Here is a 68,745-nt window from a genome sequence, read left to right as displayed (position 1 = left end):
AGGTAAATCACAAATGTAACTCATTACTTCCAAGGTAAATCACAAATTCTTGAACTTAAAGTCAGGAGGTTTAACCTAAGGGCTGATTGGCTCGTGTACAGTGGGGCAAGTTTAAGCAATATCCAAAGTCTAAATCTGTTTGCCTGGTACCTTTGCAAAATGGAGCTCTTTTACAAGATGGAGTAGCTTAGGCTCTTCATTATTATCATTGCGCTTAGTCGCTCAGTCGTGTCCAACTCTTTTCAACCCCATGAACTGTAGCCTGCCAGGCTCCTCTGTCCATGGGGATTCTCCAGGCAAGAATACTGGAGCGGGTTGACAAGCCCTCCTCCAGGGGATCTTCCTAACCCAGGAATAGAACCCAGGTCTCCTGAATTGCAGACAAATTCTTAACCGTCTGAGCCACCAGGGAATTATTTTCTTATTTCCATTTTAAACATGAGGAAATTGGAGTTTTGAGTATAAAGAAACGTCCAAGTCCGTTAGAATTGGACTCTCCTGCCACCAGCTCCATCTCAAGCGTCAACTTTCTCCTGGTTCACTTTATCTCCAAGGATAAACACTTCATGGCTCTCGGCCTCTCTAACAGTGGATCTGATAACCCTTGACGAGCCGCTGCCTGGAACAGGCTCAGGATTTTATGTGAACTATTTGGAGGCCTCTGATGGAAGGCTGTGTGGTATGAACATTCAGTCATGTTCAAAACATCTGAGGGACTGAGCTATGTTTATCCAGACCTGGCAGTTCTTGTGTTCAGAACTATTTTCCTGGAGCACACTGGAGGGGCTCGCCTTTGCCAGAGAATGTTCCTATAAGGTTTCTCTCGAGTGAGAGGAGAGCATCGTCCCTGCTCTGAGGCCCTCCTAGGGGTGTGGGAACATAGTTTTCATCAGATGCTTAGAGACACCTTGTTCATTACATGGCCCTCCCAGCGCACATGTGGAAACACCACAGCCATACAGATTCACAGCACGTCCACACCGGCTTGCAGACAAGCCCAGGGGTTGTGATGCTGGGTTCTACCGCTCTTTTCTTGACCATAAACTCCAGCCACAAGCCACTTGTGGTCTGAGTCCTAACCCAGCTCTCAGCATGTGTGACCACATGACTTCTGAATGAAATGACGGGCTGTGTGGGTGGGGATCCAGCTCTGGACCCTAGGATGCAGGAGGCATCAATTCTTTCCAGAATGGGATGAGCCATTAGTGAGCTTAAAAAGCAACCATTTCTTACAAGCCGGATGACCTAGTTTTACCTTAGTGTGTGAGTCTGGTTCCTTTTTGCTGTGTTGCAAACTTTATGAATAGTTAAAGCTAGGCTTTTTCCAGTAGCCATGTATGGATGTGAGGGTTGGACCCTAAAAAAGTCTGAGCACCAAAGAACTGATGCTTTCTAATTGTGATGCTGAAGAAGACTCTTGAGAGTCTCTTGGATGCAAGGAGATCAAGAATGTCAGTTCTAAAGGAAATCAACCCTTAGTGTTCATTGGAAGGACTGATGCTGAAGCTCCAATACTTTGGCCACTTGATGCAAAGAGCCGGCTTATCTGAAAAGACCCTGATGATGCGAAAGATTGAGGGCAGGAGGAGAAGGGGGTGACAGAGGATGACATGGTTGGATGGCATCACCAACTCAACGGACATGAATTTGAGCAAACTCTGGGAGATAGTGGAGGACAGAGGAGTCTGACATGCTGCAGTCCATGGAGTCACAAAGAGTCAGACACAACTTAGCAACTCAACAACAATAAACTTTACAGAAACTTGCCTTAAATGTTTGCTCTCAGCTGTGTTCTTAGATATCAAAAGAAGTCACTTTCCACCCATTGTGTATCATTTGCCAGGATGGCCCTAACAAAGTACCCCAGAGAAGACAGCCACCTTCTTCCCGTGTCTTCACCTGGTCTCTCCTCTATGTGTGTCAGTATCTAAGGTGTCCTCCTCTTATAAGGACTCTAGTCGTGCTTGATTAAGGCTCACCTATACAGCCTCGTGGTAACTTACCTCTATAAGAATCCTGTCTCTTTATACATTCCATTCTGAGGTACTGGGGTTAAGACTTGAACATGGGAATTTTCGACAACACACTTCAGCCCATAACACATCCCTACACAGAGCAGTGTTGGAGGGCTTGGTAATTAATGAGCAATTCTTCAAAGGGAAGAAAAATTTGAGAGGAGAGAATTGGAGCCTCACTCCTAAACTCCCTTCCCCACAAAGGAAGAGACTTGAGGTTTCTGGGTTCCTTCCTTTTTTCTTTCGGGATGACACACATATTCAAACCGCAGAAGCCAATGAACACTAGCGCCTAAGACAAGGAACTTCTTTCTCTACTTTTTCATGCTTTGGTTCACAGAAGAATGGACTTTCCCTCTCCTCATTATAGACGACTTTTAAAGGGAACCTGGCTGACTTCTCTACCACTTCCCAGGATCCTTCCCCCAGGTAAGAATGGGATCATGGACCCATCGAACACGAAATTCATTCATGGCACTGAGGTCACTGGGTTCAGATCACCGCTCATGGGCCCACACTGTGGTATTTTCAGGGGATTATATGTAAGGCCAGCTAGTTATCCTCACTCCTGGGTGAGAGACAGTAGCTGAGGGACTTCCCTGTGGTGGTCTGGTGGTTAAGAACAGACCTTCCAGTGCCGAGGTCATGGATTCAATACCTGGTCAGGGAACTAAGATCCCACATACCTAGGGGGCAACTAAGCCCACTAGCCCACACTGCAACTACTGAGCCCATGTGTCCCAGTGAAAGATCCCATGTGCTGCAACTAAGACCCAAAGCAGCCAAATAAACAAATAAATAAAATAGCATGGGGTGGGGGGGTAGTCAGTAGCTGAGTCAGGAATTTTTGAGGCCGTGCCGCTCTCTCTCTCCATTGCCATCTTAGAATGTGCTCCCAGATTTCAGTTCTGGGGTAAAAGCCAGGAAGTGAGAAACCCCTGTCTTTGATCCCAAGCTTGAGAACCCTCTTCTAATTATCCACGCTTTGCATTGGAATATTGGGCTCTGAACTGGTATACTCAATATGCCATTAAAAAAGGAAGCATACAAATGAAAATGTTTCTCTGTTGTTTAGTGAGACTTGTGTATATAACCAAATAGCAGGAGGAGAGAATGTCCCTCCCAACCTCTTTTCACACCATGATAATTAGAAGGTTAAAAGGAGGATTAATTAAAATAATTGGGGCATCTCTTGCAATAAAGGCCAAAAAAAAAAAAAAAACCATAAATTGGTTGGAGGTATCGAGAAGGACATTGTCTGATAGAATGGGGGGATCATATTCTCTGAGGAACCACAAGCTTTGAACTTTTCAGATCGTTCTCATTTCCTGAAAATAAAGACAGAAAGTTTGCTACATTATCTGTCTCTAGGGGTACTGAGTGTTGCTTATACTACTTCCACAAGTCAACTTTTACTGAATATATATATCCATCCTGTTCAAGGACATCTAGCTAATTCATTTAAGAACTTCGTTTTATTTTCTCTTTAAATTTTTTTTTCAAAAATTTGTCATTTTTTTGTTGTTGTTATCACTCTGCTGTTTTAAATCCTCAGTTCACAGAAAAGAATCAACGGCTCCAAAGTGGTTTGTTAAGAATAAGAGTATATTGAAAATAGTAATGTAAATACTAGAGCTCAAAATAGCATCATAAATATAAATAGGAAAGAGGATTCCAGTCTAGTTCAACTATAGACTATGAATCTTCATGTGCCAGAGCCGTGATAGGAAAACAGATTTCCTACAGACAACTCCAACTGGAGGGTTGAATGAAAAGTCTGACAAGTGAATTTTTAAACTTCAAATTTGTTTCTATTTCTGCACTGATTTGTCCTGTTCAAAAACTTCATTAAATAGGAGTATGAAGATTTTTCATCACTTTCCACCAGTGACCTCTTTAATAAACCCATTGAGCAATTTTTTTCTAGAACGACCACAAAATACTGCTTTCCAGTCTTCAGCGGAATCTTTTTCTCTAAGAAGTCTAAAACTTCAAAGCCAACATTCAAAGCCTTCTCCAAAGCATCAACAGGTTGGAGTCAAAATATTTTCCCAAAGTTTACAAAACCAGTTTCATAGCCTTTGACACATTTGTGCTCAGAGAGTAAGTCAAATGAGCATGTGGAAATCATTAGGACATTCACTACCCATTTCTGGTTCTCTGCCTCCTGCGTGCCTGACAGCACTGCATCTCCTAGCTGCCTTTGAAGTCAGGCTTCAGTCTGGAAAAAAGGGTGGATAAACAATTTTCAGAGTTCTCTCTAGCCTGCTGCCAGGACTTGTCCATGTTCCAGCAGTGGCTGTTCTGCCACCCTGGATCTCAGAGTAAGGATTATGTACAGCAGTCTTCAACTGCCTCTTGCCAATCACAGACTTTGCTGAGTGAGCTCAGGGGCCCACTTGTTACTGCAGCATAACTTAGCTCAACCTGACTGATGTGTAGTGATGGGATTTATTCATCAGCGAACACCCGTAGATGATGCCCTGTATTAATAACATCTAATGTGAAAGAGCAACGTCATGAAGGCTGGTGGTAAGGCTTGTGTTTGTTTTTGGTTTGTGGTTGGATAAAACCCCGGTATACCAACTTTTGAACTCACTTGGAATACGAGTGACCTATCTTCAAGGAAGAAGAAGCTGACGACTTTTTCTGTTGGAAACTTATAGTAGAGAAGAGGTATTTATTTTAGTGAGCAATTATTGTGTGAGTCATAGTGAGGACTGGAAAATGTGCGTTGGGAACACTAGCTAAGTAGGTATGGTGGGAAGAGGAGCTGGCAAAAATAAATGTCGGGATTACCAGTGTGCGTGTCAATCATGACGCAGTAAAGCAGGGAAGACGCTCAAACTGGAAATTTAAATCAAGCGGTGTCCACTCAGCGTAGGCCTTTTGACACATGGTGTGAAGGTATCAGCAGGAGGTATAAGATTTTATTCTCTACAATAGACTGTATTGAATAAAAGGCACTCAAATGAGTATTTGAATTTAGGAATGAGCATTTGGATTTTTAAAAAACATTACTTCATGGCACTGATAATATCTCTTACCGCCATCTCAGTGATGTCCAGGGCTTTGTACTATATATTTGGAAATTCATGAGGATTTTTCAGGAGATGGACAATTGGTATAAATGACTAAGTGAGTGATAGTTGCTCAGTCAGGTCCAATTCTTTGCGATCCCAGAGACTACAGCCGGCCAGTCTCCTTTGTCCATGGAATTCTCCAGGCAAGAATACTGGAGTAGGGTGCCATTTCCTTCTACTAGTATAAATGACTTAATAGCAAAGAATTTGACTCTTTCCCAATACCTGTTGATTTTTTTCCCATTATCAGAAGAAGAGAGAGATGACATTATTGGGTAGACAATGTCTTAAAACTGCAACCAAAATGATGTCACAGAATTTGAAAAATTCAAAAACTCAATTCAACCAAAAAGTGCATGAGGAAATGTTCACTGATCCTTCCCAGCTTTTGACTTTCACTTTTATTGTTCTCCTGGATGTTTGAATAGATACAGAGAGTGTATACTTTCATGACACTTAAAAAATCTATAGTCATCTAGAATTCATACTAGTTTATCTTACTAAATTACAATCTAAATTAATTTTTTTGGCAAATTGCTACTTATTGAATGATCCATCCTCCCTCCTACTATTAGGGAGCATCAATTTTATTAGATCCACATATATAAGGGCATGATTTTGGATTTTCTGTTTCAGTGATCTGTCTGCCTATCTTAGCTTTAATTACTATAATTTTAAAATGCCGCTTCTGTAATAATAAGTAAGAATAGCTGTAAGATTTTTAAGGAAGTTTAGAGAAGTCTTACCTTACAGTAACTTTAAAATTGTTATCAAGTAACTCATCTCTTTAGAAGATAATATATGCAATCTGACTCCTCCAGTGTGTTTGATTTCTTCCTCTCTTCATTGGCTTCTTTCTCTATACTTGCAAACGTGAACAACATTTTCGTATCTTGAAGAAACTTGCACTATCTTGTGTTTTTCTGGATGTTGCATTCCCGCTTTGTCCCCAGCACCTCTGGACATCTGGGTGTGGGAGAAAGGAGCCCTTAATGGGAAAAAACCTCAACACGTGATTTTCCTAGAAGCTCTCCCATCTTTCCATTCTACCACAAGTGTATCCTTCCTTCTTCCTCAGTACCTTCCACTGAGAAGTTCATCAGAAGCTTCTCTGGCATCTTGCTGCCAATAGCTCAAATCAAAATCTCTCAGCCTGGCACTCAGGACCACCAGAGTAAGGGCACAAACTTACTTTGTAGCATCCATACCCACTGCCACCCTGGTTAACATTTGGGCTGAAAGGGTCTGGGTTTCAGTAGCTGTGTGATCTTGGGCCCTTAGCCTCACTCCCTACAAACCCAGAAGTCCACCAGGGAGTGGCTTAGCCAGTGGGATTTTGAGTGTGTCAGGCAGTGAGGAACCTGCAGGATTGGGAGCCCCATCTTGAGCACACATGCAGAACACGGCCCATCTTGTATGGCGGTACTGGCAACACCTCTAGACTCCTGGAGGTAAACACTGGGACCCTTCCTTTTTCTTCTGTGTTCTTAGAGGTCACCAAGTGGTTCTCTTTCTCATTGCTCACTCTTTTTTGACCCAGTGAAACTATTTTATTTCTTGGCATCCCCACACCTGCAATTACCCTTAATAGATGCTCTATAAAGCTTTGCAAATAAACGGGGAGAACATGGTCACAACACAGAGAAAAGATCTCTGAGAGTCAGAAGGTCTGAGCTTCATCTGGATTTGTCCTCTTCCAATTCTGTGGCATTGAACCACTAAATAGCTTTCCTGAGTTCCAGTGCCCTAAATTTTCATTTCAAGTGGTGTTAATTTTCTGTGTTTAAGAGTCACATGTGGCTAGTGGCTACTCTTTGGGACAGAGAAGACATAGGACATTTCCATCATTGCAGAAACCTCTACTGGACGGTGCTGAGAGTTAATACAGCACAAGAAGAAGATGCTGTGGCTGGCAGACATTTCATAAGATAATCTTTATGGGAAATGCCTGGAATAGAAGCTTCACGGACAGCAGAAACACGGCTGCATTGAATGGAAGAGATGGTCAGTGTCTGTGAGAGGCACTCCAGGGCTTCAGAGGAATTAGATTAGTGGAGATTCAGACAAACAACTGAGAAACCTCACCGGAACCATCTGGGAGTCATCTGAGCTCACTGAATCATAGGGAGGAAGAGGGGAAAGTGGCCCCACCTCATGTGAGAGTCTGCAGCATTAAACTCAAGCTACAGGGCAGCTCCCCCAAAGTATTGTGAGGCTTCAAATGGGAAACAGTGGTGTTCAGATCTTTAAGCTTCTTAATCGATTTAAGAAATTGAGCATGATGAACGCAAGGAAGTGATTACTGGCCTTAAACAGAAATGTTTTGGTGAAGTAACAGAAATGGAAGCCTGATCGCAGGAGGCAGAGTGCATGGACACAGCCTATCATGAAAAGACTCTTCACAAATGCAATGAATTCTCTGGCTGCAATATCTAATCTCAGAACCAAGGTCCTATGCCTGCATTCTAGCTGTAATAACTACTGGGGGGAAAAAATCTTAAAAGATGCCTAAAAATAAAAATCGAATTGATAGAAAGAAGGCCAATATCTTCAGAAGCATAACATCTTAAATTCTGAAGCACTGTGCTTCAGGATACAAAGAACAGAAAAGTTGGAAGGGAAGTTCTGGGAAGAAATCAGATTTATTCCTCTTATAATCTGAAACATAATAACAGTAACTTTGATTTGTATGGTACTTTAGAGTTCAAAAATGGCTTTTAATACATCTTTCTCTGAGTTAAAAAAAAAAAGAAAAGAAAAAGAAATTGAGCTTGAGTTGAAGAGGCAAAAACATGGTGTTTAGCCCAGAGAAAAGAAGACTGGAAGGACACATATAAGAGGTGATACCTTTCCCAACTCAGAAATGTCCTGTTAACCTGTTAACCTGTTAACCCTCTGTTCAATTCTCAGGATCCTCTTCAAAAGAGTCCTATAATGTGTTCCTTTTAAGAATACCCCTTGGCCAAGTTTTGTTGTACCAGATATACTGTAAGTTTCTAAAGGGCAGTAAGCATGACACCACTCCCCTCTAGTCTTCACATCGCAACCAGAGCATCCTTCAGGAGTTGGGACGGTGACCCTCCTTGAGTCACACCCTCCAAAGGCTACACATCACAAATAGGGTCAAGATCACACTCCCACAGCCAGGACCACCTATGAAAATGCAGGGCTCCTTGTTCAAAAATTATTAAGAATTTCAAGATGGTAACAGCAGAGCACTGGCCCAAGCGTGAGCTCCCCTGAGTCCAGGGCCTCGAGTGGCTGTGCAGGTCTCATGCCCATGAAGCCAGCCCTGCCTGTTTGTAACTCTCCTATGTTAGTGTTGCCACTCAGTCATGTCTGACTCTGTGATCCCCTGGACTATAGCCCACCAGGCTCCTCTGTCCCTGGGATTCTCTAGGCAAGAATACTGGAGTGGGTTGCCATGCCCTTCTCCAGGGCTTCTTCCTGATCCAGGGATCAAACTCAGGTCTCCTGCATTGCGGGAAGATTGTTTACTGTCTGAGTCACCGGAGAAGCCCTGTATGGAGCTCCTCAAATGTCCGGGGTCTTTGAAAATGCACTTCTCTGTACCACTGTGGGCTCTCCCACCCCCAGCACATTACACATTGATTCTGTCCCTTTCAGATAGTTGCTTAAGTGTCACAATTTCAAGACAGCCTCCCAAGGTTCAATCCCTCTCATAAATTGTCGTAATTAGCTTAGTTCTTTGCTAAGAACTAAGGGTTCTTAATTCTTAAATTTGATTGAGTTGCCCATCAAATTCACTGGGCTGTCACCTCCGTGAGGGCAGAGACCATGTTGATCTTGCTCACTATCTTATATCTAGAGCTCAATAATTACAAACACATGGAAGAAACTCAGTGGAAATCTATTGATTCAGTGAATGAATAAAGAATGAATTGCAAATAACCCACATATTTTTTTTTTGCAAGTGCAATGTGCCACTTACTGAGAGATCTTCAACTTAGCTATCGAACTTTTGCTATTGATTTCTAACATAATTCCACAGTGATAAGAGAACAGATTCTATGATTTCAATCCCTTTAGACCGTGAAATTTTTGCACCTTGTTTCTCTTCTTGAACAGTAAACACATCTCAAAACTTCTCTATGAAGGTAATTACTTATCTGACCAACCAGAACTCAAATGACTCTTGAAATTCTCCCAAGGTAGCTCTGCATCAGTAGGTTTGAGGTTTTTGTTGACTCCTCATTTCTAAATTTCATAATTAGAGCCCTTTTTACATTCCCTAACACTGCTATTCCACACTGCTTAGTACCCATTTTATTAATACATTCCTGTGTATCCTCAGCTCCTTGCAAACAAAGAAAAATGTGTCCTTAGCTAAGGGTCTTAAAATCCTCAAGATAAGATGAACAGAAACCAAACCAAGGTGAGAAAGGGAGGGACCTACTTCTAAATTCTCTTTTCTGTCTAGAGGAAGTTAGCTATTTCTGTTGCTATAACTCCAGCTTAGAAGACAGTCCAAAATGCACACATACAGGAAAGAACCTATTTTAGTTAACTAGCACTAAAATGCCGGTAAGTGTCACAAAACACAATCATTTTCCATTTGCAACTGAACACTCTTGAGGAAAAACATGCTGTCAAAGACACAGGCGCATAGAGGGCAGTTCTGCAGTCCATCAGTATCAATGGCTATTGCCAACAGGATGCTAGAAGAGCTTGATTCCTAAAACTGAGTACCTTCTTAGCTGTTTGAGATTTTTTTCTTCTATCTGCAAAACAGAGTATACACTCAGATATGGTCCTTAAATTCTATTTAAAGATATACTCAAAGAAGTTTAGATCTAGGACTTTGCAATACTTCAGCAAAATTAATTCACTGATATTGATGAGATTGATTGCTCAAAGTATTATATCCTCATGAATATCTGTTGAGAAAAATAATACGTCAGTCTTAAAATAATTTTCTTTAAAACACCACAAGCTTTGATAATGTCTAGTTTATTCTAAACAGTCAGAGTTCCCTCGTCACTCTACCATGGTGTCCCTGGAGCTGCTTTTTGGTCTTGATGAGCTCTTTAGGAGCTCTTTGCTAAAAAGAAAGAGTTGGCAGCAGAAAGGGTCTCCTATTAGCTTCCAGCAAAATGAGTAAACAGCAGGGTCCCCAGAGAACCAGCCATCAATCACAAAACAGAACCCTTCTGATGTCGGAAGAGAAAGATCTGGGCTGAGGGAGAAGTCAGAACTGTTAGAGCAGAGGCTGCAGAATCTGTGCTGCCGCTTCTCCATCCTGGGCCCCTGCAGGTTAGACTCCCCTTCCGACGTCTAGATTCTTACCTATGTGAACACACACGTGGCCCCAGAATCCTTCTCAACATTCTGAGTAAGCACAACTATGGTCTAGAGCTGGTCTTCCAGATCAGATAGACTTCCCACCCTTGGAGGAGAAATGAAGTATTGTCTCTTTTCCTCATGAATGAATGCATGAAAGTATAGGGTTCAAGAAATACCATCACGGCACCCTGCCTACAACGCTGGTGTGGGTAATCTCGACAATGGTGGGTCCAGCACCACTGGGACCAGCTGAAGGGCTAGGGCTAGAGGAGTGGACACAAACAAGGTCAAAGGGGACACATCAATGAGAACCATTCCACCTCCTCCTGCACTGGGTCAGCCCTGCACACAAAAGGAAGGACTCCAGCCCCATTTTCAGGGCAAAACAAAAATTATAACTGAGCACCAGACCCCACATCAGCTATTTACAGCATGAACTCAAGACTCAAAAATGCCCGGCGAGGTGTTTATGACAACACTCTCCAGGGACGTAAAAGGAAATTACTAAAATTATAGGTGACTTGGCTATTTAGGGGCAGTTACACACATTTCTAAATCGGAATGATGCTTGACTGGGTGGAAGCCTTCAACATTCCACAGCCCTTCTTAAAGCCACATAATATTAAAGACAGTTTGAGCCTGAGTACACGAGGCCAGATCACGTGTTGATATTTGCAGACCTGGGATTCTTACACAAGATCACGCTCTGTGAGTCTTGGCTGTTCATGGGTCCTTGTGTTTGAATATTTGCCCTGGTGAAGTAGTTGTGACATTTAGACCAGAAACCAAATGTTTATTTGTGGAATTTTGCCTTGCCCACACTTTACCAAAATAACAAGAAAACTAGCCTTTTCCTATGTCTGAACTGCGTCTTCTTCCCATCACATTCTTGTAATCCTGGGAACATATGTTTAAGTAAAAGGACTCCACATTCACACATTCCTCAAAAAAATACAACAAATTATAATTCATGGAAAAAGTAGGGAAGACTTTTCCCGAAACATACAACAAATAAGAGACATGTGGAATTTATGTTTTTTCTCACCATTGTCTAAAAATGATGACCACCAACACTTGATTGCTCTAATTGCTAAGTGTTTGGTGGCACTTATATATCTTTGTTTCCATTAGAAGCAAAAGGAGAATGACGAAACCTACAATTTGATGTCTAAAATGATATACTGGGACTACGAAAATAACACTAGGACAAGCTTATCATGTTTATGTCAATCCTACTAGCATTTTGAGATGTTTTATGAGGTTGACTAAACCAAGAATTGCTGGGGAAAAAACTTTAGGAAACAGAGAGAGAGAAATAGACTTGGGGTTAGTAGACAGCGGTTAGGATAGAGCAAAAAGAACTCGGGCAGGAAAAGATACTAATGAGAGAGAGACAGGTAGGCATGCAAGATGCAAGTAGAGAGAAACAGGAGAGAAGAGGCTTCCTTCCCCCGCCCCCACCCCCAGTAATTTCATCTTCCCATTTCAGAGTTTCTAGAACAAAGGATTCAAAGCTAGCATGCTCTCTACATCATCTCAAACTGAATTCCAGATGGTTAAGTGAAATTTAAGAAGTCACGAACTGAATTAGAAAAAATTATAAGTAAATAATCCTGTGGTGAGAAAGAGCTTTCCTGGTGTAATTCCAAAGAAATAAATCATAATGGAGACATCTACATAGTTCACCCTCTGAACATTAAAACACTATAAACAAAATATAAACACAAGTGGCATATAAAGAATATATGTTCTGTATATGTATAGCTGAGTCTCTTCGCTGTTCACTTGAAACTACAACATTGTTAATCACCTATATTCCAATACAAAATTAAAAGTTTAAAGTTTTTTTAAAAAGACTATATATTCTGGGGAATTCTGTGGTGGTCCAGTGGTTAGGACTCAGCGTTTTCACTACCTGTGACCCAGGTTCTAAGATCCTACAAACCGCGGAGCAAGTACAGCCAAAAGAAAAGAATTCATGTTCGGTACGTAGGATGAAAGTGTGTGTCATATGACATACAGGGAACTCTTAAAAACAAATGAAGAAAAGATAAATCCTTGGGGGAAACAGGCAAATAGCAAGGACAAGCAATTGACCAAAGAAAGTCAAGGACCCAGTAAACAATGTCCTACCTCATGATTTTCCAAAGATGACATGTGAAAGCAAATAGGACCACTTTTCTGTGACGGGAAAGACACAGAAAGTCAGGCCCTCTCATGGGCTGGTGGTAGGGATGCTAAGTAACACATTCTCTCAGGAACGCCATTTGACAAAACACCGTAAAAGCCTTTCCCAATGCGTGCCTGAGTTCTGATGTAACAATTACATATCTAGGAACTTATCTTCAGGAAAATATTAAAGATGTTTGCATCTTTGCAGACATTTCACTAACAAGATTCAGTCATGGCTACATTTTTATAAAGAAAAGTTCCTTTTATAAAGATGAATTTCCTGGAGGTCCAGTGGTTTAGGACTCCATGCTTTCACTGCCAAGGGCACAGGTTCAATCCCATCCCTAGTCAGGGAACTAAGATCCCACAAGCTGCACAGTGGAATGAAAAGAGAAAAAAAATATTTATTAAAAAATAAATTAAAAAAGGAGAGTCAACCACAATAAAAATATCCAATAATGGGGGATGGGACATAAAGCATTCTGAAAACTCAAGACAATGGAATATTAAAAAGCCATCAAAATGATGCTGTAGAACGGGATTAAATGACATGGAAAGAGTATACATTTTCAAGTGGAAAAAGCATAAATGAGTTGAGGTGAGCAAGGCTCTGGGGATGGAGTCAGTCACATAAGTTTCAGCTTTATAAGGGCTACTTTATTCAGAATTCCATTTCTGAATGGAAAATGTGCACAAAATCAGAAATAAAATATATGTATATCGAAGCATCTAGTTAGTTTAGAAGTAATTGGAGATTTTTATTTTCCTCTTTTGCTCATTTGTATTTTCTCTTTTTTATCAAAGTATAGTTGACTTACAGAATTATATTCGATTCAGGTGTATGACAGTGATTCAATATTTTTACAGATTATAATCCCTTTAAAGTTACTACAACATAAAGGCTGTATTTCCCTATGCTTATGTATTTTATACATAATAGTTTGTACCTCTTAATCCCCTACCCTTCTCTTGCTCCTCCCCCTGCCTTTGCCCACTTGTAACTACTAGTTTATTCTCTGTGAGTCTGTTTCTTTTTTATTAATTTCATTGTTTGTCTTATTTTTCAGATTCCACATATAAGTGATAACATAGTGAAATAAATCAGCCATAGAAGGGTAAATATTGTTATCCCTTGTCTGTATTTTCTGACATTTCCATGAGTGGAATTTTTGTTTTTACAGACACTGAGGCAAGGTTTTAAAAAATGATGCTGTGTATTAACAGCTAATGACAGAAACCCATTTGAATAAGAAAATGAGATTACCAATCAGCAGCATCATCCAAAATGTTATTAATCATGTATTTAAATATAAGCATTACATATTATACAGATTTGTAAATAAACATTGCATATTACCTATATATGCAAATAAATTTTATATGTACATATATCGTAATAGAAAAAGGACTGGAAACATGTACCATAAAATGCTAGTAAGCTTCAGTGATTATTTCTGGGTGTTGTGAAAATAAGCAATTTTCAGGGGTTCTGTGTGTGTGTTTCCCCTATTTTCCACAATAGTTGTTCAGCAAATGTTTTTCATTTGTAATAAACAAAAAGTTTTTTAAAAAAATACACAACCCCTGAGACAAGGCGGGACCTCCTACAATGGAAGTGATGTCCCATTTACTGGTTCATCCAGCATCAGCACCTTTTGGCCATCTTTTTGGACCCTCTGCACTCACAGGTGAGGTGAACAAGTCCTGCTGATTCACTGCAGCATGTTTGGCGTTTCTCCCCTCTTGGTTTCCACGGCCATCTCTCTAATTCAAGACTCTCCTTCCCCAGTCATGGCTTTCACAAGGACATGTCCCCACCCAGAGATGTCCACTGTTCCCCCAACCAACATGGAATTGAAACCCTCCCCCAACATTTCCAGGCGTCTCACCCATCCTATTTCTTCATACACACCCTCCATTAGGAATCACAGCCAAACTGTCTCCTTACTATAGTCGAAACGCACTCTATTTTTCCAGCTTCCTTTTTGCTCCAAGAACCCGGAAAACCACCTTCCCAGAAATCTTTATCCTTCTCTCAAAACCCACCTGCCAGGACAGGATCTCTGTCCCCAGGGCCTCAGAGGAAATACACTTCTCCTTTCCAGCCCATTCATGTTACACAGAATAACAGGAATAATACAAATAAATCTTCTTACCTAGTCTGTTACATTGTATTTATCTAGCCCAGAAGCCTAGTAAATCATAGAGAATGAAGGTTTGGATGCAAAGAAAGGGTTCTCCAAGACAGGACCCCAGTACGTGTCTATAAATACGATCCTTTAATAAGTGAACAGATCATCCCTCGCCTAAGTGCGGGCGCAGGGCCCTGGTCCCGCCTGGTCCCGGGAGCGCCACGTCTGGTCCAGGGAGAGCCCCTAGCAGAAGCCCACCAGGCGCAGGGTGCTGGGGAAGCTTCTGCGCATGCTCATGCACTTGTCTTGGTCGATGTACAGGGAGTTGGCCTTGACTGCCAGGTCGTGCTCCAGCGTGGCCTTAGTGTGGGCCAGCGACTGCAGTGTGTCCTCCGCGTCCCTCAGGCGCTGCTGCAGGGTCTGGATGGTGTCGTCCACCTCGTACACCTCGTTCACCAGCCTGCGTGGGGAAGAGGCGCCCGTTAGGTTAGCAGAGGTGAGGCTGGTCATTGCTCCACCCGGGGCGCGTGTGCTTACTGCATTCCCACCGGTCACTCCAACCTCAGAACTATTTCACGTCGCGCGGGAAACAGTATCGGTGCGCAGTTGCATGAGACCAGGAGCATTCCTGTGATCCATAACCAGATCCAAAAGGCTGGGGGACACCAGCAAGTTTTCATGCTCACATTGGTCATACACACACACATATTGAACGCTATATATTTTTTTAAAGGCCAACTTTTAAACATTTGAATTTCTTTTAAATAATAAAGATTTGGGGAAATCGAAACAGCTTAATTTTCATACATTGAGGTAAAAATGGTTTGCATAGTTAGGAAGAGGGGGACACCCGATTGTATTCAGTGGCTAGAATTCAGTCCAACCTGTTAACTAGGGGGGAGGGGTTAGTTAATGGGGCACTTTTCCAACTGTGATGCCCCTCCCCCCACCAATGCCCCAGAGTTCCAGAGTAAACACGGAAATGTCAAAAACCCAGGAGAACATGGAAATGACACTGCGTGAAATCAGCTACATGAGCCACGAAACAAGTTGCAGTTCTGCTTGTGCTGCTGATGAAAAACATGATATATTCTGCTTAAGACTGAAAGGAATAAAGGCATGATTTTATATTAAAAACAAAAAACTAGCATCTCCCTCTCAAATTATTTTAATCCATATTGTTTTCATTTTCATTTCTTTAATTATCAGTGAACCTTTCTTCAATGTCTACTGGGCATTTGCAATTCTGCAAAAACAATTTGGCAAATGTTTTCCCTAATTTGTTTTTGACTTTTAATCAGCTTATGACATTTTTGTTAAAAGTAAGATTTCAATTTTTAGTAAGCTGTCTTTCTTTGTTTTTGTGATTTCTTCTATTGTGTTTATATTTAGAAGCCTTTTCTCTTCCCAAAGAACAATTAAGCAAGGACTCCTTTAGAGTCTGATCTGGCCAATAATATCCAAAGGATATGACCACATGGTCAATCAAGAGAAAGAATATGAAACAGGTTACAAAATGACAATAATAATGATAATTTATTTATGTGTATATATACATGCATGCATGCTCAGTCACTGTTGTGTCTGACTCTGTGACTCCATGAACTGAGCCCACCAGGCTCCTCTGTCCATGGAATTTTTCAGGCAAGAATACTGGAGTGGGTTGCCATTTCCTCCTCCAGGGGATCTTCCCAACCCAGGGATCAAACCCACGGCTCTTGTGTCTTCTGAATTGGCAGACAGATTCTTTACCACCGAGCCACCTGGGAAGCCAGTGAAAACACCAACTCCAAATTCACCAAATTTTGACCAGCGATTGAAAGCTAAAGTTTTCCTTATTTGGAGGTTCATTTTATCAGGAGACTGGAGTTCATGAAATTAACTAAAATGTACCATAATCTAAAGAGAAGAGTGACAGTGAACAAATAGGGATGGGGATATCCCTGGAGCTAGAAAATTATCTCAAGATCATAGAAAAATATTTAGGCCATGTTTAAATCATTATACCAAGGCCATCTTATAGCTCCACAGAACTTTGCAACTGAAAAATAAATGTGAGAGGTCATCAAGCCAAGCTTCCTTGTTTTACAGTTGAAGAAACACTGATGAACTGCCCTCCCTGCAGGCACACATTCATGTTTATACTCAGCATGGTCATCCAGGAAGATGGAAGGAAATCAGGGGCCTTGACAACCATAATAAAGAACTGGGTCCCATTTCCTGCCCGACCCACCCAGCATCCAGAAGCAGAGAGCAGGGAAGTTGGCCTCTGCACTCTCTCTTACTCATGAATTTGAACAAAGTGAAGAGTTTGACATAGAAGGATAAAGGAATGATTTCTTCATTGTGTTAACTTGTGTTGAATAATATTATGTGAGAACAAGAAGAAATAACATCAATGTCTGATGATAACAGACACCACAGCTGGATGATGGGGTACTACACAGTCATACCTTTTATGAAAGAATTTGTTCTTGCCTTGGGATTCCCTGGTGGCTCAGTGGGTAAAAAATCAGATTGTAATGCAGGAGACCTGCGTTCTATCCCTGGGTCGGGAAGATTCCCTGGAGGAGGGCATGGCAACCCTTGTCTAGAAACCTATGGACAGAGGAGACTGTCGGGCTACAGTCCATGGGGTCCCAAAGAGCGGGACACAACTGAAGTGACTGAGCACGCATGCACATGGGGAAAGAGACTCAGAATATAATGTTGGTTGAAAACATTAAGCTATTTGGAAGCCTCGTGCAGCCAGCCCAGTGTGGAGGGGCACTGCAAAGCACCCCCAAAAGGCTCAAGGAGGCAACGACAAGCTCATGTGCACACCCACACCATTTCTTCATCTCAGAACCTGACCTGTTTTCTTATGTTACAATGGGGGAGGGGAGGAATTAAACTTTTGTGCCAAGGTTTCCTTTGGTCTAAAAATCAGTAAACGCAGCATCTGAGAACAGAGCTAAAAGCATTTGTTGTTGTTAAGGTCAAGTTGGATTTTAAAAGTTAAGTTTCTTTTTTGAAGATCCCAGGGTTTACAATACCACTAGCAAAGAAACAGGTCTTCAGAGAGACCGTTGGATAGGGCTGGTGGCAGGATTTACGAGGGCCCGTTGTTTATAATCACACCGGCCTGCTTCTTGTCTCACATCCTTCACTGAACTGTTTTCACTGCTTCAAAAGGAACTCTGAACCCGAAGGTAAGGATGGAGCAGGATTATATGAGTCTTTACTCCTCCAAGCCAAATATGTTAGTCTAGTGGGAAATTTATCTGTGAGAGATCTTCTGAAGAAAGACACATTAAAATATCAATTTCTTAAAAGGAATACAATTTCTTAAAAAGATACTTAGAATGCAGGCAGCTAGCATCCTTGTTTTCCTATTGCTGTGTGAAGGCAGCGCAGAGGTATTACACCTCCTTCAACTTGAGCCATTACAAATACATTTTTCCTCCTCTTTCAAGGCCACGTTCCCCTCTCAGTTTCCTTATTTTTTTGGCAGATGGCAGAGAGCCATTCCGCTGGAAACACTCCTTCTGGGGGAAATCACAGAACTGAAAAACAGTTTGCATTCAAATACAAATAAAACTACCATCGTTCGAAAAAAAAAATCAAGATGAAGTACAGCAGAGCCTGGTCTGGCCTGCCACCAAGGATGCCAAGAATGTTTAGAATTGCTCTTGAAAGAACCCATTTAGAAAAACTTCAAATGCAAAGCAAAGTCTTGAAATGAAAACAGCATTTCTTCTCTGTCCCCACTCCCCTGAGTTCACGATTCTTATGTTTTCTTCACCCAGACAGCCAAAGGCTGCTTTCAGAATGCTCGATGAAAAAGAAAAATAATCCCCTCCCTCAATAATCATCCTCAATTCCAAAGTTGTTCCTCTAGGACCATATTTTTGGCAATGATATTTTAACAAGAAATCTTTATGGAAACAAAAGCAGGTTTTGTCCTGAAATTGGTAAAGGAGCAGAGGAAATAGACACACGGCACGGTCGCCAGGAAGTAAAGGAAAAAAAAACAAAAAAGCAAATTCTGTTCAGCCAGGAAGGGGGAGAAAAGAGGAAAATGCACTCAGCATCTTAGAAGTGGCTGTAAACACCGTACTGTCTGATAACTGCAAAGTCAAATTTGACCATAACCCAAAACCCTTCCAGAAAGCAACCCTGTGCTGGTCTGATGGCAGCCTGGGCAATTTCTCTCTCCCCGCCTCTACTTTCGATGACTTTGCAGAAATTGTCAGAGCATGAAACTGCAGCTCAGCTTTTCCTAATAATATTTGCATAAAACCACAATTCATGATCTAATCTAACTGGCCAAATGGGTGTGACCCCACTCACTACCAGGTTCCTGTAACAAACAGACACTTCCGACTGGCTGCCTCCGGAGTAGAGGCCCACTTATCCTCTGAGATGGGCTGTGTGTGAGTAGGTGTTCTGCAGAACCCACTTGGAGAAAGGTGGCCTGGGTGGGTGCCTCCTCCAAGGGATTGCCAGATGACAGCTCCACTGAGAGAAACGCAGCTGCCGCGGGAGCTGAAAGCTGGTGGCACGTGGTCTGGAGCCCGTCTCTCAGTGTCCAACACAGACAACACGTGTGCTGCCCGTGGAGGGGGCTCTGCAGTGATGCTTCCTCTGTGAGCCTCGGGTTCATCTTCTTCTCCGAGAGCCAGATGTAGCCGGTGCTCAGCTAAGCCATCCCATGGTGCATCCAGAAGCCAGAGGAGGTCAGGCCCTCTGGCCCCACCCAATGAAAGAGAAGAAGCAAATCGCCGGGTTGGCTGAACAGAGCTCAGCAGCAGACAGACAAGGATTCTAAGTATCCTTCCAGCAGGTGCCAGCCAGGCCACATCACTCAGCTCACGTCTGCCTCAGTTTTCCTATGTATAAGGTGAAGATCACGTAGGAGGTAAAGTGTGCAGGACAGCGCCCAGCACAGAATAAGATCAATAAATGACAATGGCCCTGGGATTGTCGGGCTTCTCTGGTGGCTCAGACAGTAAAGTACCTGCCTGCAATGCAGGAGACCCGGGTTCAATCCCTGGGTCGGGAAGATCCCCTGGAGAAGAAATGGCGACTCACTCAAGTATTCTTGTCTGGAGAATCCCATGGACAGAGGAGCCTTGTGGGCTACAGTCCAGGGGGTTGCAAAGAGTCGGACTTGACTGGGCGATTAACCCTTTCATGGTGATTGTCAGTCACCACCTTTAACATCTTTATCATTTCCAGCCTCACAAAGAACCGACCCCCCCCAATTGGACATATGTATACCTACGGCTGATTCACATTGATGTTTGACAAAAAACAACAAAATTCTATAAAGCAATTATCTTTCAATTAAAAAATAAATTTAAAAAGACCCACCCCCTTTCCTTCCCTCTGGGGAACACACAGCCTCACCCCCTTGCTTGTTCCCTGGGTAAGAGCTCAGAGTCCTTTTGTCCCTAGAGAGAAGGGAACTCTATCATGGAGCAGGGCAGATGACAAGGCCAGTGGCCTCTCCCCTTTGCACAAGTTCAAGTGCTGCCCCATCGCTCCTCCAGTTGCTATAAATTTGACTTGCTTCTACACAAATTGTTTCAAGACCTAAGCAGAGCCATGATGAAGTCCAGAAAGAGGCAGACAGGCTGGTACTGAGAAATTAGAAATGAAGCCAGAATGCAGGTGAGGGTGGCCAAGTCCACATGAGGCCATCTAAAAGGAACCTTCCAGGTTAAAATGATAAGAATAAAATATACCTAGTGCCCAGGCACATGTGGGAGATGCTTGATGAAGGCCAGCTGCTTTCAATTTCTACTGACAACAAGAACAAACTGAAATGAGCCGAGATGAGCTGTTGGGGTTTAGAGAATCCTAAGGATGCTCTGCGGAGAAGGCGATGGCATCCCACTCCAGTACCCTTGCCTGGAAAATCCCATGGATGGAAATGCCTGGTGGGCTGCAGTCCATGGGGTCGAGAAGAGTCGGACACGACTGAGCGACTTCACTTTCACTTTTCATTTTCATGCATTGGAGAACCCACTCCAGTATTCTTGCCTGGAAAATCCCAGGGACGGCGGAGCCTGGTGGGCTGCCATCTATGGGGTCGCACAGAGTCAGACACGACTGAGGCAACTTAGCAGCAGCAGCAGCAAGGATGATCTGACAGAGAAGGCAATGGCACCCCACTCCAGTACCCTTGCCTGGAAAATCCCATGGGTGGAGGAGCCTGGTGGGCTGCAGTCCATGGGGTTGCTAAGAGTTGGACACGACTGAGCGACTTCACTTTCACTTTTCATTTTCATGCATTGGAGAAGGAAATGGCAACCCACTCCAGTACTCTTGCCTGGAGAATCCCAGGGACGGCGGAGCCTGGTGGGCTGCCATCTATGGGGTCACACAGAGTCGGACAGGACTGAGGCAACTTAGCAGCAGCAGCAGCAAGGATGCTCTAAAGGACCAGAGCAGGTATTAGCTGCCCAAAGAGGTGAAAGAGGGCAGCGGTGAGAGCTGACAGATGGAGTCTGGGGAGCTGGTGCCCAAAGTACCTTTTCTGATGAGTCCAGGGGACTGAGAAGCTCACAGTGGCCAACCTCTGAGCTACTTCCAAGATAGGAATCTGGAAACCCCAGAGACTCCAGGGAGGTGTAAAGGAACCCAGTGCCTCCTCCATCTGCTGAAGGAGGCTAAATGTTTGTTAACACTTTTCTTGTATGTAGTGATGTCATTTCCTTTTTTCTCTAACCGTGGTAAAATATACATAACACAGAATTTACCATCCCAGCTCTTAAGTTTGTGGCATTAGTACGATCACAATCTTGTGCATCCATCACCATCTTCTACACTTGGAGAACTTATCATCATCCCAAGCTGCAAATACTAACACCATTACTGACACTTTAAAGGCGGCTCCTGTCAAAGCTATGGTCTTTCAAGTAGTCATGTATGGATATGAGTTGGACCACAAAGAGGGCTAGACACTGAAGAATTGATGCTTTTGAATTGCGGTGTTGTAGAGGACTCTTGAGAGTCCCTTGGACTGCAAAGAGATCAAATCAGTCAATCCTAAGGGAAATCAACCTTGAATACTCATTGGAAGGACTGATACTAAAGGTGAATCTCCAACATTTTGGCCACCTGATATAAACAGCCAACTCACTGGAAAATATCCTGATGTTGGGAAACACTGAAGGCAAAAGGAGAAGAGGGTGGCAGAGGATGAGCTGGTTGGATAGCATCACCAATTCAATGGACATGAACTTGAAACCTCCAGGAGATGGTGAGGGACAGGGATGCTGGCCATGCTGCAATTCATGGAGTCACAGAAAGTCGGACACGATTTAGTGACTGAACGACAATGACAACAAAAAAGGCTGCAGCACCAAGACCATCACTAGGTTCCCCCACATCCCCGAGCCAGCGGACACGCCTTTGAAAGGAGCTCAGAGCTGCAGGCAGGCTGGGGGCTTCCCCAGAGGAGCCCAAGCAGACCCAGGAGGCACCACCCCCTCATCACCATGACCCCAGCCTGGTCCTCCCCACCTCTCGCCACCCACTCACCGCAGCTGAGCCATGTCTCTGCACAGTTCTATGTTTGGTCTCCTGGTCCGTTCGTCCAGACGGGTCTGAGCCACCTTCAGGAAGGCAGACTTCTCCATGATGGCCTTCTTGATGGATTCTATAGTCATCTCTGTCTGGAAAATCTCCTGCAGGGTCTGTACCAGGAGAAGCAAATGCCCAAGGCTTTGGTGCCGAGCCACCAACAACCTGCTTCCCACCCTGTGCATCTGGGGCCCAGACTCGTCCTCTGCTGGGAAGAGGGGTTCTCTGGGGGCCTCCTCCTTTCAGCGCCATCTGAGATCTGTGGTGGGAGGTACGGCACCTGCCCACACCCTCCGGAGAGCATCCTCCAGACGTGGCGTGTGAACACTGACACCACAGAACTGGGCAAATGCTGCAAACCCGAGCTCGCTGTCCTCCTTTCCCCAGATCACCGGCTGTTAGACATTGACTAGTGCACATCTGTGGTGGGCTGCCGTCTATGGGGTCACACAGCAGCAGCAGCAGCAGCAGTGCACATTTGTACGTGACCCAGAGAAAAGCGGGGCCAGGAACTTTGAGGGCACCCACTTCCCTCCCAAATTGGTGTGCCCTTAAGTCTTTATCTTCCTGCTGTCTCTTCTCACTAATCTTTAGGAGGTTTTCCCGCCTGTGGAGGATTTGCCTTGAAACAAGTCAAGGTCAAGCGTTGGGGTTGTCTCCATGAAAAAGAGGAGTGCTGGAGGTCTGGTAAGCCCGAATTTATATTCATTTTGCCTTAGAAAAGGTTGCCCCAGTTACCTAAACCTGAATCCCTCCCCACCTGGGAAGCCCTTGAAGAAGTAATGAAGTGAGGTTGGTCCTAATCTAGTCCGACTGGTGTCCTTATAAAAAGAAGAGCCTGAGACAGACATGCATGGGGGGGCGGGGATCATCTACAAGTCTAGGAGAGAGGACTTACAATAAACCAACCCTACTGATAACTTGACCTCAGACTTCAGCCTCCAAGACTGTGAGAAAACAAATGTCTCTTGTTTAAGACGCCTTGTCTGAGTGCTTTGTTATGGCAGTCTGAGCAAACTTAATACAGCGGTAAATAAAAATCTGTTGAACAAAGGGACTCCATCATGTCACTTTCTAAAACGTCTTTAGATGGTCTCTCACTGGCCAGGGGACCCTGCCTTTAGATGACCTCTCACTCCCCTTTAGATGCCCAGGGAATCGTAACCCTTCCCATCAATGAGATCCACGGTCTGGCTCCACCTAGTTTTCCAAGCTTCTCTTTCAGGACACACACTGTCCATGCCAGCCAGACCAGGCTCTTTACAGACCTGACTCAACCCCTGATCTTCCCCCTCTCGAGGCTTTGTTCATGATGCTGCCCCACCCAAATGTTCGCTTCTTCCTCCAAACCCCCAAAACAATTTCTTTATTGGCTATTTGGCAACCACAACTTGTAATTTTCTATTGTTTTTAATTGTGTGCGAGCTTTTCAAGTGACACACACCTTCTCTACAAATATAAGCTTCCTGGAACAAAAACCTTTCATCCATCTCTCTGCCCTTTACCGAAGTAGAAACTGTCTGGCCCAAATGTCTGTGGCCCAAAGAATTCACTGTGAGAAGGGAAGGTGAATTCTTACAGCCTGGGAAGAATGGTGCCCTCAATCAAATAGTACCTCCTTAGAGAAACACACGCAACAGTGTAAGGGTCTTAAAAAGAAACAGAAAACTCTATGCAGCATAATCCACAGAAATAGTAAGAGCTCCAAGCCCGATACTAAGTAATACAAGAGCTCCTTGTTTATCTTGAAACCCACGAATTCTGCCTAAATCCTTCAGTTTGTAGTCCTTATAAAACAAAAGCACTTTAAAAAGTTCAATATCAGAAACAGCTTGAACCACCTAATAGTTTCCTGTGTTTGGTTTTATATTCCAGAAAAAAAAGGGGGGGGGGCTGAAATAATTTAACAGAAAACATCCCTACCATATGTTCTAATAATTAATTCACTTGCTAGTTACATACAGTAATTCATTAAACTTTAATATTAATATTTTTGTAACTGTTAAATACTAGGAGCCTTTCACAATATAGTGCATTCTTTGTGTTCCCCTAACCAGCGGATTCCAATTTCATGCTGACACCTGGCTACCAGGCTAACATAAATGGTGTGCTTCCTGCTTCCTGCTGGTTCTCATTTTCTTTAGTCTGTATGGCCAGAAGTTGGGTGCCTTATGGTGGAGATCTGTGGTCCCAGGGCCCCTGCCCTATCTTCCCCAGGTCAGCCGCGGGGCCCAACCCCTAGTGCCGTGCTTACCTTTGCCAGGTGAGTCTGAATCTTATTTTTCGCATCCGCGGTTTCAGCGATGCGGTTGGTGAAAGCCAAGTTCACCTTGTTGAACTGATTCCACATCTCATTGGCCGTCACCACCAGGACGTTTTGGATGTCGTCTCTCAGTTTCGCAGAGGCGGCTCGCTCACTCTGGGAGCGAAGAATGTTGTCGTCGGTAAATTTGGCCCAGGACTCAGGCACTGAGACGCTAAAGAGAAAGGAAACAGATCCAGACAACGGAAACAATGATGAATCAGCCTAGACGGGCTGCAGGCAACCGTCCATCCGGCGCAGGAAAAAAAAAAAAAAAAAAACACAAAAACCAAATCGCTTGATTCTGGTTTTATTGCATGAAGTGTAAACATCAGAGCAAAGCGCCTTTTAAACCTGTCTTAATTGCTCCTTGTTTCACTGCTTACTCTGGAAAGCCACAGTATATATTAAGTTCACTACCAATGTAGGGGGAGAAAAGATTGCTGAAGGGTGTGAGTATGTCCATTCATTAGAAAGGTGTCTCACCAGCCCCATAAGTGTTACGAAAAACTATTCAACCTCAGGACTAATCAAAGAAGTACTGCTGAAAACAGCTTACTAATAACCCTTTGTCAGAACAGCAAAGAGCTAAGAGAATGATTATTTTCCAGTGAGCATGTTTAGAAACAGATTCGCTCATATCCTGCAAGTATATGCGTTAGTCGCTCAGTTGTGTCCGACTCTTTGCAACGCCATGGACTGTAGCCCGCCAGGCTCCTCTGTCCTTGGGATTTCCCAGACAAGAATACTGGAGTGGGTTTGCCATTTCCTCCTCCAGGGGATCTGCCTGCCTCAGGGGTTGATCCCGCATCTCCTGCACCAGCAGGCATTCTTTACCATCTAAGCCACCAGGGAAGCCCTATCCTGCAGGTAGGAACCTTGAATTGCTAGAGGCCTGGTGGAGAGCAATGTGAACTGAGTCTCTCAAATGTCATAACCCAGAAATTCCACTTCTAATTGACATGTAACATTACATCAGTTTCCAATGTGCAACATAATGATTTGATTTATGGATATATTGCCAAATGCGCACCACAGTAAGTCTAACTAACATCCAGCATTACATAGTTACAAATCTTTTACTTAGGATGAGAATTTTTAAGATCTCTTCCTGGTGGCTCAGACAGAAAAGAATCTGCCTGCAATGCAGGAGACCCAGGTTCAATCCATGGATCAGGAAGATCCCCTGAAGGAGGGCATGGCAACCCACTCCAGTATTCTTGCCTGGAGAATTCCATGGACAGAGGTGCCTGGCAGGCTACAGTCCATGGGGTCACAAGAGTCAGATAGAACTGAGTGATTGAGTACACACACAAAGAAAGGTAACACAGGGTTATCAAGATGCAGAGAGACAGGTCCTCTCATAGAGAAAAGACCATCCATCCCAGATCACATCCAGGGGCCTGGCAAAGAAACCATGGACAGGGCAAGTCTAACAAAGGGTGGAAATAAATTATTCAACATTCAGCTGTTTTTCAGCTTGTATTCCTATCACCCCACCCCCCATTCAGGTCATCTAATATACTGGTAACATTTTATTTTCCTTATGTTTAATTGTGTTTTCTAGGTTTTCTGCTTCAGGCAGGTGCTATTTTCATAGTTAGGATTATAAACAACAAATAATTCTTTTACAAAAGATCACAGGATACAAGCGGCCACAGCACACGTGAGCTCACTGAAGACCTGTCCATAGCAGGTGAGTCCTACCTTTCTGTGTCTTCCCATGACTTCCAACTTACCTGTATGCTGCACCCTTCAGAAGGCAGAGAGAATGAATTCAGTGGCATGGAAGCCACAGGCAGCCTGTGCCTACTTACGTGGCATCCACCCTCTCCACTCCACGGAAGTAGCTGACGCCGTCCGACGTGTTTCGCAGATGGTGGCATTTATCATCGATCCTGTAAGCCGACTGCTTGTCACTCAGGTCCTTCTCCAGCTCATGCTGGGCAGCTCTGTTGGCTCTAAAAGGCAGAAAGAGACAGAGCTTCAGGCTTAGGAAACAAGGTCACACAAGCAAGTGTGACTGCCCTTCTGGGTGGGGAACCACCCCTACCCGCTCCCTACCCCCATCCCCACACCCACTCCCTCCCATGACCTCCCATGAAAGTCTGCTCCTTCACACAGTGTCCAACTTCTCCATTAAAAGGAGCTTCCCTTGCAACCTAGACGTCCATCAGCAGATGAATGGATAGAGTTGTGGTCCATGTATGTGGTGGAATATCACTCCATGAAAAGGAATGAATTTGAGTCAGTTGAACTGAGGTGGATGAACCCAAAGTCTGTTATACAGAGTGAAGTAAGTCAGAGAGAGAAAAACAAATATTGTATATTAAGGCATATATATGGAATCTAGAAAAAATGGTACTGACGAACCTATTTGCAGGGCAGGAATAGAGATACAGAAGTACAAAACAGACTTGTGGACGAAGCAAGAGGAGAGAGGATGGGATGAATTGAAAGAGTAGCACCAAAACGTTCATTACCATATGTCAAATAGCTAGCTAGTGGGAAGCTGCTGTATAGTACAGGGAGCTCTGTGACAACCTAGAGAGGTGGGAATGGGTGGGAGGCGGGAGGGAGGTTCAAGACAGAGGGGACGTATGTATCCCTATGGCTGATTCACATTACTGTATGGCAGAAACCAACACAACATTGTAAAGAAATTATCCTCCAATTAAAAAAAAAAAAAAGGAGCTTCCCCTGGAGATGTCCACACATATGAGTGATGAGAACGCTGTCCAGACTGCCCCTGCTATGGGCAAAAGATGTGTGGACACACAGAACTGGGTATCTGCAGCCCCTCAGGCTGGCCCCCATCTTCCTAACACACAAACCGCCCCAGACAGGACACTGGCTTGGAGCAATCTGTCCACATCTGTGCTTCCCTTGCCTTCTTCCTTTTCCTCTTCTGCATCCTAACCCCTTTCCCTTCTATTCCCAGAGAGCAATCCCCTGTGAAGTTATTAGGAATTCAGAGTCAGCCTCCTTCCATCTGTAAATGACCTCAGTTTGTGGTCTGAGAGGTTTGCCAAGAGATAGAAACCAAGAGTCAAAGTGAACCTCCCTGGCAGGAGCCAGTGTGCAGAAAGAGATCAGGAATTGTGGTACCCAAGCTCGTGCCCCAGCGGCCATCCTCCTGGGAAGGAGGAGCCCTTGGGGAGCTCTGAGATGCTAAAATCACAGAGTGCCTACTCAGCACCCAGGAAGCAAAATGGACAAAGCAAAGGGCTCCTCCCTAGAGGAGCATACATCCTACTTCAAGGCAACAGGCAGTCCCCATGAGGAATAGGCAAATCCTGCGGCTTGTTAGCAGAACAATTCAGAAAACAAAGCAGGAAAAGGGGGCCAGGAATGTGAGTGATGATTTTAAACAGGATAGTCAGGGTAGGACTCCTAGAGGAGGTGGTGCTTGACCCAAGACTTGCAGAGGGAGAACCAGACCAGACAAAGCCTTACTGGCCATTGGAGGGAGTCAGGTTTTTCTCTTAGATGGAATGAGAGACCAGTGACTTGCATTCTTACAGGATCATTCTGATGTGGGGTTGACAACAGACTTTAGGGGACAGAGAGGTCCCATTAGCAGACACGTGCAGTTACCCACGTGAGACACAGTGGCAGCTTAGACCAACAGGGCGGGGCTGAAGGAGGTGAGAAAGGCTTAGATTCTGGAGATGCTTTAAAGATAAAACCAGGGGAATCTCCTAGGAGATCAGACATCGGTGAAAAAAAAAATAAAACCTGATGTTGAGTTACTGGAATAGCAGGAAGCCATCAGTGGAGGTGGGCGAAATTGAGAGTGGGTGGGGGAAAAGAACACAGAAGGTCTTGCTTGATGTCTGAGTGTCTATTCAACATCCAAGTGGAGATACAAAGTGGATTGTTTGAACCAGGGAGAAAGTTCTGGGCTAGAGTAAAAATTGAGGAGGCAATCGCATAAATCACATACAGAGAGCACCTGAAAGAAGCAAAGAACTGGATAATCCCAGTCATTTCTGAATTCTGGTCTCAGCACAGAAAAGCCACCCAGGAAAACCTGCATGGGACTGAACCAGATGATTTCTAACTTGGCCTGTGGCTTTGGGTACTTCACCGGACCTGTCAGAGCTCTTAATTTTGTGGTCTATAAAGTATAAATGAGGGTAGCAGCATGCAGGTCGTCTGCATTTTGTGAGTTCTAAGTCAGTGCATCCGTGTACACAGGATGAGAAGAGGGAGCTGCCTTCCTGCTGCTTCCCGAGTCCAGTCTCTTGCCTCAGGCTACTGGGATGAATCTCTGGGACTCGAAGACCTTCCTCATCTGTCGTCTGGGACCAAGATGCTCCCCAGGCTTCCTCTCTCAGGCTGACACCCTTGACCTCCTCTGACCTGACTTCAGAAACTCCTTAGGAAGGTCTCCATCCACCACCCTAGCGCCCAAGACAGGAGAGACCTATGTTGCCCTGTTAGTTCCTAATGAGACTCCATTCTCAGCTGAGATCCTCACCGGTCTCATTGTTTCTTCCTTCATTATTCCTCCCAAGACAAGTAGAGCTGAAACCCCTCTCCCATTGCCTCTACTAGACCAAGTCCAGTAACCATGTTAGGGATTCCAGCCCCCATCTCCTAGATGGAGAAACCATCCCGGGAAATTAGGTGGGCATTTTGGCCACTGTGTATTAAAGAGCAGAGGATATGGGAAGATGGGTGGTAGATTTTAGACTATGAAAAACAATGAAGATTAGGAACTGGACCAGAAGAAAGCAGAACAATCATTGGAACCACACTGAACTGATTGTGCAATTTCCAAGGAGCAGAAACCAGAAATTAATATCACAGCTGCTATGTCTCGCATTTATAGCTTAAGTGAACTGTCCACTTACTTAACCAAGCCATGGGCAGTCAGCCATCCACAACCAGTCCTTAGCTCAGCCATCCACAACCAGTCCTTAGCTATTTCTGACTTTAAAAAGCCCTTTCAATCACAGCTTGAGAGACACCTTAGCCATCTGAACCTGACTGACCTTCACAGCATCTATCCTGAAGGTCAGCAGAGTGAGAAAAACCACCACTTTCAGAGCACCTGTTCCCTTGGCTACATCACACATTACTGCTGACATCAGTACAGGCAGAAGGATCGTTGCCTTTGTGTGACATACTCCACACTACTTCTTTCCCTGGCCATCACCAAATGCATGTTGATCTTTCTAGTCCTTTCAGCCAGTACTTTTTCTGTGCTGACAGTTGTTATCTTGGCCTCAAACACTCCTTTGACTATTCTTCTTTGCCCTCAACCTCCACTATAAATATTAAGTACCTACTATCTACTATAGAGTCAGACAGAGGAGCCTGGTGGGCTACAGTCCATGTGGTTGCAAAGAGTTGGACCCGACTGAGCAACTGAACTGAAATGAACTATCTACTATTGCCAAGAGAAGAATAATCTGTACTTGGTTAGAGAGGAGGATGGGGGAATGATCGCAATGCCATGGATGTAGTGAATGCAAAGATGTCATCACAGCACCAAGGACCATCTACCAGGGTTGCCAGGAAACCAGAGAAGGCTGAGTTTTTAGGAGGAGCAGAGTAAATATAAAAGTGAAAGTGAAAGCTCTCAGTCCTGTCTGACTCTGTGTGACCCCATGGACTACAGCCTGCCAGGCTCCTCCGTCCATGGAATTCTCCAGGCAAGAATACTCGAGTGGGTAGCCAGTGCCTTCTCCAGGGGTAAATATAAAAGTGTCACAATTCATCACTTTTCCAGCTGTTGATCTGAACATGTACAAGTCAATCTCTTATCAAAAAATAAAGTCTTTTGAGTTAAAAGAAATCTTGGTCATACCTCAATTTAGGACAAAAATCCTTTCTAAACCATTGCAAAAAAAATATTTCTTAAAATAAAAATGTAAAGTAAATATCCCAAGTATTCATCTTAACCTATAAATAAAAACATCTATGTGCATATGGATGTGTGTCCATGTATAAGAAACCCTTACATAAGAAGTTAAGAGAAACCTGATTGGGAGGCATGGAAGTATAGCTTCATGATAGATTTTTAATTGTATAGAGAAGTTAAAGTTCTTACGCCAGTTGGGCAATGGCCTTGTCCAAATACAGCTTCATCCTTTCTTGACAACATAGAATAATATCAACTTCCTACTCAATTGAAAGAAAAGGAGCATTAATGTTTTGATTATTGAACATAATGTTCAAAGTCAACAATGTAACAAAACATCAATGAGGAAAACCTTGTTACTGGGAGAATTGTGACATAAAATAAGAAAATAATTTGATACCCCCTTATTTACCTATATACCCCTATGATACTGCTGTCTCAATAGTAGACTGAAATTCATCCTTTACAGGGTTATAGGGAAATTATATTATAGAACAAGTTGGGACATGGGTAAAATTTTAGGAGTTTTATCTTTTATTGCTGGTCTTTAATTAATCAAATTCTGGTGATGCACAAGTTGAATAGAATGCATGGCTTCTTCTGTACTAAGTACTCTTCCAAGAAAAGCAAATCTGGGAGGCAAAAGGATAGCCTAAAAGGCAGTTCTCTCTGAAAGTGCATGTGACTTTCAAATAACCCAGTTTTATGTTCCAGACAGAGCCCAACCTCCACCCTGGGAGGCCAGCCCTCCCCTTATCCAGCCTCTTGCCCTCAGCCCAGCTCCTATACTGGTATAAAAAGCCGCACTATCCACACCATCTGCTTGGCCACACACGTGGTACTTTGATGCTGCTAGAATGTATACACTGTTGACATATGTTGTAGCAGAGATTGTTTCAATATTTACTTCCCTTTGAATTTCATATTCACATATCAGAACCCTAAATAGCACCAAGAAGAAATTTAAGAAGTGCACATAAGCACTGTTGCCACTTTTTCAAGTGAAAAATGATCACACCATCCTATTGAACAATGAACTCCTGAACACTCTCCTGTGACATAAAACAATACTGTGATAAACAACCTCAAAAATATTTAGACACCACTAATGGGGATGCCTTTTTTCAAGGTTTTGACAAGTGCATCTAAGCTGCCCTTCAGAAAAGTTATCCCCAGTTATTAATCTAACAATGAATGAAGGTGAATTTCCTCACCTCGCACACCCAGGGGACACTATGATTGCTCTCAATCTTTGCCAACGTAACAAGCCCCCCACATTAAAGCACACTTGTCCAGATTTGCATTTTAATGACTATGTATTTGTTCATGATTTGACTTTCTTCTTTTGTGAACCACCTGTTCATGTGCTTGTATACCTTTTCTGCTGTTTTTCTTATTTATAAATATTCTTATATTTAGAATTCAATCTTTTCCCATTATATGTCATAAGTATAACATATGTGTCATAAAATATTTTTTTACCAGTTTGGTTCTTGCCTTTGTATCTTGTGTGTGGTGTTTTTGATACAGACATTTATGATTTCTATGGTGTTAAACTCTTAAAAGTTCCCCCTTTGGGTTTCTGCTTTCATTAATTTGATTTTAAAGTCCTCTTCTCTTCAATGTTAATTATTACTCAACCATATAATCTTCTTATTCTTTCATTGCTTAATTGGTGAACATAAAAATATTATGCCTAGAGCTTATTTCAGTGATAAGCCTCCTGCCTGATCCTCTGATACTCTGAATGATTGGAGTAAATGAAAAGCTAAATTCCCAAGTTCCCCAACTCTTACAGGCAGCAAGGATTTCTCACGTGTTCTCATCGTAGGTTGTGCATGTCTTTGATTTTTAGTACTATTCAGGCTTCATCTTTCTCTCTGGCTTGGTGTGTGTGTGTATAGCTAGTTCACAGAGGTGTTGACAAAGGATCCATGGAATACTGCTTAGAAAACACCACTTAAAACCCAAAATCTCAGTGAGCTTTTATGCTATGTGTACACAATGCACACAGAGGGAATTCCTGGAACTTCAAGTGGAAAAAAACTACATTTAATGAGACACTTGCTATGAGATCCTTCAGCGGTATTTTTTACATCTGAATTTAAATAATGTCATATGGTGAACGTCATGGTTGAAGGTAGAAGGCTTCGTGGGGATAGGGAATGCCTGAAACCAAAGACTTTTGGAACCTGTTCCCCAATGCTAATACCTACTAATCCATACTTATACATGGGCCTCCAGGAAATGCTCCCAATGGAAGCAAATGCAGGTCAAATGCCTTATCCCCTCAACTGCCCATGAAAAGAACGTTTACGGAAGATGGTGGACACAGACAGAGGGCAGAAGCGTGAGAAGAGCCCAAATGTAACAGCTACCAGATCAACAGCTACCGCCCGACACCCAGGGAAGCAAACAGAGATGATGGCAGGAAACCCAAGAACAGCATACTAGGAGCCTGGCAAGGGGGCCCACTCCCTCTGGATCCTGAACTTGGGGAGGAACAATAAACCCCATGAATAAAAGGGTCACGGTGACTGCTCTGCATTTCTCAGAGTCTCAGTGATCAGAGTGAATATGTTGTGGCTTAAGATGGAAAGAGAACAAGAAGATGCATCCAGGCATTTGAAGAATCTCGAACAAATCCTACTTTGAGCAGGTGAAACCTTTGCGAGGCATCTCGTTACAGTTCTCCTCTTGGGAGCTATATAGTCTTGGGATGGGGAGAGGGGTTGGGGGATAGAACAGAGACTTCACAGCCTTTGGCTTCCCCTCACCTCAAGCAAAACCCCGCCTTGTTGTCTCACACTCCTGGGTCTTGGGTGGGATAGTGGTGAAAGACACTTTGGCATCAGTTAGCCCAGCTCCAAGGCTGGCTTTGCAGATGCTGGGACCAAAGGCAAGTTATAAACTTACCTCTCTAGGCTGCAGGGTAGATAATTACGTGCCTCGCAGGTGAAAAGTTCTCAACAAGGCGTGTACCTTACCACATGACATGGGTCATAGAGCGTGATTTAGAACTTGGTCCTCACGCACAATGTGGGCTCCACCCTATTCTCAGCTGAGGGACATCAGCCAGGCCACAAGAACCCTGAACGCTGACCACTCGTGTGGCTGTATGCTGACTCGGCTACACCCTGAACTGTGAACATACAGTCATTTCTGGGCCCTCACTGTTAAACCCAGACCCTGCTTCTAGCAGAATGTCATTCTGTGTATCCACGTTAACTGAGCCTTTTTAAGTTTGGGGAAAGTAGGTCACCTAACACACTCTTAACATACAGAAGAGGCTACTAAAATCAAACTTTAAAAATCAAACTGTAAGTCTAATTGTATCTGGAATCTGGATGATGGCAAATGTCACCTATAGGAGTGGACACTCCATTTCTTTGCGGGGTTGGTTTTGTTTTGGGTTTTTGTTGTTGTTGTTGTTGGGGGTTTTGTTTTCTGGAATCTTAGTTCCCCAATCAGGAATCAAACCCATGCCCTCTGCAGTGGAAGTGTGGAGTCCTAACCACTGGACCACCAGGGTTTCTATATACAGTGTTTTGTAATGATGACACTCTCAAATTCTCACGTATCCTTGAGTTTGGGATGCAGAAGGTGTTTCCTTAGAGATCTGCATTCTCAGTATTTGCTCCTCCATCACTTGAAGTTGACCCATCACCTGGTTAGTTGTGAGGAGGCTGTAGTCCCCCAACCTATTTAGAGGCGGAAATCCTAGATAGGGAAGGCATGTCTTGCTACTGGCGGTGAGAACCCAGCCAGACATTCTTTCCATGCTGGCATCAAGGTTCTGTTCAATACTGTCTCGGAGCAGAATCCTCCTGGGACAGAGTCACAGAACCAGTAACAGGCCCCTCAATAGGAAGGGAAGGCAGAAGGCATCAGGGTCCAAGAACAGTTCACTTTCAGGCTTCATGAATGGGAATGAAAAAATGAGTTATCCACGGATATATGTTTGGCACTTGGGGATGCAGAATGAATGCTTAATAGAGTATGCAAGCTGAAAAACAGAAACGGGGAAGAGTACCGGATACATAAGAGCTGAAACCTTTAAGGAATGGCACAGACCTTGTGAGAGCGAGCCTAGGAGGTAAGGTCAGAGAATGGAGAACAAAATCATCTTTAGTTGGTGGAAGGTGGAAGAGAGCCTAATGGGAGGACCAGCACCATACATCAGATATAACTATAAGCTTCTGGATGGCAACTTTGCTGCATGTCAAAAGCTCTACAAATGCATGTACCCTTTGATAAATCAATTAGATTTTAAAAAATGTATTCTAAGGAAATAATCAGAAATACATACAGTTATTAATACCATGCCTGTATGAGGGCAAAGGCCACTTGGAAATCTCTGTAACTTTCCCTCTATTTGGCTGTGAACCTAAAAATGCTCTAAAACATTGTCTTAAAAAGTAGCACTGCCTTTCCAAATCTACATTTAAGAATAAACACCATTGAGCGTGTATCCCACCAAAAAAAGCACTGTTCAAATTCATAGATATAGTATAATTCTAATCTTGAAGATATGTTTGTCTTCAGATTGGGTGTCATCTATCTAAGCGTGATTAAGAAAAAAACCAAAACACTCTAAAATGAATAGTCATTCCTAAGTGAACTTTGAGTGATTATCTTTTCTTTTTTATCTTCTTTATCTATGTTTATATTTATTGCATTTTTCAAATTCCCTCAGGAAATATCTATTACTTTTATAACCTCCCCAAAATATATCTTTATAAAAAAATAACACACTCCTACTATATAGCACAGGGAACTATATTCAATATCTTGTAAAAAAAATAATAGAAAAGAATATGAAAATGAATATATACATGTGTATATTTTATACACACACACACACACTCATATATGAATCACTCTGCTGTACACCAGAAGCTAACAAAGTGAAAGTTGCTTAGTCGTATCCAACTCTTTGCAACCCCATGGACTATATAGTACATGGAATTCTCCAGGCCAGAAATACTGGAGTGGGTAGCCTTCCCCTCCTCCAGGGCATCTTCCCAACCCAGAGACTGAACCCAGGTTTCCTGCACTGCAGGCAGATTCTTTACCAGCTGAGCCACAAGGGAAGCATAAGAATACTGGAATGGGTAGCCTATCCCTTCTCCAGCGGATCTTCTCAACCCAGGAATCTAACCAGGGTCCTGTGCATTGCAGGTGGATTCTTTACCAACCGAGTTATCAGGGAAGCCCGTTGTAAATCAACTACATTTCAATAAAAAAAAATTAAATGTATTTTTAATGCTATAAATATCTGATACTACAACTCCCTACTTATAAGTGTCTTTATGTAACATCATTTTTATTTCTATACATTAAATGGTAAAGGCACATTTGCAAGTAAGTTTCTTGTTATTGAAGGATTTGCCCCATATTTACCGTCAGCAGCTCTTTTTCCACTTCATCATGAACTAGATCAATTCCCATTCTCTTCTCTCGATGAAATAGACATTCTCGGGCTACCTACAGACACAGAAATAATGGGAAACACTAATACAAACTGACTAAAATCAGTGACTAGCACTTCTAATAACCTTTATTGACAAGTCAATAAAGACTCCCAATACCAACTTTTCAAGCCATTTTGTTGGAAACCAAACAAGAAACTCACTGTGACAACTAAATGAATCCCTACTGCTAATGAAAAGGTAAAGAGTTTGAAAAATTACTGATTTGGAAAGTTGACAAAATGAAGCAGATGATGTCCTACTTAATCCCCACAGATCATGTGAGAAAATTATTTGGCATTAATTCCTTCTAGAGAATAGTTCCTTCTAGTTATAGTTCACTATAACCCAAATCATAGTCTTCAAGATATTATTTCTAAATATTTTCTACTGAGAAGTGAGACGAATAAATAAGTGATTATTTAAAGACACCAAAACATTTGTGTAGCCAAAAATCCAGGTGATTATTAAGTACCATTTATTGCTTTCCTAATTATAAAAATAATACACCTTAATCATTAAATTAAAAAAAAAGAGAGAAGTTGAAAATTTTATTCATACTCTTATCACCATTGTGTTTGTTTTTAACAAAACAGAAGTTATAATGCCCTCATAATTTTACATTTTAGGATTGATATTAAATAGTAGACCTGAAATAGTCTTTGAGACAAAGTATGTTAATGACTTCAATAGAAAATAGCTTAGGTAGCCAACAACTAAATTATGTATGAAAGAACATTATGAACATTATATTATACTGTTTTTCAAAGAGTATTTCATGATGTGGGAAGACTGTATAATGTTAAAAATTTTTAAAGCATAAAACATAATAGTATGTACACCATGCTAAGTCACTTCAGTCGTGCCCGACTCTGTGCGACCCCATAGCCGGCAGCCCACCAGGCTCCCCTGTCCCTGGGATTCTCCAGGCAAGAACACTGGAGTGGGTTGCCATTTCTTTCTCCAATGGATGAAAGAGAAAAGTGAAAGTGAAGTCACTCAGTCTGGATATAATATCATTGAACAAAATCTTGGAGTGAATCTCTAATTTTTTAATAGCACAATGTATACTTACTAGAAGATGAATTAATGGGTTGAAGGAAACTCTTATTTTAATGTATATTACAAAATTGCTTTCCAGCAAGTTTCTACTCATCCATAGTCTACTAACAATATACAGAGTATCTGTCTTCTGCATTTTTGCTGACCCTATACATTATCAGTTTTCATTTTTGCAAATTTGAATGAGCCTAAGAAGTTTACTTCATGCCTTAGCTTGTATTTGTTTCAGCTTGCATGTTTATCATTGAGTTTTAATATTTTTTCTTATATACAGTGGACCATCGGTATATCCTCTTTTGAGATGTATCTGTCATGTGACTAATTCTCATTTTAATTAGGGTCTTCTGCTACTGTGCTGGTTGTAAATGTTTAAACACACAAGATTTCTGGACCAAAAAAACTGCAGAAAAGAAATTTAAATTATACCCATCTTATGGAAATCAGTCATCACCGAAAGGAATGGTAAGGGAAGAAATTTAATCTCCTCTGGAATTAAGTAAAAGTGGCTACCATTTTAAGGGTTCATTAAAGTGGGAGTGGCGAGGGATGTAAAATAGACCAGAAATCCTCAAAATGATCCAGAGCTCAGAGAAAGTACGGAAGGACTTCTGATCCCAAAAAAACAATTCAGGATAAGTTCATGTAAAACAATCTCGTTAGTGTCCTATAGACCTTTCTCAGCGTTTCTGTGGTTCTGTGTATTTGTGTGCACTTGTGTTCAGTGGGGAGGAGGCACAATGAGAAGTTACAGTGTGGGGGTCAGATCTCCAGCAAACACTCCAACCCACTAGACTTCCAGCTCCTCCACACTCTAATCTCTTCTACTACAGATGCCATAAAATAAGACCTACTGGAAATGCTTATCACTTGGAAAATGAGTTATACAAACATGGAGTAAAATGGTGTTAGCCTTGCCCGTCCACACACATACAGCTTCTCAAATAATTTGTCATTTGCACATCTTCAAAGACAGAATGTTTTCTTTCAATGGTAGTGGATAGAACGGGGTCATGGTAAGCAGCAGGGGGTGGGGTGGTGGGGAGCAACATACACTCAGAGGGTTAGTGGCAATTGGATCTCCACTCAGAAGCCTAATCAGAGGCCAGTAACCAGATGAAAGGCTGCCTCCAAGACCACAACTGGCTCAACCTCCATCCCATTTCTCTATTTAATCAAACTCATTCCATCTCCTAAGAAGGTCTCATTTGATCATTTCACTGTGCCCCAAAGTGGAACCACCACATGCACACAGAAGGCGTTTCATGACATAGACTAAAAGAACAGCTTATCTTTTTCCTTTCAAACAATGTTTATGTTAGACCGGGGACAGCAATGACCAAGCAGCCTATTTAAGAGATGGGAAAATGGCATTTTCACCATAAAATACTGTGTGTCCTAAGAATGTCGCTTTTTCATACTGTTCATGGGGTTCTCACGGCAAGAATACTGAAGTGGTTTGCCATTCCCTTCTCCAGTGGACCACGTTCTGTCAGAACTCTCCACCATGTATGGTGGGAGAGCTGGACTACATGTATGTATGGATGGATGTGAGATACAGTCATGTATGGATGTGAGAGTTGGACTATAAAGAAAGCTGAGCACTGAAGAATTGATGCTTTGGAACTGTGGTGTTGGAGAAGACTCTTGAGAGTCCCTTGGATGGCAAGGAGATCAAACCAGTCAATCCTAAAGGAAATCAGTCCTGAATATTCATTGGAAGGACTGATGCTGAAGCTGAAACTCCAATACTTTGGCCACTGTTGCGAAGAACTGACTCATTGGAAAAGACCCTGATGCTGGAAAGATTGAAGCGGGGAGGAGAAGAGGATGACAGAGGATGAGATGGTTGGATGGCATCACCGACTCAGTGGACATGTGTTTGAACAAGCTCCGGGAGTTGGTGATGGACAGGGAAGCTTAGCATGCTGCAGTCCACGCAGTCACAAAGAGCTGGACACAACTGAGCGACTGAACTGAAGAATGTTGCTTTAATTAGCCTGTGTGCAGAATTTTCTCCTTTTTTTTTTTTTGGCTGTGCCACTGGGCCTGCAGGAGATCTTTGTTCTCCAACCATGGATTTTACCAGTGACCTCAGCAGTGAAAACACAGAGTCCTAACTACTAGACCACCAGAGAATTCCCAAATTCTTTCTACGTAAACGGCTGTTCTGAAAAATGTGTGAAAAATAGCAGTTGTTTTATCATCAATGAAACTTGTTACAGATATATTGATAGGGGCTTGGCACCTACAGGTTAAGTGGAATATACTGCAATAGATAAATGATCTTGACAATTCAATGACTGGCTTATAATCCTTTTAATAAAGTCTTATATTTACCTGAAGAGGGGCTTCTGTCTCCATCAAAGCCCTCTCCAATCTTTTCTTAATGTCAGTTAGTTCATTTGTCTCTCCAATCATTGCATCCAACTCATGAATGATTTCAGATTTCCAAAACCCTATGTCGTTGACTCGTTCTCCCAAATTTTGGGTGGAGTCTGCCTGGGTTTTTCTTGTTTGCTGATATTTGTCTTGAATCAAGCGAGATGTGTCCACCCTTAGCCTCTCTGAATTGTGTCGGGAAGTGTTGGACTCTTGAAAGTTGGTTAGGTTGGACCTGTACCAATCATCAGGCGTATACCTGGTGAAGAGGGTGGTTCTGTTGGAGACAAAAGGTAGCATGGTGCTCTCGGACACCCTCTGAGATCTGGTGCAGTACGGGTCCAAGGTTGGCCAGTTGGAGGCTGCTTTGTAGTATGTGCTTGGTCTCCAAGGCAGGCTCAGGCTATGGGTCAAATTGTAGTGGGGGAAGCGATCCCTGTAGCTTGAAGCCATGGTACTGACGGCTGGTAGGAAGTTGGTTGGTGTTGGTCTAGGGTGAGCATAAGTTGCCGTTAAGGTAGAACCTAGAAGCTCCATGATGCTCAAACACTATTTGTAAATCTCTCCTGTTTAAAAGAGGTCAGGGGGAGGCAAAAATAGATAGTCACATAAACTAACTTAGGCAAAAACTTACACATAAAAGGTCACATCTGGCTTACTATAAGTAGCAGTGATAACGCATTAGATATTTAATTTGATGTCCACCTTCACTAGTGATAACATACTCCAATTTTTTTTTGATCTCCGTATCTCTAGACTGTATTCAAATCACATTTTTTGTAGACTGGCCATCTGAGTTTTTGAAATATTTGTTTTAATTATGAGAAGTAACATTGTCTTGTAACAGGTTCAAATCAAGAGCCTGAACCATGCTTTTTAACAGGTTGGGTTCAAATCTTGGCTGAGCTCTTTACTAGCTGTGACACCTTGTGCAAATGATTTAACCTCTCAGTGCCTCATCTCTAAATTGGGAGTAATAATAGCAATCACTACTTTGGATTGCTATAAGCAGTATTAGCAGCAAGGGGTTAGTTAGTATTCCCCTGCCCCAGGCCCCCATCGAGCTTTCTAAATAAACATGCAATCAGAGTAGCAATGGCAAGTATGCAAACACAGTTCAAGGAAGTACCCTGATACCCTTTTCCTGGCAACTTGCCACCTCCAATATACACAGACATGTAACTCAGCCCCAGCAGGGCTATGAGGATTGAGGAGGACAAGGCTGAGTGTTTGGAATACTTAGCACAGTTCCGGGCACAAAGTAAATGCTCAATAAATGTTAACTTTAAAAATTACTAGTGTAGAGGAATACACAAAGTAAAAGATGAATATCCATTCTTTCCCATCAAAAAACTACTCCTCAGAAGTATACATTGTGAATAGTTCATTAATAGTTTTATCTTTCCATATTTTTTCTTTTCTTATACTAACACATAGACTATTTTTAAATCTATATACATCTCCCTAACATACATACGCACAGGGCTTTTTAATACAAAAATTGAATTATCATAATCATTATATGTATCATTCCAATAAAATGCATTTTTACAAATAAATGTATTTTGGATCTCTCTCCTTATTAAAACATATAGATGCACTTCACCCTTCTGGGGGGCTTCCCAGGGGGTACCAGTGGTAAAGAACCCATCGGCCAGTGCAGGAGATGTAAGAGTCACAGGTTCGATCCTTAGATCGAAAAGATGCCCTGGAGGAGGGCATGGCAGTACACTCCAGTGTTCTTGCCTGGAGGATCCCATGGTCAGAGGAGCCTGGAGGGCTACAGCCCATAGGGTCGCAAAGAGTAGAACACAACTGAAGCGACTTAGCACAACCTTTTTTACCAGCTGAAAAGTAGTCTACTGTCTGGAATTTGAGGTCACTGTCAGTCCACAAAGCCAAGGATGCCATAGATTATGACATACATTTCAGCATCTAAATGTTATTCTACTTGGGGGTTAACGTCTATGGACTCATTTACTGAAAATAAAAAATAATATCAGATCCGATTTTGTAGTCTGCTCAAAAACAAACAAACAAACAAACAAAACAAAAACAAGTTCAACAATTCTTTAAATAGCTGTTTTGACACCATTGGTACCCAAACCACAAAATGATCTATTTGTCGAACTGTAGCTAAGTCAAAATCCACTGAGACCACATGTGATGAAACAGCTGCCCACCGCCACAGGTGGTGTCCCCCGTGACACTAGCTCCCTGACTATTTCCTACTTCTCCCCTCCCTCAGCCCCCAAATGCCTTATACTGGTCAAGCTTAGGTTACAACAGAAAAAACAAAAGCATTGACAACCACTTTCCATTGTGAATCTCTAAAACACACTGCTTTTTGAAAAAGCAAATTCAAAGTAACTTGAGACCTTAGGGTCCTCATGGCTACCTTTAGTTTCAACCTCTTTCTCAAGTCTCATATAGAAATAAATTGGTCAGTTTTCTTTGAGCCAGAAGCTTCAAGTAAGACTAAACCACTCTTGATTGGCTTTTTTAAATTACTGACAACAATGAATCTAAAAGTTAATGACACACTTGGTTCTTCAACCATGGAATTCCAGGTGTAGAATTACTACATGTATTTAATCAACACCTATGATGTTGAATCTTAAGGCATTTCAATCCATGTTTGTCAAATATTGAACCATGAGTCATCCACTCCAAAGGGTGATATGTGAAAGGCTGAGGTTCACAAGCCAGAGAAGACCTATGAATCAAGAAAATCAATATGGCTGATAAAAGCATCCAGTAATATTTTTAAATTAGAGATGAGATATAATTTAAAACCTGGAATCTGAAGTATAAACTCAGTTGTTTAAAAAGTTCCCAGATATAGAGCTCCTCACATATGGCAGTAAGTTTCACATGAGAGACATATTCTCTATTCCATACTCCAATATTCCATATTCTAACTCCAGTAGGCCATTTTATCAGTCATGACTGTGCTCAATTGCTCAGTCGTGTCTGACTTTTTGTGACCCCATGAACTGTAGCCTGACAGGCTCCTCTGCCCATGGAATTTTCCAGGCAAGAATACTGGTGCGGGTTGCTATTTCCTACTCCAGGGGATCTTCCTGACTCCAGGGCTCGAGTCCATGACTCTTGTGTCTCCCGCATTGACAGGTGGATTCCTTACCACTCTACCACCTGGGAAGCCCTATAAGTCATTTGCTGCTGCTGCTGCTGCTGCTAAGTCGCTTCAGTCGTGTTTGACTCTGTGCAACCCCATAGACGGCAGCCCGCCAGGCTCCCCCGCCCCTGGGATTCTCCAGGCAAGAACACTGGAGTGGGTTGCCATTTCCTTCTCCAATGCATGAAAGTGAAAAGTTCAAAGTGAAGTCGCTCAGTCGTGTCGGACTCTTAGCGACCCCATGGACTGCAGCCCACCAGGCTCCTCCATCCATGGGATTTTCCAGGCAAGAGTACTGGAGTGGGGTGCCATTGCCTTCTCCGAAAAGAGGATTATTCAGTCTTAAAAAGGAATAAAGTATGATCCATGCAATGACATGCATGAACCTTTAAAACATTATGCTTATTGTAAGAATCCAGACACAAACAAACAAACACCACATACTGTATGATTCCATTTATATCAAATGCCCAGAATAGACAAACCTATTGAAACAGAAAGTATAGGTTAGTTTTTGCCAGGGGACTGGGAAGAGAGATTCAAATAGGGAGTGACTGTTAAACAGATACAGGTTTTTTGGAAGGTGATGAAAATGTTCAGGAATTAGATAGTTGCAACAGCTATATAATCTTATGAATATACTAATAAAACCCATGAAATTGTACACTTTAAAAGGATCAATTTTATGGTATGTGAATCTCAATTTTAAAATGCAGAAAAATAAAGTTAAAAAGATCTTTCCCCATTTCCATGCATTAATATCATACATGAATCCACATACCTTGCCAATAGCTTCAGTGTGGTGTTGTGTACATATATGAAGTCTGCTAATCCAATGTTGTCGCAAGACAACAGCATGGTAATTTATTTCCCCACATTGGCCAAGAAAATTAAGAATGTCATAGCCCCTAAAATACTTAACTCAAAATAGATTTCTGCCTTCAACCAGGATAGAGCAATAAAAAGTAGACTTAGCCTCTTCCAACTAAAAAAACAGACAAAATATATGCAGCAACTGTTTTCAGGCAGCATAGGACTCCAATCCCTGAGAGAAGAGAAACAAATACGGTGAGCTCTCTGATCACCTGGAGGCAATTTCCAGACCATGGGGAAAACAGATGCAAACCAAACACAGCCTGGAAGTTCTGACCTCAATTTGTGAGTTTAGGAAGAGGTCAGAATTTGGAAAAGTCTGAGACAGCTGGAAGCTGTGATGCAGGATTCTGGAATAAAATGATTTATGCAGAAACAGAGCTCCATAAATCTATGTAGGGTCCACTTGAGTCTTTGCTGAGTAATAGACTGTACAGACATCAAGAGACATTCCACAGACCTTAGCAAAGAACGATGGCAGTGTTGTTAGCTGAACAATTCCTAGAGCCAGAGAAAGCACAGAGACATTTTGAACCCAGACCAGCTGGAGTAGAGACCTATTAGTGATCACCTGGAACATTCGGTGGAGACCCCAGAGAGGTCACACATTAGAATGGGACTGACCTAGCTCTAGAATGAAGGTACTAAAGGCTCTAGCAAAGCTTGAATACAGTCCTTAAAGAACTGAAGCTAACCCATAAGTAAAGTGCCTGACAACAACAAGATGCTGAAACATATAATATCACAATGTCCAGCACCCAATCAAAAACATCCAGATATGCCAAGAAGCAGAAAAATGTGACCCATGAATAGGAGAAAAATCAGTCAACAGAAGCAGGCATGAAAATGGAGGAGATGTGATGGAGATAGAAAACTGTGTACGAGTATTTAAAGAAAGACGAGAACGTAATAGAGATATGGAAGACTTAAAACAGAACCAAATGAAACTTTAAGGATAATATGAAACAGACCACCAGTCCAGGTTTGACGCATGAGACAGGGTGCTTGGGGCTGGTGCACTGGGATGACCCAGAGGGATGAGACGGGGAGGGAGGTGGGAGGGGGGTTCAGGATGGGGAACACATGTCCACCTGTGGCTGATTCATGTCAATGTATGACAAAAACCACTGCAATACTGTAAAGTAATTAGCATCCAATTAAAGTAAATAAATTAAAAAAAAAAGAAACTTTAAGGATAAAACATACAATATATATTTTCACAATTTCACTGGATTGGGTTAAATGAAGAATAGACACCAGAGAAGCAAAGAGTAGTGAGCTTAAATCTAACCAAACCAAATCACAGAGTTTTTTAATTAACTGAGAAAAAAGAAAAGGGGCTCAGCAAACTACAGTATAATATCAAGTGGTCTAACATCATGTACTCAGAATGTCATATTAGGAGGAGAGGAGGCAAAATATCTAAAGAAATAATGGCAGCAAATTTCCCAAATTTGGTGAAAACTATGAACCCCTAGGTCTAAGGAGCTCCACACACTCCAAGAGGATAAGTACAAGCCTGTGTGTGTGCACACACACCACCACTACGATCACCTCCTCAAGGCTCATCTTAATAAAAGTGCTGAAAGTCCACAAGAAAGAGAAAAATTTTTAATCAGAGGAAAAAACACATTAGGTAGGCAAGAAAAAAAATAAGTGAAGAATTCTTCTCAGAAGCTCTGCAAGCCAGAAGACCATCAAACAACCTCTTTAAAGGACTGGAAGAAACTGTAATCCTAGAATTCTATTCCAGTGAAAGTATCTTCAAAGATGAAGTTGAAAATAAACGTTTTTCTTAATAAAAGAGCAAAAGCCAAGAAAATTCAGCAGCAGCAGAACTGCAGTAAGACTTGGTAAAGGAAATTCTTCAGGCAAAAGGAGATTATACCAGATGGAAACTTGAATCTGCCCAAAGGAATGAAGTGTCAGAAATGTTAAGTATGTGTGCTAATAGGAAAAAAAAAAAAACTTTTCTAACTTTTAAATTTCTTTAGAAGATGGTTGTTTAAAGTAAAAATAATAAAAAATGTACTGTGAAGTTTATTATAAAAAAACAAAAGTTGTATGATAATAATAGCACAAATGATGGGAGAGCTGAAATGCAAAAGTACTACTGTAAGGTCTTATGATTAAATGGAATAATGTTATTTAAACGTATACTGCAATAAGTCAAAAATGCATACTGTAAACTTTAGAGCAGCAGTTCTCAAAACATGATCCAGGAAACCATAGGCTTGCCTCAGACCTCCTCTGGGGTGACAAGGTCAAAATTATTTTTATAGAAAACACCCAGATGCAATTTGCCTTTTTCATTCTTGTTCTCTCACAAACGTACACTAGAGGTTTCCAGAGGTGACATGATATGTGCTATCACGACAGACAATACAGAAATAGATATGAGAGCTGGATAAAACAAATTTTAAAACTTTACCAAAAATGTAAAACAACACCACTCTTCTCACTCAATTTGTTTCAGAAAATATGGTTTTTCAATGGAAAGTGTTATTTATGCTACTATCTAAGAGGCTTTAGTCGTTATTTTTTAAAGAGTTAGTATTTTTAATTTCTCAATTTTAATTTCTAATAAGTATCAACAGTGTAATTAAATTAAAGCTCTACAGGATATGTTCTCTCTGACCATATCAGAGTTAAACTAGAAATCAATAGTAGAAAGGTATTTGGAAGATCTTCAGAAAGTAGGAAACTAAACAACACACTTCTAAGTACCCTTTGGGTCAATGAAGAAATCACACAGGAAATTAGAAAATATTTTGAACTGAATGAGAATAAAAAACAGACCATAGCCAATTTATGAAATGCAGCTAAGTGTATTTTGAGTGAGGCTTTTAGCTTTAAATGCTTATACTAGAAAATAATGAGCTAAAATCAATGATCTACACTTTCATAGTAATGGCTAACAAAGAAAAAAAAAAGAAAGAAAGAAAGCAAAGTAAACCCAAAGTAGAATAAAAAGTCAATGAAATAGAAAATGAACAAATTTTTGGAAAGCAATGAAATCTTAACAGCAAAATTGATAAACCTCTTGCAAGACTGATCCAGATTTTAAAAAGGAGAAGACAAAGTACTACCAGAAATGAAAGAGGGAATACTACTAAAGACCTTGCAAACATTAGAAGTTAATAAGGTGCTATTACTAACAACCTTATGCCAAGGAATTTGACAACAGAGAGGAAAAGGCACAATTCTTTAAAAACACAACCAACCAAAACTAACTGGATGAAAAAGGTAACCTGAATAGCTGTATAGGAATTAAAGAAATTGAATATGTAACTTAAAATCTTTCTTCAAGAAAAACTTCAGGCCCAGATGGGTCCAATGATAAATTTTACCCAAGTTTTAAGGAATAATATCAGTTTTTAAAAGCCCATCACTTACTTGGGTGATGTGCCTTTCACAATATTTAAATTATTTTCTAAATTCTAACTCAGCCTCTTCCCAAGAGGCCATGAGCAGCACATACTAAGATCATTAACTGCTGCTATAAATATCTCATATTTGCAAGCAAACTAAACAAATTCTTTGGGAAGATGACTGAAAATAGCTGTGGAAAAATTCATCCCCTAAATCATGCAATTGTTTTTTATTTTTTGCTTTTAGTCATGACCAAAAGGCATTTTAAGAAATAAGACCTGTTACAAAGTCAAATACAGTATTTGACTGTATTCATTGAAGGTGGGGTCAATAGTTATTTACATACTGGAAAAATGCTATAATAGTCTTCTATAAATATTAACATGCTAAAATATAATTAATCACACAGAGATTGTAAATCCAGGAAAGCTCTATTTAAAACCCAAAAAGTGGCCTCAATTTGGAGAAAAACATTAGCACATTTAGGCAAGGCTTTAAGATCATAAATACTTTAATGTATAAAAACCTATAAATTATAGTCTACAGAAGGCACGACAAGGACAGAAAGTTTCCATGAATTGTTTCACACCTTGTCTCAGATCAGTGGCCAGCACAGGCTTGAAAGAATCACACAAAACCTCTGTTTCTTTGGCCATATGTATCTAGTTACAATTTCAAGCTGAAACAGAAATAAAACACTGCCCTTAACACATTAATAATTACCAGACTTGAAGAAATTATATCATATTTCAATGTTTAAGTAATTTCTCCCTATGCATATATTAAATAAGAATGCAGGAAAAGTTTAATAACTCTTTCTTCTAAAATAAAAGCTTGATAAGAAACTCTCTTCATTGCTCGTGACAGTATAAATCACTACACATTGAAAAACTACGTATGGGGCAGTATCTATTAAAGTGGAAAATGCACATTCTCTAAAAACCAAAATTCAATATATATTATATATACACACACAAATACAAAAACCCCAGTTTGTATACAATTAGAAGGTACAAGAATATGCTTCTAGTAGTTTTTAAAAAGGAAGCGCCTGAAAGTCCATCGACAAGAGTACACATGCGTAATTTGTGGTAAATTCATGCCAGAGTTATCACACAACAGTTACAAGCAATGACCTAGAGCATGCATAGAATGGTATCATTATATAACTGTTCAAAAGGACGCTATATGTTGGTTTCTGGATAAATACCTAAGGAGTAAAAGTATAAAAATATGCAGAGTATAAATAAACACTATATTCTGGTAGGTGGGAAAGGAGAAAAAGGACGTGAAATTCCCAAGGGACACATATGCGGCCTCTTCCCTGTCTGTAACAGCTGTTTGGTTTTTTGTTTTATTTTTTTAAACAAGGCATACATGCATGCTTGAACACTTTATTTTGTGAAATATTTTCTTTTAAAAAGAAAAGGAAGATTTTATCAAAACACTTGGCCTATAAGTCAAACAGTTTGCTTGCTTTTTTCACAATAGCCAAATGAGTAATTTTACCCATTTCTAAAATGTTTATTTACCTACACCTACACAAGAATCCAGGGAGAAAAAAGGGACTTGGTGTAAACTGTCAAAATACAAGTGAGCACGTCATAGCCAGAGCTAAACAGAAAAGGCCATGGACAGTGAGCAACTGCCATGATCTGAATTTCAGCACCTCTTTGACAGGCCAGGTGACTGCTTGTCCAGTCCTCCCCTTAGCTGCATTCTGAAGACCTGGGTAAGGAATCCGGGAGAAAAGGACCAAGGTTGGGGCACCGCTCAGGTAACAGGTATAAGATATTATACTTAGGGCCTGATGTTCTGACGCCCCCTTCCTGGTTCTGCATTTAGAAATAACTTCTCAATCCTTGAAAAGCATCAGAAATATGCATTAGGAAGGCTTGGGGGACTGGGTAAGGGTGCCTATGGGTTTGTATAGTTTTTATTTGGAAGGGTGGGAGGAGAGAAGTGAAGATGGACGGGGAGGTGAGAATTCCAGGGTTTCCAAGACCTCACCCCGAATTCGGACGCCAGACGTTGGAGTCCGAATTGGGGCGGGGGTGCTGTAGGGGTCGTCCCAGCGGCTGTCAGGAGCCCACGGGACCACTCACCTGTCAGGGGTGCCGGGCGAGGGGCAGGGAAGCGGGCGGTGAGCGAGAGGGGTCGCAGTGGGAGGGGTCGCAGCCCCACCACCTACAACCCGCGGAGGCTCGGAGGACCGGCCGGCCCTGGCCCCGCCTATCCCGCCTGTGACATCAGCGCACACGGACCACTCAACGGCCGCCGCTGCGAGCACGCCGAGGGAGCCGATTGGCCGATGGAGAGAGAGAGGCGGGTGGTGGGAGCTGGAGGGAGGAGGCAAACCCAGCGGGCTGGTGATGGTTGCCATGGACGCTCTGACGCGTAGAAACCACGGCTCCCGGCAGACCTCGAGGCGGGAGGGGTGAAGGGGTGAGGGATTCCCCGCCAGATGTTCCATTCTAGGAATGCTGACAGGCCCGCACATTTCCACCTGCTTCGCTCCATGAAGGGATTATCCAGCGAGCTTTCCGCACTTCCTCACTCTCAGGAAATGATTTGGAGCTTCTGTAAACAGGAGTCCTCGCTGTTTGGATAGGTCTGGGCCACGTGTCTTACCTACATCAGTGTTCATCCATGCACCTTCCATTACATACTCAAGCTTGGAAAAGTTCATTGACTTAGGCAAGGACAAACCAAGTCTAGGCTCCCAGACCCTTACCAGCGCCCTGCCAGCGTCATCCTATTTTCCCATATTCAGTCAGTTCAGTGGCTCAGTCCTGTCCGACTCTTTGCCACCCCATGAACCGCAGAACGCCAGGCCTCCCTGTCCATCACCAATTCGCGGAGTACACCCAAGCCCATGTCCACTGAGTCAGTGATGCCATCCAACCATCTCATCCTCTGCCGTCCCCTTCTCCTCCTGCCCTCAATCTTTCCCAGCATCGGGGTCTTTTCCTTCCCATATTCCTTACCAGCAACTCTTCCTATATCTGGCATAAAAAACAATTACCCTGAGCTACCCTTTTCACTGGGCTTCCCTTGTGGCTCAACTGGTAAAGAATCTGCCTGCAATGCGGGAGACTTGTGTTCCATCCCTGGGTTGGGAAGATCCCCTGGAGAAGGAAAAGGCTATCCACTCCAAAATTCTGGCCTGGAGAATTCCATAGACTGTATAGTCCATGGGGTTGCAAAGAGTCAGACATGACTAACTGACTTTTACTTCACCCTTTTTCCTGGGACTTCCCAGGTGGCTCAGTGATCAAGAATCCACCTGCCAGTGCAGGACACACGGGAGACTCAGGTTCGATCCCGGGGTCAGGAAGATCCCCCGAAGGAGGAAACGGCAACCTACTTCAGTATTCTTGCCTGGAGAGTCCCATGGACAGAGGAGCCTCAGTTCATGTCAGTTCAGTTGCCAGGCCTCTCTGTCCATCACCAACTCTCGGAGTTTACTCAAGCTCTTGTACCTTGAGGTGGTGATGCCATCCAACCATCCCTCTGTCGTCTCCTTCTCCTCTTGCCTTCAGTCTTTCCCACATCAGGTGCCCAAAGTATTGGAGTTTCAACTTCAGCATCAGTCCTTCCAATGAATATTCAGGACTGATTTCCTTTAGGATGGACTGGTTGGATCTCCTTGCAGTCCAAGGAACTCTCAAGAGTCTTCTCCAACACCACAGTTCAAAAGCATCATTTCTTTGGTGCTCAGTTTTCTTTACAGTGTAACTCTCACATCCATATATGATCACTGGAAAAACCATAGCTTTGACTAGATGGACCTTTGTTGGCAAAGCAATGTCTCTGCTTTTGAATATGCTGTCTAGGTTGGTCATAACTTTTCTTCCAAGGAGCAAGCGTCTTTTAATTTCATGGCTGCAGTCACTATCTGCAGTGATTTTGGAGGTCAAAAAATAAAGTCTGTCACTGTTTCCACTGTTTTCCCATCTATTTGCCCTGAAGTGTTGGGACTGGATGCCATGATCTTACTTTTCTGAATGTTGAGCTTTAAGCTGACTTTTTCACTCTCCTCTTTCATCAAGAGGCTCTTTAGTTCTTCTTCACTTTCTGCCATAAAGGGTGGTGTTATTTGCATATCTGAAGTTATTGATATTTCTCCCGGCAATCTTGATTCCAACCTGTGTTTTATCCAGCCCAGCATTTCTCATGATGTACTCTGCATATGAGTTAAATAAGCCTTGACATACTCCTTTCCCTATTAAGAACAAGTCTGTTGTTCCATGTCCAATTCTAACTGTTGTTTCCTGACCTGCATATAGATTTTTCAAAAGGCAGGTCAGGTGGTCTGATAGTCCCATCTCTTTAAGAATTTTCCACAGTTTATTGTGATCCACACAGTCAAAGGCTTTGGCATAGTCAATAAAGCAGAAGTAGATGCTTCTCTGGAACTCTCCAGAGGAGGTTGGCAATTTGATGTCTGGTTCCTCTGCCTTTTCTAAACCCAGCTTGAACATCTGGAAGTTCATGGTTCAAGTACTATTAAAGCCTGGCTTGGAGAATTTTGAATATTACTTTACTACTGTGTGAGATGAGTGTAATTGTGCGGTAGTTTGAGCATTCTTTGGCATTGCCTTTCTTTAGGATTGGAAAGAAAACTGACCTTTTCCAGTGCTATGGCCACTGCTGACTTTTCCAAATTTGCTGGCATATTGAGTGCAGCACTTTCACAGCATCATCTTTCAGGATTTGAAATAGCTCATCTGGAATTCCATCACCTCCACTAACTTTGTTCATAGCAATGCTTCCTAAGGTCCACTGGACTGCACATTCCAGGATGTCTGGCTCTAGGTCAGTGATCACACCATTGTGATTATCTGGGTCATGAAGATCTTTTTTGTATAGTTCTTCTGTGTATTCTTGCCACCTCTTCTTAATATCTTCTGCTTCCATTAGCTCCATACCATTTCTGTTCTTTATTGTGCCCATCTTTGCATGAAATGTTTCCTTGGTATCTCTAATTTTCTTGAAGAGATCTTTAGTCTTTCCCATTCTATTGTTTTCCTCTTTTTCTTTGCACTGATCATTGAAAAAGGCTTTCTTATCTCTCTTTGTTATTCTTTGGAACTCTGCATTCAAATGGGTATATCTTTCCTTTTCTCCTTTGCAGAGGAGCTTGGCAGGCTACACGGTATCACAGAGTCGGATATGACTGGGCACACAAGCACCCTTTCTATTGCTTTTCCCATGCACAGTGTGTTGCATTTTATACTAATCCTCAGAATTCTGGATGGGCCTTTCTGATGCCTCAGGCTGTGGATGAAGTCATCACCACCAGCCAAAAGGCCTGCAGCAGTCGTGAAACAGACTTAGTGAAGTCACTCAGTCGTGTCCAACTCTTTGCAACCCCGTGGACTGTAGCCTACCAAGCTCCTCCGTCCATGGGATTCTCCAGCCAAGACTACTGGAGTGGGTTGCCATTCCTCCTCCAGGGGATCTTCCCGACCCAGGGATCGAACCCCGGTCTCCCGAATTGCAGGCAGACGCTTTAATCTCTGAGTCAAAACTGCCTGCAAACTTGTTCAAGATGGTACTCAACCTTTGTGACTGCGCACAACATAATGCCCAATATCATTGCTAATTGAATATCAAAATCAGTCAATGTCTGATTTTAAAATAAATAGGAAAAATGATAGCAGATTCGGTCTTTTGCATGATAGTTTGAGTCACTAAAATTTAAAACTTCCTAACTATTGATCAACTCTGATCTCCACAGAAATAACTGGATGATTTCTTAAAATAACTTAGAAACCTTCCCTCCAAAAAATTGTTCCGTGATTATCAAGTCTTTGCTAGAATTAAGAGGTTAGTTATCTCACTCTTTAGTTTTATTTTACAATAGACACCTTCTAACTGCTTATTTTTCTCTGTTTATAAAGAGAATAAACCTAAACAACCTGCATTCTGTAATTCAGTCTCACTCTTAGCAGCTCCAGAAACTTGGGGATGTATCTGTTTCTTTTCATCCCTGTGTCTGCAGCGTGTGGCTTAGTCCAGCCACACAGGAGGTGTTTTGTTTTGTTTCTTTTGGTTAAGTGAAAGGATGTATGTGGTGATTAGCAATAGGAGATCATCAAAGGTATGGAGGAGAAACAATAAAGCAGATCGTGCCTGTTTTTTAACTTTGCTCAAGGAACACACTGCTTGAGGCCCTCTCTACCTCTGAGTTCCTTATCTGCTATGTTTCATCCCCTCAGCCCCATAACCACCTAGCCTCCTCGCCTGTCTCTCTGGGGCTTCCCATCACTCAGCCCATTACTCTTTCTCAAAGATGCTATCAGCCAGAGACATCCCTGGAGGTCCAGTGGTTAAAATTCCACCCTTCTACTGCTTGGGAGTTAGGGGAACTGAGATCCTGCCTGCCACACGGCAAGGCCAAAAAAAATTTTTTTTAATTTTTTAATTTAAAAAAGATGCTATCAGCCCGTTCCTAGCTCTACTTCACCATCAGAAACAACATGTGGTCCCTCCATCTTCACTCCTGGATCCCCACCATTGTCTCCACACCCATGGCTGGCTCGCCCTTGGTTTGCTCCTCTGTTCCTCCTCTCTAACTCTGAGGTGTGCGTTGCTTTAGATTTGCTGCTACTGGACATCAGTGCCATTCCTGTTTGGTCTAAGATCTGATGCTATTTGAGATCTGTTGACTCAGTTTTCCCTAATTCATGAAGGACTATTGTCCTAAAACTCCCATTTCACCCCTGTTTGCCCAAGACTTGTGGTAAATGAAAAGCTTAGCCTCCATCTCTGTGAAGGCCTGTTCATCACCCTCCATACCTCACTCTTCTCTCACTCACACCCTCATCATTAGAGAAAAGTGAAAGTGTTTGTCACTCAGTCATATCCGACTCTTTGCAATCCCATGGGCTACAGCCCACCAGGCTCCTCCATCCACGGAATTCTACAGGCAAGAATACTGGAATGGGTTGCCATGCCCTCCTCCAGGGGATCTTCCCAACCCAGGGATTAAACCTGAGTCTCCAGCATTGCAGGCAGATTCTTTACCATCTGAGCCCCCAAGGAAGCCCTCATCCAATGAGAAAGAAGATTTTTCACAGAAGCACGCTGCCTCCCTCCACTCAGATGTCTGAAATATTTCCAACATCTTTCACTTCTCTTCCTCCCTCAGGACCTTCCCTTTCACCTTCCAACACAACCCAACCATGGCTGGTATTGAATTAAGCCCCTGGGCGTTCCTGCTTCTCTGAGTTATTGACCTATACTGCCCTTCCTTGCCTTGTCAAATCCTTAGATAAATGATCTTTGTGCATGGCCTCTACATGGATTGCTGCCTGATCTCACAATTATCCCAGTCTCCATGGGCTCAAGGTCCATGTCTAGTGGTCAGAATCTGTGTCTACATCCCTAGTCCAGTAGTCCAGTCTGGTTTGACACACTGCATGCAGGAAAGCCAGCTGTCACAATCCTCCACTGGAACTTTCCTGGACTGTGAGCTCCTTAGTCTATAATCGGGTATGGGATCCCGGTGGCTTTCATGAACAGAATATAACACTAATATTTACAGAAAAGCACTTTATGGAGGGGTTTATTGGCAACTTGAGTGTGTGATGCATTCACTGAGAATTTTATCTTCTTACAAGAACAGAAAGGTAATAGCAGTTGTCACTGTTATGTTTTGCTTATGTTACTAGGTTATCTATAGGGGTGTGTTTTACCATCAGCTTTTTTCACTGAATGACTGTTTTCAATGACATGAAATTGCAGGGCACACCTAGTTGGGAATACTTCCAGAGAGCCAAGGTACACTGACTCCATCAAGTTCAGATATCATATTCTAGCTCCCTTGCTTAGCAAGTGAGGAACTGTGTCCTAGAGGCTAAGTGACATGCCCAGGGTCACATTTTTGCATTGCTTTAGGATCAAGCAGAAAACAGTGGACGCCCAGGTCCCTCACTCATTATGTTCCCATCCTCTGTGATCTCATTGTTGTATGTTTTCATATATTGCCTTCCCCATCAGACAATGTCCCTATTCTTCAATGGTTCCTTAGTCACAGGAGCCATTTTGAAGCGCTCCCTCTGTTCCAGCTTCATACACATCCTCTATGACCTTCATCATACCCCCATAAAATTGATGATATGATCCCCCTTTGGAAGGGACTTACCAAGGTTAAATAAATTGACCAAGGTCACATTAGCCAAGAGGTCTTAGAGTCTAATCTAGGTCTGTATGACTCCAAACCCCACAGTCTTTCCTCTACATCCAATGGCTGTATTCCTTCTCGTATATTCTCCTTTCTAGCCTCAGCACACCATCAAGTTTGGTGTGTGTGTGTGTGTGTGTGTGCATGTGCGCATGCATGCACTCAAGCGTGTCCAACTCTTTGCAGCCCCATGGACTATATACAGCCCACCGGGCTCCTCTGTCCATTGGATTTCCCAGGTGAGAATACTGGAGTGGGTTGCCATTTCCTTCTCCAGAGGATCTTCCTGACCCATGGATCAAACTCACCTCTCTTGTGTCTCCTGCATTGGCAGAGAGATTCTTTACCACTGCGTGTCTCTTGAGAGAATGAATGAGCACTGGAAAAAGAAGGACCGGCTTCTCTCCCCTACTCTTACTGATGATGTGGTCTTGGGCAAACCCCGAAAACACCCCAGGTCTGTTGTATCTCTCCATAGAATGGGGCTAATGATGCCTCAGGGGCCTAAAAGGAAGAGTATTAATACTGTGCTCTGTTGAAACTCTTCCCAGAAAATAGATTGAAATTCAGATGCTCACTTACAAGTGGTTCTGGAAAAGCTAAGGGTACTTAGCTCATCTAAAGGGAATGGCAACCACTCCAACAAGGCCAGCTGGACTGCCTCCCCAACTCCCTGAAAGAAATGAAACTCGAGGGATAAGCAACCCAGGTTGGAGTTATCAGGGGACGTGCATTATAGAGTATTAATCAGCAGCTGAGATGGCTAGACAGTTTATTTATCTCCGTAACCCAAAGTCTTATATGATCTGGGACACCTCTGAAATTCAAAGTTCCATTTAGAAGGTCCTGGTATTTATTGGCAGGCCAACATCATCAATTAATCATCATCAACAGCAAAGATGACTCATTTTAAGTGCTATGGGGGAAGTCCTGGCCATCTAAAGGAAGAGACAAAGGCACAAACAGGACAGTTGGGGTGGGGGGGGAACTTTCCATTTAAAGTTGTTCAAAGTCATACAGTGGTAAAGGTTAGGTTATCAATTATACTTCATGCTATGTATGAACAAGCAGAGAACTATGTCAAGGCTACTCAAAAGATCTGACATTTTAAGAGCTGAAGCCATTTTGTAATATTCTTGCAAAGATTCTGCAGAGACTGTATTATTTTTTAAATGTGACTGTTACAAGCAAAGAGACTAATAGGTCTGAGGCAAGCTGGTTTTTAAGCAGCGATACACCATTTTTCATCTAGATGACCCTTTTATCAGTTAAGAAAAATCAGCTTCTAAGTAAGTTCATTTGTATCATTTTTTTTAGATTCCACATATAAGGGATGTCATAACACTATTTCTCTATCTGACTTACTTCACTCAGTATGACATTCTCTAGGTCCGTATGACATCCTTTATGTGTGGACTCTAAAGAGACATGATACAAATAAACTTATTCACAAAACAGAAACAGACTCACAGACTTTGAAAGGAGCTTATGGTTGCCAAGAGTACGGATGGGGGGATGGGATAGTTAGGGTGTTTGGGATGGACATGTACCCACTGCTATACTTAAATGGATAACCAACAAGGACCTACCATATAACACGGGGAACTCTGCTCAATGTTATGTGGCAGCCAGGATGGGAAGGGAGTTTGAAGAATGGATACATGTATATGTATGGCTGAGTCCCTTCACCATTCAACTGAAACTATCACAACATTGTTTGTTAATTGGCTATACCCCAAAACAAAATAAAAAGCTTAAAAAAAAGAAAAGAAAAGAAAAATTAGCTTCTGAACTCAGCTACCACTGAGAGGTTTTAAACTTTAGCGAAAGCGATAGAACATGTCAAACAGAGACAGTCAGTGTCTCGAATTTACTGGACCAAGATCATGAAAGCTATCAGAGTGTTTTTTAACACTGGACATGCAAGCCAGTGAACTAGGTAACTGACTGTAGTTTGGTTTATACTGGCTCACAAGAGCCCATTGGTAAGTTCTCAGGAATTCTGTAAGCCTGTTGTTTTATAGTTATTATTAAAAACTAAATTATTTCAATGTACAATTAAATACATTGTATTGAGACAATGGCAACAAATACTCAAAATATCACTTTCTAATTCTTTCACAGCACTGTACTATTTTTCATCCTCTTGAGTTTATTTTCTCTCTCTCTCTTTTTTTTTTTTTTTTTCTGTCTGCTCCACATAGCTTGTAGAATATTAGTTCCCCAATCAAGGATTGAATCTGGACCCTCAGCACTGAAAGCTCCAGGTCCTAACCACTGGACCACCAGGGAAATCCCCTCTTGAGTTTATTTTCATCTGTTGCCCTGTTATGGTATAAAATCAATACATAATGACAATATCCATTCCCATTTTTAAGTTCAGTGATATCACATTGGTAAATTGGAATTGACCATGATGGGAGTATTTAAACCATGAAAATCATTAAAAGCTATAAATCAAGGATTGATTTATTGTTTTCTTGATTGTGTAGACTCAAGAATGTCATAAAGAAAATGCTACAATACTGATGAAACTTAAGAAAAGTCTTGTGTGTGTAGCCCTACATTGTGACAAACAAACAAAAAAAGAAGCTACATTCTTCTTACTGAAGGCAAACATCTGATTCAGCAAAGAAGCAGTTCATTTTATTAAGTGAAATTTCGGGATATATCTCCAGTTTTGTCTTATTCATTAACATAAAGGAAAATATCTATCAATGGTCAAGTTGAAACTCTTGTTCATTGTTGCAGAATTGGCTAGAGATAGAAGAGTGTAGCAAAAATCAGTAAAAGTGTGTGGTGAAAATCAGTTGGCTATGTGGAATTTACAATCCAGAGGCCTATGATTTTTGTGATTATTTATAACTTGTATGTTATTAATATCTATCTTTGTATAGTAAATGTGTAGTAAACTTATGTGTTTATATATACAGACATTTTCCCAAGAGAGCCACCTGTTAAATGTTTACATCAGTGGAATTGGGCCCCTGTGCTTATCCTTAAAGAGATTATCATTTGGCAGGACCCAGGCAAAACCCCTGTGGTGCAGGCTCCAGGGTGGTGAGAAGTGTTAGAAAGGAATTCAATCTGGAGTTCTGACAGGGCCAAGCAGCAGTCACCCAGAGACTCCTGGAAGATTGGCTCACAGGTTACATGGAGAATCATGTAACTCTTTAGACGGAAACGTGTGTAGAAATAAAAATGGAGTTGGATATACATAGATATGCTATATGTGTATGAGATATTTGAAATGGCATTTCACATGACTTAATGAGAAAATCAATGGCACCCCACTCCAGTACTCTTGCCTGGAAAATCCCATGGACAGGGGAGCCTGGTAGGCTGCAGTCCATGGGGTCGCTAGGAGTCAGACACGACTGAGCGACTTCACTTTGACTTTTCACTTTCATGCATTGGAGAAGGAAATGGCAACCCACTCCAGTGTTCTTGCCTGGAGAATCCCAGGGGCGGAGGAGCCTAGTGGGCTGCTATCTATGGGGTCACACAGAGTCGGACAGGACTGAAGCGACTTAGCAGCAATGAGAAAGTTAATTTATTTTTGTTGATGTGACTGAAAATATTTTATCGCTCATTTGTAAACTAGAAATAGGCAGAGTGTGGTGGGTGGTGATTGTGGTCTGCCTGGTGTTGGCCTTTGTCTGATTTCTGTCCACTTCAGCCGATTGCTTCTGCTGAGGTCACGCTGTGGACAAAGTTACTAGAAAACTGAAGGTGCCTGCTACGACCTGCTCCTAGTTTCCACTTGGGTTTGTTGTTGTTATAGTCAGGCCATAGAGGAAAGACTTTTCAGCTGATGGAATCAGCCATGACCTCAGAGCCTGGGGAACAAAGCCTCTCCAGAGAGTTATTTGGGAGGCTGTAGAGGTGCTATTGGTGCTCCGATCCCCCCAACCTCGGACCCTTTGACCATTCTCGAGTGCTGGTGTCTGGTGGGCTTTCCCTCCAGCAGTGGACTCTACCTCTCCCTGAAGAAGGATCTCCAGAATCTAGCTTGCCTGCACCAGAAAAGTTGGGAAGCCATGCATCAGGCCAGCCCTTAACCAAAGACCAAGTTCAAGAATGGAAAGAGCCCAGCTGAGACAATGCTGAGATGTGACATATGCCATCCCCAGGGCTCCCCTGTAGGTTTGAACCAAAGTCACCCCCCACTCCCCACCACCAGGGACTTTCCCTGCCATCACACTCCTGCTTCTCCTGACTTTCCTTCCAGACCCACTGCTTTGTTTTCTCCACCAGCTTTTCCACAGGAACATCCTCTGATCTATCACTTCCACATGAATCCTAAGAGGAACTCAAGCTAAGACAATGGCCACATTCCGCATCATGTGGTCCTCACCTCCATCTAGCGCCCGCGGCCACAGCTGACTGGCCACAGGTGGGCACAGGTGGCCTGTCTGCAGTTTGGCCAGCACGCTGAGGAGCTGTCACCCAGGCTGCTCTAAGCAGATCCGCTCTCTTAGGAAGTCTGATCTTGAGTCATCGAGAGAATAGCCTAGTCATCACATTTGATGTTGCAAAACTCTGGTCGAGAATCATACACTTGGCCTGCCTGGGAGCCACCAGATACCCTGTCATTGAAACCTTATTGTCTCCTCGGAGACTTCCCAGTTTGCAAACAATCTTCCATTTCCAAGAGATTTCTTACTTCTCCACATCCCCTTCTTCATATCCTGCTGGTAATCATTGTCTCTATTTCTCAAAGAGCCTAAAACACAAGCAAGGAATCACTTCTGATAGACCCAATTTCCTGGTCAAATTCTTAGGGAAAGGGTCCTGAAAACTATCGCGGAGGCTGTAATGATTCAGCAGAAGCAACGTGAGGTCGAATTAGTATTCATATTACTCAAGTAGTGAAGATGGAAGGAAACTGTATGCAATACTGAAAAGCTGGAAGAGGCAGATGAAGTTGTACAAGCAATACACAGAGTGGTTACCTGCGCAGGGTACTGGTACTGGCTCACCTGCCACCCGGCCTGACACCACCAGGGAGTCTCCAGTGACCTCTTCGCCAACACTGCTGCCAGAGCCGCGGTGCAGGCAGAGGCTGTGCTGGAGGAGAGGGCCCTGGATCAAGACGCCATTTTTATTTTTATTTTAATTCATTGTGTAACACTAATATCACAGTATGTAATAATAATATTACAATGTTATTATGATGTAACAACATCACATTATGTAATAATAATATCATTGGGAAAGACGGATGCTAGGAAAGATTGAAGACAGGAGGAGAAGGGGACAACAAAGGATGAAATGGTTGGATAGTATCATAGATTCAATGGGCATGAGTTTGAGCAAACTCCAGGAAACGGTGAAGGACAGGGAAGGCTGATGCACTGTAGTCCATGGAGTTGCAAAGAGTCGGAAAAGACAGAGATGGAACAACAACAACAATAATAACATCACAGTCTGTTTTACATGTTAAATGTATGAGAATGTATGAAATAGAAATGGCAGGAAAAACATAAATGTGGGTCAGGAACATGATTCTTTTTCCCAAACCAGCGGCCAAAGGAAGGTGTGTCACCTGCAAGGCACAAAGAGGAGGCAGAGAAGGTGACAGGACAGCGTGTGTTTGTCCCTGTGTCTACTCCAGGAAGGAGTTGAGGCAAGCCCTCTGCCCTGGTCCAGAGCTGGGGGTCTGGTTTGGTCAGTGGGAGATGCTGGCTTGAGAGAAAAAAAGCCATCTGGTTACCTACACAGAGCTGGTCCCCTGGTGACCACAAGCTGGTTTTGCCACAAAAGAAATTGGGGTGAAGCAGAAGTAGAAGAAGCAGCTGACTCCCCCTTTATCTTCTATGCCCCTTCTCTCCCGAGGTGAGGCTCTCAACATAAGGAGGAGAGAAATCTCAAAAAGAAAGAACGGGAAGGCTACAAACCAGCTGCTACTGCTACTGCTAAGTCGCTTCAGTTGTGTCCGACTCTGTGCGACCCCATAGACCGCAGCCCATGAGGCTCCCCTGTCCCTGGGATTCTCCAGGCAAGAACACTGGAGTGGGTTGCCATTTCCTTCTCCAACGCATGAAAGTGAAAAGTGAAAGTGAAGTGGCTCAGTCGTGTCTGACTCTTAGAGACCCCATGGACTGCGGCCCACCAGGCTCCTCCGTCCATGGGATTTTCCAGGCAAGAGTGCTGGAGTGGGGTGCCATCGCCTTCTTTGCTACAAACCAGGAAACCCTATAAATCAGGGATGCTGCGGCCTTTGGCTTGGAGGTGCTTTTTGAGTCTTTGGCTGCCTTTTGCTCAAGAAAGCACGTGAGTTCTAGGAATCAGTGGAGACTGAGGCTCATTGTCCAGGCTTGCTCCAGGTTTGCCCTCTAACTAGATTTAAAAAGGAACTTCTGACCTAACCTGGCTCACCAGGGCCCCCAAAGAGGCAGGAGCTCAGGGCAGACATCTTTGTTCAGAAATGAAGGTTGAACCGTCCTCAGGGTAGCCTGTCAGGTGAGGTGCAGAGAAGAGAGATGCCAGCTGCAACCCTCCATATCGAAGATGGTAGACCAGCCCTCTGCAGACTCCTGCAAACAAGCAGGATCTGTGCTCACCTGGAATCAACATCAGCTCCTCCACGCCCACCCCACACTTCCCTGGAATGCTCATAAAAATACTAACTGCTTCGCATAGGCCAATAATTAGCTCACCAGTCACAGCACAGGGACGCTGTGGCTCTGGGAGAACATTCCCCAGTGAGGAATCAGCCACATCGGAACTTTCCTGAGAGCTCTTAGAATGCAGATTTCAGTACCTCATCCGCAGAGGACCTGATTCAGTAAGTCTAGGGTGGGGCCTGGAAATCCAGGCAAACTTTGTAACAAAGAAGGGCTTTACTTGGATTTGAGCAACCATACCAGATCTTACGTTCGTTCAGATAGCCCTTTCTTTAATCTTCATAAAAATATTTGGGGATTCTTAAAGATGAAGAAGGCACCACCCATGGCTCATCCCGTGAAGGGATGCAACTCTGCAGAGGCCCCGCTGTCGACAGCGGTAGTTCCCTTATGACGTGCTTGGTGGGTCAGCACCCAGCACACAGGCAGGGTGCCTCCTTCAGCAGCCAGGTCAAGGTCGGGCCCCTGGCCTCCAGCCTTGGCCAGCTCCCACTGTGTAACTGCAGAATACACGTTTTCCTTTTCTCTTTGAGCCTTGATGTAGAAAGGGTTGGGTAACGCTTCTCGGGACTCCTATCTGCCAGGCATCCCTAAAGATCACAGCATCACCTTCAGCGACTGCCTATGTCCCCTCCTGGTACCTGCCTCAGCCAGGAGCTGCGTGCCCCAGCAGTAGAAGAACCATGAAAAAGGTCTTTCTGTCTGATGTGGGCACATGATATGTTGGAAAGGATGTGGGCTCAGTAATGAGACAGACTCAAGCTGCAGGTTTGTTTCTGCCTCTTCTGGTCCAAGATGATGAACATGCCATTTAAATCTCACTAGTTTCAACTACACCTTCTCAAGTGCACATGGAACGTTCTCCTGGATTGACTCCACACTCAGCCACAAGGCAAGCCTCAGTAAAATTTAAGAAAATTGAAATTCATATTAAGCATCTTTTCTGATCACAATACCACGAGATTAGAAATAAACTCTAAAAAACACAAACACATGGCGGCTAAACAATATGCAACTCAACAACCATGGGATCACTGAAGAAATCAAAGAGAAAATAAAAGAATACCTAGAAACAAACAAAAACGAAAGCACAACAGTCCACAACTTCTGGGATGCAGTAAACCTCACTGGGTTCCTGTCTGCAACGTTGGGATAGTCATCCCAACTCCCCAGCTTCTTACTCGGGTTCACTGAGAACACAGGTGGAACAGTCCCAGCCTCCCAGCCACAGAACCCGCTCATTCCTGTGGAACAAGAGAGGGGTACCTGGGGGGTGGATCTGGAAACCTACACAGCCCCAGGCGGCTATTTTCTCCCGCTGGAAAGGAAGCCTCTCACGACAGAACCGCAACAGGACAGGATGTAATTACAGGTGGCTGTAACTCGGCCACAACCTGGGACGGTTCACCAGCCCTTCCTGAAAATGACCAAGGGCTTCTTGAAAGGTGACAACTATTTTTAAATAACTAGACTGGGGAGGGGGGACGTTTTTCTTTTCTTCTCCTCTCAGCTTAAGGTAGATGGGCTCAAAAACTAATTTAGATCAGGGTTTATTATGAATCCTGGGGCTAATTTTTTCCCCTAGTTTTACAATTTTTTTCCCCTAGTTTTCCCCTAGAGTTCCTATGCTTTTCAAGCATAAGCCTAGAAATAATTATGGAAATGGATTCCCTGATTCCTGACACACACACTCAGGAGTCTCTCTCCCTGTAGTCTCTGTGGGATCCAGGAAGCAATGGCAGAGGATGGAGGCAGGTGAAGACACCCCCACTCCAAGGATGCGGCCCAGAAGAACAGAGCCCAGGGGGGCACAGGAAAGAGTTTTAGCTGGGTCTGGGTGGAGAGCACCGGAACTCTGGAGGTACTGGAACCCTTTCCAAGGTGCAGGTAGGCCCTCCAACCATTTCAGGCCTTCCACTGCTGTATGTGTTCATTTCTACAGCCTACCCAGCCTCAGGAAGAAGGGTTCGGAAACCCTCCTCCTGGCTCCCCATCTCTATCACAAACAGTCTTTTCTCTGACTCTCAGGGGTGTGTTGCCTTGGGTGTAAAACATCCCAGAATGTCCAACTGCAGGACACTTCAGAGACTTGTTAACAGGTTCAGAAAGTGCATCACTCTGATAATTAGGTAGTGAATTCTGTTGCCAGTTCAGGGGTTTCAAATCAGTTTCCTACAAAATGGAAAGCAGACCTAAACAGCAGTTCACTCATCAGATAATTTTTAGTGATAGATGATCTTGTTATTTTTGACCCATGACTCGGAAGCTGTCTTATTCCCAGTTGTGCTGTGCTTAGTCGCTCAGTTGTGTCCAACTCTCTATGACCCCATGGACTGCAGCCCACCAGGTTCCTCTGTTCATGAGATTCTCCAGGCAAGAATACCGGAATGGGTCACCATGCCCTCCTCCAGGGGAATCTTCCCAAACCAGGGAATGAACCCAGGTCTCCTGCATTGCAGACCGATTCTTCACCAGCTGAGCCATCAAGTAGCATTCACATAAGAATACTCTCTCTATAAATTAGAAGGAGAAAGAAAAATAACATACGATATCACTTACATGTGGAATCTAAACTAGGACACACACAAGAATAAATAATATACAATAAAATAGGACACAAATGAACTTCTCTGTGAAAGAGAAACAGACTCACAGACATAGAGAACAGACTTGCAGTTGCCAAGGGAGAGGGATGGACTGGGAGTTTGGGATTAACAGATGCAAACTAGTGTATATAGGAGGCATAAACAACAAGGCCCTACTGTATGGCACAGGAGACTATACTGAATATCCTGAGATAGACCACAATGGAAAAGAATATTAAAAAAAAGAATGCATACATATGTATACCTGAATCACTATGCTGTACAGCAGAAACTAACACAATATTGCAATTCAACTCTACTTCAATAAAGTAAATTTTTTTTAAAAAAAAAGGAATATTCCTTCCACCCCTATCTGTATGAACAAGGTTTCTCAATATCAACTGCTCAAAAAATGAGGCATTGGCACAGAACTGACATTGAAAACAAGCCCAGTTTAGCAGTAAGAGTTGCATTAATCTAATCATGAATGTATGTTGTTTTGATTCATAATTTGTTTGACTAAAAAGCACCACAATATTTAAGAATGTGTTTGGGGGCTTAAATACTAGCCCGTAGTGAATGAAATGGCTCAGGCCAGTGCAAGATCTCAAGAAAGATGATAACGGGGCCATTTGTCCTTGGCAGTTCTGTCCACAATCGTCACACTTGTATAGACCACCCCAAATTCAACGTTGATGGCTACTCACCCAAAGGAAGGAAGAGCAGATTTTCAGAACTAGAGAACATGTCAAGTGGCTTTGTTTTTACTTCTTATTCCAGTATCAATGTTCTGTTCCACAGGAAGTGAAAAGTATACAGGCTTGCACATTTTTTCTGGAAAAAGTTCATCCCTGACCTCTTCCTCTTGCTCTGCAAAACAAAGACTGCTGGAAATCTAAGGAAACTCAAGAAGTATGCCATTCAGTCTCATCTCTTTACAAGCAAGGAAACTAATGGGGAGTCCAGGGAGTTTGGGTGAGTTGCCAGTCACACCATTGGAAGATTCTGGACCAGAGCGCAGGTGCTCTGACCCCAGCCAAGGAGAAGCATGTCCCAGCCCGAGTCAACAGGGGTTTCTCGGAGCACTGTGAGCTTCACTCTGCACAGCTGACATCCTGAGGCTTTGATTTAGTTTTCATTTACCTTTTCCCCTCTATTAAATATTCTGTTTCCTGGCTCCTTTGTTTATTTCCATGTCTGGCTTTCTCTCTCACTTTAGTGGAATAAATCCTTACAGTTTCTGACGCGAAGCTCCATGGTCAGCAAAATGTGTGATTGCCTTTTCCCCCTTGAAAATGTCATATTTTTTCCTCACACTTGAGTCCAGTTCATCTCAGTAGTAAATACTAGGTTGAAAATAATTTTCCCTCAGAATTTTGTCATGAACTGTCCAGGGCTGCATGATACCATTTTGATTCCTAATCCTTTTTGTTCGTGACCTGGTTTCCCTCTTGAAACTTTCAGTGTCTTTTAAAAATCACTATTGTTCTGAAATTTCAGAAAGGTAGATGTCTTATGCATTTTTTAAAAGAATTCTACAACCTACTTTTTAAAAATAATTTCATTTACTTGTTTGTATTTGGCTGCACTGGGTCTTGGTTGCTGTGTGGACTTTCCTCTAGTTTCAGCAGTTGGCGGCTACTCTCTAGTTGCAGTGCACAGGCTTCCCACTGAGGTGGCTTCTCTTGCTGCAGAGCATGGACTCTAGGGTACACGGGCTTCAAGAGCTGTGGCTCATGGGCTCCATCGTTGCATCTCCCGGGCTCTAGAGCACAGGTTCCATAGTTATGGCGCACAAGCTTAGTTGCTCTGTAGCATGCGGGATCTACCCAGATCAGAGCTCGAACCAGAGACTCCTGCACTGGCAGACGGACTCTTCACCAGTGACCCACCAGGGAAGCCCCTTGACCCGCTGACCCACAAGGGGCTTGTTATTTGTTTTGTTTTATTTGTCGTGATGATGATGCTGGACACTTGGCTGGTTACCATGTGGACTCTCCCATCCTTCTTTTCCAGAAAACCTTCTTGCACTATTCTTTGATAATTTTCTTTCTTCCATTTCCTCCAGAACTGATATTAGATGACTTTATTTCCCTTAAATTGATCCTCTAATGTTCCCATCATTTCTCTCCAGTTTTCTATTACTTAGTCATTTACCTTTTATGTTCTGGAAGATTTCCTCAATTATATCCCCCAGACTTCCTGTTCCATTTGTTTTGCTCCAAAACTCTTAATTTCCAAGAGCCCTTTAACATGGCCTGACTTTTGTTTTATCCTGAAAACAGCACTCTTGCATGACTGCAAAGCTATCTCATATTAGTTTGGAGATATCAAACTGCATGGTATCTTGTTTTCTTCTCTACTATTCATAGCTAAATCCTCTTTTCCTGTTCATTTTGGAACCTTGCCTCAAATGCCTACTGCTGCTGCTGCTAAGTCGCTTCAGTCACGTCCGACTCTGTGCAACCCCATAGACAGCAGCCCACCAGGCTCCCCCGTCCCTGGGATTCTCCAGGCAAGAACACTGGAGTGGGTTGCCATTTCCTTCTCCAATGCATGAAAGTGAAAACTGAAAGTGAAGTCACTGAGTCGTGTCCAACTCTCAGCGACCCCATGGACTGCAGCCCACTAGGCTCCTCCATCCATGGGATTTTCCAGGCAAGAGTACCTCAAATGCCTAGTGATCCCTAACTCCTTTTTATGTTTCAGACCGAGGCTCTAAGAAGGACACTGGAAGTGTCCTTCCAATGAATAAGTCTTGTCACCTGGTGGCCACCACATTCAGGGAGATTTCACTGTGCAGAGCCATTTTCTCTGGGGAGGAATCCCCAAACCCCCACCTCTGCATGTAGCAGTGAGGACTCTGTGAACAAAGCGGGGGAAAGGGGCAGGCAGGCGGGAGGGGACCAGACTTTCATTTCATACCTCCCACATATTGCACCTGAAATACCCAAGACCAGAGCACCTTCTGTTTAATCCATGCAGAACACAAATCTGCAGTTTTCTGAGAGGAGCGGGGAGGACCTAGAAGACCAGGAGCCCTGGATGAAGTCCAACCCCCACTGGAGACAGTGTTTCCCATTTCTCGTCTCCAGCTCAACTCACCTCTGACTCTATTCCATAAGTGATGCTTCTGAGTCCAGAGCCTCCAAGGGGTTTCATGAAATTACATAGCTTGTTTTCCTTAGTATTCCCTGCCTACACACATTAGAACATACTGTCTTCCTCTTCACTAAGTCAAGTTTCTCTCTCCCATCTATTTTCCATCTTGCAGAAACTTGTTTAAATCTCTTGTCCGTTGGGGACTCCTGTCTGGCCTTCCTAGCCCTTACAAGCCTTATACATTTTGTCCTCCTATAATGTCATTTTAGGCTGGCCTTGAGTGAGGAGGTGAGGAGAGAGAAAAGATACACATGTGTATTTCATCTGTCATCTTTTACTAGGTCTTTTGTTTTCTTATATTTTTGTCTAATTTCAAAGTTAAGCTTATGGTACAAATTGGGAAGGTTTACATCTTTCTCTAGGCTCATATATTTCTCAGCAGAACTTGTCCAGGAAAGGATCTGGGCCTTTTATCCTTTCAAGGGTTTCTATCTCTTTTCAAAGTTGTTCAAAATGTACTCTTTGGAGTTTCTGGGTCTCAGGTCTTTTACCTTTTGTCCCATCCTTTCATCTGTTTGTTCTATAATATAAAAGTCACTCTCGCTATCAGAGTTAGTAGGCAGAAGGCATTGCTTTTTGAAGGAGGAAAAGGGGGCTGCCCAGCCCAGCTGGCCTTCCAAAGGTGGCTTCCAACTGGCCCTCCCTGAAGTAACCTCAGGGTCTCCTACCAGGGGTCTCCTACCTGAGCCTGTGTTTCTGTCTGAAGACTCTGGGCTTCCTCATGTGACTATATCTTGTGGCGGCCTTGCAATGGACTGTCCTGTATTCTGGCTTTTCTGTATCCTGATTGCCCCCCATCTTTAAAAATTGTCCTCCATCCTTGCTGGCTCATTTTTGTATCATCATTCTTTCAAGAAGCTTTCATACAGGTGTTCAGCCCACCCCCTGGTCATGGCCTTCCTCTGTCTCCTTTTCAAAGCCTCTCTGGGTAGCAGGTTTCTTCTAAATCAATGCCTAGTGGGTGGACTAAACACCTTTGCAAGGTGCTGACAGTTCACCATGCTGAACTGTACCCTTGGAGTCAGTCCCTGGGACATGTGCCCAAAGGAACCTTTATTTCCTGGTGATCCAGTGATTAAGACTTCACCTTCCATTACAAGGGATTCAGGTTTGATTCCTGGTCAGGGAGCTAATATCATACATGCCTCTCAGCCAAAATATAGAAAACATAAAATAGCGGCAGTATTACAGCAAAGGAAACTATAAGCAAGGTGAAAAGACAACCTTCAGAATGGGAGAAAATAATAGCAAATGAAGCAACTGTCAAAGAATTAATCTCAAAAATATACAACCAGCTCATGCAGCTCAATACCAGGAAAATAAACAACCTAATCAAAAAATGGGCCAAAGAACTAAACAGACATTTTCCAAAGAAGACATTCTGATGGTTAACAAACACATGAAATGATGCTCAACATCACTCATTATCA

General features: G+C 42.8%; 1 protein-coding gene across 1 annotated transcript; it reads right to left on the bottom strand.

Moving 5' to 3' along the window:
- Positions 1-13,209: 13,209 nt before the first annotated feature.
- TEKT3 (tektin 3) lies at positions 13,210-39,928 on the bottom strand. The gene is made up of 7 exons (XM_040245930.1): positions 39,323-39,928; positions 35,856-35,939; positions 30,642-30,712; positions 26,398-26,541; positions 24,533-24,755; positions 22,237-22,391; positions 13,210-15,166 (listed from the first exon to the last, which is right to left on the bottom strand). Exons 1-7 carry the CDS (start codon positions 39,899-39,901, stop codon positions 14,950-14,952), a joined length of 1,473 nt encoding a protein of 490 aa, XP_040101864.1. The 5' UTR covers positions 39,902-39,928; the 3' UTR covers positions 13,210-14,949.
- Positions 39,929-68,745: the final 28,817 nt, after the last annotated feature.

Source organism: Oryx dammah, unplaced genomic scaffold, assembly GCF_014754425.2.
Source record: "Oryx dammah isolate SB20612 unplaced genomic scaffold, SCBI_Odam_1.1 HiC_scaffold_8, whole genome shotgun sequence".
Classification (NCBI taxonomy): domain Eukaryota; kingdom Metazoa; phylum Chordata; class Mammalia; order Artiodactyla; family Bovidae; genus Oryx; species Oryx dammah.
The sequence above is the reverse complement of the archived record's forward strand: the minus strand, read 5'-3'. Positions and strand labels throughout refer to the sequence as shown.

What these genes read in the sequence shown, in the direction of transcription:
- TEKT3 (XM_040245930.1), bottom strand. Translation starts at nt 39,901, where the DNA reads ATGGAGCTTCTAGGTTCTACCTTAACGGCAACTTATGCTCACCCTAGA. An exon ending in AGACAGAAGCCCCTCTTCAG is followed by an intron (nt 35,940 to 39,322) that starts GTAAATATAAGA and finishes CTGTGTCTGTAG; the next exon opens with GTAGCCCGAGAATGTCTATT. An exon ending in TGGAAAAAGAGCTGCTGACG is followed by an intron (nt 30,713 to 35,855) that starts GTAAATATGGGG and finishes TCAATTGAGTAG; the next exon opens with GAAGTTGATATTATTCTATG.